Below are 72089 nucleotides of genomic sequence, written 5' to 3' on the forward strand. Positions count from 1 at the left end.
TTTTTATCATAATTTTAAATTGGTAACTAAACATACATATACAACGTGTCTTATGTTCTTTTTCATTTTTTTTTTGGGTAAAAGGTTTGAAAATTAGAACTCTAAAGCCCTGTGGAGCGATGTGGCAGCTAGCATGAATGCATGAGGAGACCTTAAATTTTTATTTTTTTAACCAAACAGTAACTAATTTTTCTTTCATGGGATTAATTGAGAGCCAGACGCATGAGAGCCAACATTATAGCAATGTGGGTATTTGCATCGTTATTCCTTACTAATGGTTTGAATTAAGAGAATGAAATAGAGAAAAATAATAATAAATTGAAAAGAAAGGAATAGAAAAAAGTAGAAATAGAAGAAAAATAAATCAAAGTATAAAGATGGGTCTATTTGCATCGTTGAGTCCTTTGTTTTCTATATCTTTTGTTGCTTAATATCATCACCACGCCAAAGTATAAAGATGATGCCTCTTTAGAAATGAGATTTTCTGGTTACACCAGATCTTATGGAAACATGCATTTCCATTTGAGGGAAGCAGAAACCAAAAGAAGGTTGATATACTTGGGACATTTTTTGACATGTTCTTAACATAATTATAAAATGGAATGTGTTCTTGAAGAGGAGATAAAACTCAAGTTTGTTATCTCAAATGGAATCATGAATAACAAAATAAGGGAGAGCTTCTCTGTATGTGAGCTATAGTTTTTCCACATAATGTTGTGTCAAACAAAATTTAGAATATTGTATCCAATAAGAGTTAGGGAATGTGACACAGTGTTTGCAATCCGAATTCAGATTGATTCACTGTATTAGAATGAATGGCATCAACCTCAACATCACTCATCTCCTACAACCTTCATTCTCTCAACTCTCAACCTTTCTCTTCCACACTTTCCTTCTTCCCAAACGTCCATTCCACCCTCTCTTCCCCTTCTGCCAAACCCTCCCGCCATGGCTGCCTCTGCCAAGGTACTACGCTTCCCTTTTGAAAAAATTATAACTTTCGATTGAGGAATGTAATTATGCTGAATGGGTAGCATTTATTAGTTACTATTACTAATCAAATCCATTGTTCTTTTGTTGGGTATGACAATGTATTATGATACAATTTTCTTTATAACCATTTAGTTAGCATTTATTTAATTCTTCTGAGTTATTTTGTACATCTTGATCTTTTCCTTCCTTTTTCTGTGGTTGTAGTTTTTTGTTGGTGGCAACTGGAAGTGTGTTAGTGTCTAATTCCGATTTTTTTACTTTCCATTTTATACCCCTTTCTGTTTTTGATCGGTTGCAGGGGTTGTTTGTTCATTATTAAATAACAGGTAATGCTTCGTGTAGCTGACTTAATATTTTTTTTTTGTTTACAAATGAAATTCTTTCTCATGAGTGTGATCCATGTTTGATGTTTCAACAAGATTTACATTAGTTGTCGAGGGCCTATCACAATCCTTTAGCTTTATTTGGATTTTTGGAGTGACTATGAGACCATAGATTGAGTTAAAAAGGGAATGGTTTGAGGCCTTATAGGAGTTCTTGTTAATGAAAATGATGGGGAAATTAATGGAAATGTTACAAACAAGGTATAAGTTACTAGAATGGAGAAAGACATTAAGGGTGTTATTTGAGATTGCAAAATACTTCCAACTCGAAAGGAAGTTTTATGGTAATGTTATATGACTAAGTATATTCTATAATAGTGAATGTTATACTTTAAAGATACAATGAAAGAAAAATGTGGGATTACCAAATATGATTATGTTAAGATGAACGTGTAGGCACACAAAAAGGAACAACATACAGAATAGTTGTATAAAAGGAGATATCGGTGTGACACCTATCAAGGAAAAGATGTGAAAATTGGCTAAGGTGATTTGAATGTGTGCAAAGATTGATACAGCAGGAAATGATGAGGAGATGTTGTTGTTGCACCTCCCTTTGTGTACATTAATCAGGTGAAAAACTCAATTACAGATAGGATTGAGATTTTTGCACAGAATTCTTGGGTGGGAAAAGGTGGGGCTTTCATAGGTGAAATCAGGTTAGCTTGCCCATTCCTATTAAGTTTGACATGTTAATTGATCTTGGGACTTTTGTTTTTGTTGAAGATAGAATTTGGATTTAAATTATTGTTATGCTTAGTTAGGAATAAGTTGTAAATTTATAAAGTTGTTTTCTGTTTCTTAAGGTTGCTTCCTAATTTTACGTATAAGTTGTTAATAGTGCTTATATAATTGTACCTCATTTGAGAAGAAAGATGAATGAAAAGAATTGAAATTATTCCCTGAATTGTTCCCTGAATTGTTTTAACATGGTATCAGTTGTTGTTTAATTCCGGGAACACCTACCTTCATCTTCGTACTGTTTTCAATCCCTAAATTCCCAATTTAGCCATGGCCAATGCAACCACCTCTGCTCCGTCCTCCAATATTATTATTCAGCAAGACAATTCTTCCTTTCCCATCACCGTTATACTTGATGACTCTAACTACCCCCTTTGGTCCTAGCTAATGGACATGCGTATTGGTGCTCGAAACAAATCGAGGTACCTCACTGGCACAACAAAGAAACCCTCCACTGATGACCCCACCTATGATAACTGGGTTACTGAGAATAAACGGGTGAAAAACTGGCTTATTGACTCAATGAGCCCCCGTTGATGCAGCGGTTTATCCGCCTTGAATCTGCCCACCAAATTTGGGATGCAGCTCTCCGCACATTCTACGATGGATCCAATGAAACTTGCCTTTTCGAACTAAACCAACGATCTTTCTCCACCAAACAACATGGTCGTCCACTCTCTACTTATTATAACGAACTACTCTCCATATTTCAAGAGATTGATCATCGTATGTCTTCTCCTGAAACCACCGTGAATGGCGTGGTCCAGATGCATTCTTCCATGGCTCATCTACGCGTTCACATCTTTCGTAGTGGCTTGGACTCTGATTTTGACCAAGTTCGTGGAGAGATTCTTCGTAAAGACCCAAAATTAGACCTTGAGAGCACATATGCATATGTCCGTCGTGAACATCAGCAACGTATCACCATGGGTCGTCCTGCCCCTACCTCGGATTCCTCAGCTCTACTATCTCAGGTTCCTCATTCTTCCCTGTTAATTATCCTCCTAAACATCGTAAGGATAGTTCCTATGGAAAAACCTTGTTATGTTCTCATTGTGGTGATTCTGGTCACTCCAAGAATCGTTGCTATGAAATCATCGGGTATCCAACGTGGTGGGACTTCACCAAACGTCCTCGCCGGAAAGTCTCCTCCAAAGCCCTCCATTCCTCTTCTGTAGGGGTGGGCAAAACGAACTGAACTGAACTGAACTTATAAAAACTATACTGAACTTAAAAGTAGTTCATATGAACTGAACTAAACTAAATATTAGTTCAGACGAACTGAACTGAACTATTCTTTTGTGTCATTGAACTGAACTGAACTATACTATAAAAACTTGAACTGAACTGCAATTTAAACTGCACTAAACTGTTATGATATTTTGAATTGAACAATTTTGACTCATTTATCTATCAAAATAGGACACATTTGTCAACTTTACTTTATTTTCCATTTTATTTAAATTTTTCAAAGGAAAAAAATATAAAATTAAGTCAAACAAACTCAGTGAATTTTAAGCCTAAAAATAAGTAGTTCAACATAGCTCAATTGATCTGTTAAGTTCAACAAAATTGATACAATTTTTTTTCAAATCACTTTTTTTCTAAAATTTTGGTTATTAAACTATCGAGTTAATCTATTAAGACATAACATGTTAAACACATTTAATTTTTATTTTTTTATGAAAATAGTTCAATTTTTATAATTCAGTTCAGTTTTTATAGTTCAGTACAGTTCAACTTTACAACAGTTCAGTTCAGTTCAGTTTTTTTTAAACAGTTCAGTTCAATTTTTTTTACAAACAGTTCAGTTTTTTATAGTACAATTCACCACCAGTTCAGTTCAGTTCAGTTCAATTTAGTTTTTTTTGCCCACCCCTACTCTTCTGATGGTGACTCCTCTCCCTCTCCTTGTCGCCACCCGCCGAAACGGACATTGGCATTCCCGACGATGGTTGGACTCTTTTTAAGTTTTGAAAGATGATGGATTGTTAGAACGACTTATTCTCAAACTGAGACCTCATCGAGCTAACAATTTTGTTTAAATGGCTCTCACCAATCCATGTTAATCCCAAGCGGGACCCTCCATGGATTAGTGGTTTTCGCAAAAAGAAGGGGTTCTTGGAGTCGCCACCAATGTTTTACTCAAAACATTGGAAAAAGATATAAGGCAATTGATTTTTGCAAATCAACTTCGGCCATTACAACCAGAGTTGGGTAAGGGAGTCGGTTACGTGTGAGGAAGGTGTTAGCAACCCACAACGCCCCTTTCGGGTTCCCTATGACAGATTATTTCATAAATAATAGCGTAAAGTTACTAAATTACCCCCATTTATTAGAAACGATTATAAGTAAAATATTTACATGATGAAAGCTCTAAACATGCAATGCAACAATCAAAAAGCAATAAATAAAAGCAGTAAAAGAAAGGATTTAGAAAGAAACCTTCGAAGCGGGCTTTTATATATTCAAAACGAAGTTTAGGAGGCTTTTTGGCGCTCCTTCCCACTACACGTCCGCTCGCTCCTTTCCCTAAAAATAATTTTTACTACGGAAATCAAAGAGATTTCCCTTCGACTTGTTCGAGTCTCAAGCTAATGGCTCATGACTCAAGAACTTCGTCGGATCAGCTCTCGGAGAGATTTCTAGGGCAGAGAATGGCTCAAAAACCCAAGAATACTCAGCACGAGGGTCCAGAAGTGTGGAAAAAGTGTGGAATGACGTGCAAATGACGTCATATTTATAGGATTGAGGCGCAATACAGCCTGGGAGGTCAATACGGCCCGTACTGGGTTTTTGAACTACAGTACGGCCGTATTGAATTCAATACGGCCGTATTGAAGTTCAAAAACTTCAATACGGCCGTATTGGTTTCAGTATGGCCGTATTGTAGTTCAAATAGCTCAGTACGGCCGTACTGAACCTCTGGGAGGGCGTATTGGGCTCCAATCCTCACACACCCTTATTCTAAGCTACTCTAAGACTTCTAGACCTACAAAGAATCATCCTAGGGTCTTCCAGGAGTCCTTCCGGCTGACTTTCCTTCGGTCTTTGAGAGTCTTTGAGCTTTATTTCCGACCCGGACAATTTTAGGGGTCTACAGCTGCCCCCCCTTTACTTAGTCGAACGGCTTTTTGGTGTACCGGTTGACAAGTAAAGGAGTTGACCCAATTGTCCGGGGAGTAAGCCATCCTTCCGACTTGTAGTGTCTTCCGGTGGGAAAATTGTTGAGTGGCCTCTCCAGGTTGAGTATTAGTCGTCGCCTCTCCAGGCTCGTGCATACCTCGGTGTTTCTGACAACCTCGGTAGCGTGAGTTTGCCCTCTCCAGGGTCTGCATGCCTCCGTGTTTCTGACGACGTTGGCAGCTGCATACCTCCGTGTTTCTGACGACGTCGGTAGCTTAGTATTGGTCGTCGCCTCTCCAGGCTCGTGCATACCTCGGTGTTTCTGACAACCTCGGTAGCTGCATACCTCCGTGTTTCTGACGACGGGGTAGCTGAGTATTAGTCGTCGCCTCTCCAGGCTCGTGCATACCTCGGTGTTTCTGACAACCTCGGTAGCTGCATACCTCCGTGTTTCTGACGACGGGGTAGCTGAGTATTAGTCATCGCCTCTCCAGGCTCGTGCATACCTCGGTGTTTCTGACAACCTCGGTAGCTGCATACCTCCGTGTTTCTGACGACGGGGTAGCTGAGTATTAGTCGTCGCCTCTCCAGGCTCGTGCATACCTCGGTGTTTCTGACAACCTCGGTAGCTGCATACCTCCGTGTTTCTGACGACGGGGTAGTTGAGTATTAGTCGTCGCCTCTCCAGGCTCGTTGCATACCTCGGTGTTTCTGACAACCTTGGTAGCGTGAGTTTGCCCTCTCTAGGGATTTGTGATGATTTTGTCTCCACAGTCCACGATGCTGCTTCGACGGTTGTTTTTGATTTTGGTGCCACTGAGGGCTGGATAGCGCAGGGATCCGTCTAGGGGATGTGCAGTTACTCATAGGTTCTTGTGTCCCAACTTTCCATTGCGTAGTTGGTGTCCACTGGGAAATTCTGATTCCTTGGGGATGCAGACACAAAGATGCTCTTTCTGAGGTGAGCGATGCCTTATGATTGGCTGACGTCCTTTCGACGTTGGTGGAGTATCCTGGTTATCCTTATTCGGGTGAATTTTTGATTTTTGGTTTTGTTGCCTCTGCGTAGGCTGTTATCCGCTGGGGGATTCTGTCGTATTGACCTTGATTGGCCTCTTCTGTTAGGCGGATTATCTTGACGTTCGGTTTTTTGGTTGAATACCGAATTCCGCTTGGGGAATGGGTATCGATCTTTTTGGATTTTCCTTTTTTGGAGGAGTGCCTCTGAGTATGCGAATGGGGATTGAGGATCTTGTGTATCCCAGAGTATTATTTAGAAAGCCTCTTTAGGCTTTGCTTCACTCGTCACTCGAGTTGGAAAGCTATCTTCCACTGAGGAAGTCTGAGTCCTTTGACTCGGATATTTTGTTTGGATGATCATGCTTCCATTGGGGAATCTTGCTGATCTTGCTCTGATAGCTTTCACTGGGAATTCGGCCCAAGAGTGCAAGCTGAGATGTCTCTGGGGAGTATTATTTCGGCAAGCCTCTCCAGGCTCAGTTATTCTGTACGATTGTTGGATTTTCTGAATTTTTGCCTTTTTTGTCGATTTCGGCTTTTTTTTCGGAATCGGAGGGATCTCAAACACACTCACAGATAAAGTATGCAGAGGAATGAAGATGTTGTGATGAATGAGAGGAGGAGGGACGTATTTATAGAAAAAAGTACTGCCCATACTGAATTCAGTACGGCCGTACTGATCTTACTGTTGATGTACAAAAGAATGGGCCAATACGTGCCGTATTGAATTCAATACTCCCGTATTGGTGTGGACGTTATGGCCAATACGGCCGTATTCATTTCAGTACACCCGTATTGAGTTGAAAATTTGTTCATAACCCTAATTTTAGTACGGGCGTACTGAACATGGTACGGGCGCATTGTTTTTTCTGAAGTTTATATATATATATATATATATATATATATATATATATATATATATATATATATATATATTTAAATAAACAGAGAATAAGTGATCTTCCAGTACACCTATCATCTGTATGCATGTATGCGGTATGATGCACCTAATTCTATTTGATTTATTTTTCAAAAGAATTAACCGATGCGTTTCTTTGCTTGGATTTTGCCATTCCTCTAGACGGGCTATGCGCTGCCGATTTCTGTAACCGAGGAATGATGCGTGTTATATCGAGATTGGTGTCATCAACCCAGCGATCCTTCCCTTCCTTTAGAAGACGTATCAACCCTCCTATTGACCACTATATCTCCATGTTTCTACTAGATTATTCTAAAATCGTTTGGGACAAGAGAAAAGAAAGGAAAGGTATTTTTGTTCAAAAGTTTGTGTTTTAGAGGGGATTGTTATTGTTTTGAAAACGGTATTTGTAAAAATGGCTGGCCAAGGTAGGCTCATGTGTTTAGGCTTGTTTGATTAAACACTTATGAAGTTAAGAAAGTCTTGTTATTGACGTTGTGATTCGACAACTTAGATAGTTTCCCTTGAACCTTTCTTTTTGAATTCAGCTCATGGTACCATCATGGATTTCTTTTGCTTTTTGATTGTCCTTATTTTTGCCTAAAACACCCCTTTGTGGCGTCTCAGCGGACCTTTGTTTTTGTTCATTTTTGCAACCCTAATTTTTGCCTAGGTCACCCTTTCGTGGGATTCCTAGCGGGTTCTTTGCTCTTATTTTTGCGCAGCCCCCTTTTTGGGTTTCCTGCCGAGCTTTTTTTGTTTTTAGGATTTTGTCCTTAAAGGATTTCTTTTTTATCCATGATGGCACTTGTCGAGGCCAAGGAAAGGTGCTCCAAGTTGTCACACACACTTCCACATAAAAATGATGCGGGTTTATTGTTATTAAGACGTTTTTAACCTCATTCATGCTTATTCAAATAGGGTTAAAAATAATGTGGTCTAGAAATTTATTGCAAGCAAGAAAAGAAGCAATAAGAAATAATAAAGAACGATTTTATTATAATTATAGTGGAAACATGTGCCCTATCGAGGCTCGGGGGTCGGGCTGTCCCCGAGGAGTAATCTCTAACAGTCATCAGGTCTATACATCCCTATCGGAAGGAGAAGAGCACTTGATGACGACGACCGACCTTGACGCTTGTGAACCGGCCTTCCTAAAGATCTGGCTTAAAGAACGTCGAGAAGGATCTTGGTTCCTCTTCGTCCTTTGATCTTTATTAGGGTTGTATCCTAACCCTTGTTTCCCCGGATTATCCTTAATAATGGGTAGCTCGGGAATTCCTTGGGAATCCTTGCCAAGTCCTTGTCCAGGCAAGTATCCGTTCTTGGTGAGCATGTAGGCTACCTTCTTCATTTCTCGGGGAAACGTTTCGACATTGGCGATCTCCAATGCTTGGAAGGCGGTCTCTAGAGCTTCCTCTGCTGCATCCACGTAAGGTATGGCAGATGGCTTGCTGATGAGTATGTCATCTTCAGCTTGTACAGTCACCAGCTTGTCACCCACTATGAATTTGACTTTCTGGTGGAGCGTAGAGGGAACAGCTTTCGCATCATGAATCCAAGGTCGGCCGAGGAGACAGCTGTACGCGGGAGTAATGTCCATCACTTGAAATTCGACATTAAAGATGGTGGGTCCAATTTGGATTGGAAGATTAATTTCTCCCACCACTTCTCTTTTAGAACCGTCGAAAGCTCGGACGATCATGTTGCTCGGGCGCATTTGGATTCCCTTGATTGCCATTTGATCGAACGTTCTTTTTGGCATCACATTCAAGGAAGATCCGTTATCCACCAAGACTTTAGCGATGTGGTATTCCTTGCACTTTACAGAGATGTGCAAGGGCTTGTTGTGATTCGGTCCCTCAGCGGGGATTTCTTCATCGGTGAAAGTGAGGTGATCATTAGCCGTGATGTGACTAACAATCCCCTCAAACTTGTCTTGGGAGATAGTGTGCGACACGTAGGGGTGGGTATGCGGACCGGTCCGGCCCGTTTAAGGCCCGGTCCGCGAAATCCGCATTTTTAACGGGCCGGATAAATCCGGTCCGCGAAATAAATGGACTTAAATTTTCAAGTCCGTATCCGGCCCGTGAAACCCGCGGATAAACGGATAAGTCCGCGGGCCCAATTAAATCTAAATTTTTTTAATGAATATTGACACATTTAATGAGATTTTGAATTTCTTTTTCTTTATTTAACCTATGAAAACATGAGGAAAAAAAATACATATAAAATGATATAAATATACTTCTAATAGTAACATCAAACATTATATAAATAATAAACCAAAGTCTTAAATAACAAAGTTTATACATTCTAAATTTCTAATAGAAATATTTAAGTCTCAATGCCTTTAAAATTTAAAGTCCAAGCATACCAACTATTAACCAAATATTAAAGCCTTACTACCTTAAAACTTTAAAAGTCTTAATACACAACCAAACAAATTTAAAGTTCCACATTTAAACGGGTAATCCGCGGGCTCGCGGATTAAATCCGCAAAATCCGCGGACTTAACGGGTCGGACCTAAAAAGTCCATATGATTATACGGATTAAAAAAATTGAGTCCGTTATCCGTGAAGTCCGCGGACTTACGGACCGGTCCGCGGACTCGAGTCCATATACCCACCCCTAGCGACACGTATGCCTCGTTCAAGACTTTCAACAGAGCTTGTCGATGCGATTCGGAGCTTAGGATCAACGACAACAGAGTAATCTTTGCTGGCGTCCTATGAAGTTGATCCACGATGGAGTACTCGCTCTGTCGGATATATTTTAACAGCTCGTCAGTCTCCTCCTCGGATTCTTTATTTTCCTCGGTTTTCTCTTTTTCTTTTTCCTTTCCTTTATTCTTGGGAGCTTTATCATGAAGATCTTCGGGAGTGTAGATCCTGCCACTCCTAGTCATGCCCCCAAGTCCAGCGATGTTAGAGATATCGCTGTCGGCAGAAGAATGGATGTCGTATATCCATGACACAGCTTTATTCGATTCGTAGGGAAAAGGTCTTGGAGCAATGATCTTCAACGGTATCGGACCTTCCCCTTTATTCGTCTTGATTACCAACAACGGAGTTGATGTGCGTTCGCTTGGCGCGGTTGTTGGTTTACACTTAATAACAAACGGCCTGCGATCCATTCTGAACATACGCATCGATTAATCCTTTCTTTTTATTAATGTTATTAATGAATTACTAGGAGAGATGTATGCAATGCACTCACCTAGATCCCTCCATGATCTTCGATAAGAATGCATGATATGAGATGATGGCGTTGAATATGCATGCATTGTGTTTATTCAACTAAGCATTATCATGTTTTCAGGATGCTCCTAAGATGATGCATGATATTGCTTGGTTTGGATAAATAATCCTTTTTTCTTTTTTTTGGGTATTTTGTTTTTTGTATTTTTTTGGGTGAAAATGGAAACTACCTACATGAATGTGATGAAGGTAGATGTTAACACCATGTAATGGAAGATTATTATTCCTATTTATTCTTATTCTAAAAGGGGAATGTTGTATGTTTAAAGAATGCAATGTATGCTCAAACAATGTCACATAAACAATCCACAAACAATTCACTCATCCACGAACAGTCACGAGCGAATCACGAGGTAGGGGTATCCTGCAGACAAGTGCATATTCAAGGAGGTTCTAACTGTTCTCACCGGTCTAAGGCCCCCAAGGTGCCCCCATTATAGGGACCCAATCCCTCTCGTCGTAAGTCGATGGAAAGCTCCAACGCACTGTCGGACTTGAGTTCATGATTTTCACCTTGAGTGATGCTTTCCGACAACGGTCTACGGGCACCTATAGACCCATTCGACAACCGGCCGTACTAACATCCACTCCCTATGGCTTTCCACTCATGCCCCCGGGTATAGAGGGAACTGTTGTGTGCAAAGGTTCGTGTGCAGTTTATATTTCAAACAATTGCGAAAATTTAAACATCCAACAGTTATTAAAGCCAATTAGGTAAAACATATTATCATACAAGCGAGGGGTAACGAAGTAATTTTAAACTATTATTTTAGAAATAATCCATCACTAAATGGGACTGACTCTCGAGGCTTCCCCAGTGGAGTCGCCATCTGTCGCCACCCGCCGAAACGGACATTGGCATTCGCGACGATGGTTGGACTCTTTTTAAGTTTTGAAAGATGATGGATTGTTAGAACGACTTATTCTCAAACTGAGACCTCATCGAGCTAACAATTTTGTTTAAATGGCTCTCACCAATCCATGTTAATCCCAAGCGGGACCCTCCATGGATTAGTGGTTTTCGCAAAAAGAAGGGGTTCTTGGAGTCGCCACCAATGTTTTACTCAAAATATTGGAAAAAGATATAAGGCAATTGATTTTCGCAAATCAACTTCGGCCATTACAACCAGAGTTGGGTAAGGGAGTCGGTTACGTGTGAGGAAGGTGTTAGCACCCCACAACGCCCCTTTCGGGTTCCCTATGACAGATTATTTCATAAATAATAGCGTAAAGTTACTAAATTACCCCCATTTATTAGAAACGATTATAAGTAAAATATTTACATGATGAAAGCTCTAAACATGCAATCCAACAATCAAAAAGCAATAAATAAAAGCAGTAAAAGAAAGGATTTGGAAAGAAACCTTCGAAGCGGGCTTTTATATATTCAAAACGAAGTTTAGGAGGCTTTTTGGCGCTCCTTCCCACTACACGTCCGCTCGCTCCTTTCCCTAAAAATAATTTTTACTATGGAAATCAAAGAGATATCCCTTCGACTTGTTCGAGTCTCAAGCTAATGGCTCATGACTCAAGAACTTCGTCGGATCAGCTCTCGGAGAGATTTCTAGGGCAGAGAATGGCTCAAAAACCCAAGAATACTCAGCACGAGGGTCCAGAAGTGTGGAAAAAGTGTGGAATGACGTGCAAATGATGTCCTATTTATAGGATTGAGGCGCAATACGGCCTGGGAGGTCAATACGGCCCGTACTGGGTTTTTGAACTACAGTACGGCCGTATTGAATTCAATACGGCCGTATTGAAGTTCAAAAACTTCAATACGGCCGTATTGGTTTCAGTATGGTCGTATTGTAGTTCAAATAGCTCAGTACGGCCGTACTGAACCTCTGGGAGGGCGTATTGGGCTCCAATCCTCACACACCCTTATTCTAAGCTACTCTAAGACTTCTAGACCTACAAAGAATCATCCTAGGGTCTTCCAGGAGTCCTTCCGGCTGACTTTCCTTCGATCTTTGAGAGTCTTTGAGCTTTATTTCCGACCCGGACAATTTTAGGGGTCTACACTCCTCAAGCTAATGTTGTGTGTGAAGGTATCCTAGGTAAAACTCTTGCTTTCTCTGCTCACTCTAGGAATTCTACTTGGATAATTGATACTAGCGCATCAGATCATATGATTCATGATGCTTCTACATTAAAACATTGTTTCCCATGCAGTAAGTCCACCATAACCACTGCTAATGGTGGTTCTGCCTCCATTACTGGTCAGGGTACCATTACTCTATCAAAAACTCTCACTCTTCATTCTATTCTTGTTGTTCCTTCTCTTGATTTCAATCTCTTATCTGTTAGTCAGCTTACATCACAACTTAACTACAGTGTGATTTTTTGGCCCGCATTTTGTGTCTTTCAGGACGTCCAGACCAAGGTGATTCTTGGCTATGGTGTTAGACGTGGTAACCTTTACTTCTTAGACGTCTCTGAGGGTGGTACTGACTTGCATTACAGAGAATCTGCTACTAACACTCCAGATTCTTTCCATTTTGTTGCTTGGCTTTGGCATAAAAGACTCGGGCACCTTTCCTTTGGTTATCTTCAAAAATTATTTCCCCATTTATTTTCAAATTGTCATCCCTCTAAATTTCAATGTTCTACTTGTGAAATGGCTAAAAGCCATCGCATTCCCTTTTACCCCAGTTTGAATAAAAGTTGTATTCCCTTTCAAGTCATTCATTCTGACATTTGGGGCCCTGCTAGAGTCCCTTCATTTTCTCATTCTTATTATTATGTCTCTTTTATTGATGAGTGTACTCGAATGGTGTGGATCTCTTTGCTTAAACATAAAAATGACGTCTTCCCTATTTTTCAGAAATTTCACAGTATGGTTCAAACACAATTTAATACTTCCATCCAAATTTTTTAATCGGATAATGGCCTTGAGTATAAGAATGGATCCTTTTTTGAATTTTTAACTTCTAAAGGGATAAAACATCAAACCTCCTGTACGTATACACCTCAGCAAAATGGACTAGCTGAGAGGAAAAACAGATAATTGTTGGAGGTAGTACGGGCTTCATTATTTGACATGAATGTCCCTTCCCATTATTGGGGTGAGGCAGTCCTCTCTGCGGCCTATCTTATAAATCGCACCCCTTCTAGTGTTTTAGGTTTTCTCACCCCTCAACAGAAGCTTGAAACTTTTTTTTCCATTCCTCATGTAATGAATCTTGAACCTCGAGTTTTTGGTTGCACTGCCTATGTTCATGTTCCAAAAAAACTACGCGGCAAGCTTGATCCTTGTGCTAAAAAATGCATCTTTGTCGGCTATTCTGACGTCCAAAAAGGATACCGTTGCTTTGACCCTCAAACCCACAAAATGCATGTCACACTTGAAGTATCCTTTAGGGAGTCCGAACCTTTCTATTCAGGGGGAGTCACCCATTCTTCTTCTCAGGGGGAGATTCATCACATTGGAGAAGAAGAATTCTGTTTACCTCTACCTATGACTCCTACTCCAACATATCCTCTTATTATGGACAGTCCACCAAATCAAAATCCTTCTCCTAAAGTCTCCACTGATTTTCCAGGTACAGATCTTGTCAATGCAAGTCATCCTCCACAAAATGAGACACCAAGTCTACCTTACATACCAGAATCACCTGTTATGGAAAGTTCTAAAACACATCCCGAACCTACTACTGAGGTAACTTCTGTCCCTATTGTAAACTCTTCCACCCCAACTTCTTCTAACAGTCACAATATACAAATCAGAAGATCAGCACGACAAAATAAAGGTATACCAAAACAGTTTATGAACCAGATCCGAGAGTGAAAGTAAAATACCCTATTAGCAGTTATGTATCATCTCATAGATTATCTGAATCATATGCTCTAACGGTTGATCAATTATCCACTGTATCTATTCCTAACAGTGTGCAGGAAGCATTAGAAGATCCTAGATGGAAACAAGCAATGAACATAGAGATGGAAGCACTTCAGAAAAATGAAACTTGGAAACTAACTTCTTTACCAAGTGGAAAAAAGACAATTGGGTGCAAATGGGTATACACTATGAAGTTAAAAGCGAATGGAAGTATTGATAAATACAAGGCAAGACTCGTGGCAAAGGGATACACACAAAAATATGGGGTAGACTATCAAGATACGTTTGCTCCAGTGGCTAAACTCAACACAATCCGAATCCTAATTTCCATAGCAGCTAATAGAGATTGGCCCTTGAAGCAATTCGATGTAAAGAATGCTTTCTTGAATGGTGATTTAGAAGAGGAGGTCTACATGGAGGTTCCACCAGGAGTACAGCTAGCACCTTCAAAAGAAAGTGTAGTTTGCAAATTAAAAAAGGCTTTATATGGCCTTAAACAATAACCCAGGGCATGGTTTGGAAGACTCACGTTAGCAATGAAGAAGTTTGGGTATAAACAAAGTAATTCAGACCATACCTTGTTTATAAAGCATACCAAAGGAAAAGTGGCCATACTTATTGTCTATGTAGATGATATGGTGTTAACAGGAGATGATGTGGAAGAAATGAAATTACTTGAGAAGAGACTGGCTGCTGAATTTGAAATGAAGGATCTAGGACAACTAAAATACTTTCTTGGCATAGAAATTGCAAGATCTGAACAAGGCATTTTTCTATCTCAAAGAAAATATATTCTAGACCTTCTATCTGAGACTGGAATGCTGGCTTGCAAGCCAGCTGATACTCCAATTGAAATGAATCATTCTCTTGCTATATATCCAGACCAGATTGAGATGGACAAGCATAGATACCAGAGGTTAGTAGGGAAGTTAATTTATTTATCTCACACTAGACCTGGCATTGCCTATTCTGTGAGCATTGTAAGTAGGTTCGTGCATTCTCCTAGTGAGGAACATATGACAACAATATACCGTATCTTAGATACCTGAAAGGTTCACCAGGGAAAGGTCTATTATTTTAAAAAAAAAATGATAGAGCTTGCATAGAAGGATACACGGATTCGGACTAGGCTGGAGATAAAACTACAAGGCAATCAACTTTAGGGTATTTTACCTTTGTAGAAGGCAACTTAGTCACATGGAGAAGCAAGAAGCAAAAGGTAGTTGCAAGGTCTAGTGCTAAAGCTGAATTTAGAGGTATGGCATATGGCATTTGTGAATTATTATGGATTAGGAGCATCCTGGCTGATTTGGGAATCAAATATGAACAACCAATGAATCTTTTCTGTGACAACAAGGTTGCAGTAGAAATTGCACATAACCCGGTTCAACATGATAGAACCAAACATGTTGAAGTGGATAGACATTTTATTAAGGAAAAGCTAGATAATCAAGTAATTCAAACTCCATATGTTCTGTCTGAAGATCAAATTGTTGATGTATTAACAAAGGTTGTTTCAGGAAGGGTGTTTGAAGAAGTCATTAACAAGTTGGGCATGATTGATATTCATGCACCAACGTAAGGGGGAGTGTTGAAGATAGAATTTGGATTTAAATTATTGTTATGCTTAGTTAGGAATAAGTTGTAAATTTATAAAGTTATTTTTTGTTTCTTAAGGTTGTTTCCTAATTTTACGTATAAGCTGTTAATAGTGCTTATATAATTGTACCTCATTTGAGAAGAAAGATGAATGAAAAGAATTGAAATTATTCCCTGAATTGTTTTAACAGTTTTCTTTATGTAGAATGTTAGGCTTGTTGGTTGGTGATGAAATGTATAACATTTTTAATAGATTTTCTTAAACAAAAGAAAAAATGGAAACTGAAATGGTAAGTATAATGTTGTGGTTCCCTTAAATTAAATTTGTCTTTAAAATCAGAGTGCAGTTCTTTACAAAAATATTTTTTTTCTTTTTCTTGTTTTTTTGGTCATGAGCCATCTCTCTGAAAACTGAAATGCTTAAGCTGTTCGGTGAAGGCTCATAAATAGTTTTTATGTCTAATAATTAAATTACAGGTATCATAAAAAAGACCATAGTGGCCACATGTTGGGGGCACTCGAAGCAAATTCTCTCAAAATCTACTCGAAAAAATCAAAAGGGATACATGTCATACAAGTAAAGATCAAGCTGGACTAAAAGAATGTGGGTGTTCGAGGGTAAGCCGAGTAATTCTAATATAATAGAGGTTGCTTGAGCAGTTTGGGACAGTTACACTAAGGCAATTACTAAGCCTAGTCAAAGAAATAAAGAAACGTGGGATGAACGGTTACAAGAAATTACATTTAAGCCACGTAATTGACATAGTGGATAGCGGTTACGCGCTCACGATGGACTTGCACAAAAATTAACCACTCTCGATTGGTTCTATAAATATGAGAAGCATGTTACTTTACAGGAGTCGAAAAAATCATACTTGCACTTTCACAAGCACTCACTGCCTGCACATATGGCTTCCGTACACGGAATTGCTGGGTATGACAACTTCTTGACCATATTTTCTTTCTTTTCTAGGATTAGTTTAGTTTCATTTAATTCCGTAGTGTAGTTCGTAGTTTGTTATTCTTAAAATCATGATGTTGTAACTTGATAATTATGCGAAGTGGACGATGATTTGTATTGTCAGTATATGTATTGTTTATTCCGTCTATTTGAGTATATATATGCATGAAAACTATTGCTTGATAATCATTGATGAAAATATGGAAACAAGTACTTATTAGTCACTCTATCTAGTCTGTCTCCATTCTTAAGAAAGTTTAATCGGGAATACCTAAATTGAAACAATTTCATGCTAGTTCAAATAAAAAGAACTCATAAAAGAATTTCACCACAAAAACCACAATTTTCTTTGGACCAAATGTTTTTTTCTCCAATTCAATTTGAGCGAGAAGGTTTTCTTTATATGATTTACTTTGAGTTTCTTTGACCTTACATAATCTTGTATTCATGATTGTTATATTAAGTTGAATAGTTTTTTTGGGAAGATAGCTCAGTAGGCATGTCTTAGTTTAATACCAAAAATGGTTGATTCATGACAAAAAGAAAAAACACAGCGTACATACACATTAGAAGAAAGATATGAAGAGTCGTTTTTATTAATAAGTTGTGCGCCACCTTTGACGGGTGTGGCTAACAAAGATCAGCTCGTAAGAAAAGCCAGCGAGGCCACCACCAATGAGAGGTCCAACCCAGTAAACCCAATGGTTCTTCCAAGTCCAGGTGACGAGTGCAGGCCCAAAAGCCGCAGCGGGGTTCATGGAGGCCCCATCGAAAGGCCCAGCCACCAAAACATTGGCTCCAACCATGAATCCAATCACAATAGGCGCTATATTTACCAAGCCATCCTTCCTCCTGCTCCTGGGGTCAACGCTGGTGGCGTACACCGCGAACACCAACCCAAACGTCATCACAATCTCCAACACCACCGCTTTCCCCGCCCTCACTCCACCACTAAGTCCAATAACTGCTACACTCTGCCAAGCACCATAATGAAACTTATTGTTTAGATATACAAATAAGTCTCGCATTAATAAAATATGAGAAAAAATAATAATTTATAAAATACACTTATATATTAATAATTGAGAGGTCATTTGAGTGATGATAAAAAATACAATTGTGAAAATTTAAATTCAAAAGTTATCATTATGGAGTTGTATATAAAAAGAGTTAATCATTTATAGACTGTCAGTGTAAAGTTTTTTACATTGGCAACCAATCATATCTTTTAAATTATTTTATTTTATTTTTATTTCATTAAATAAGCAACTGACATGATACTATTAAAAGATATGATTGGTTGTCGGTATAAAAAAATTTTACACTGACAGTGTATAGGTGATTAACTTATATAAAAATAACACTGATAAAATATCCCGTCACACAAATATCAAAATTACCTCATTATCCTTACTCTACTCTCTAGTAACAATCTAATAATTATTTTTATCCCAACAAAATAAACTTATATAAACACCATGTATATTAGAAATATAAATATGTCATATGTGGAAAAAAAATTATAAAAATAAAAGGCTAAAAACCTATTTTGGTCTCTTATAATAATTGTTTGTTTCAATTTAGTCCCACTTTTATTTTTTGTCTTAATTTGGTCCCTAATAAATTAATTGGTTGCAATGTCGGACTTCCGTCCAAATTATTTAAACGAAGTTAACTATTGGCCACGTGGATGCCACGTAAATGCATAGGTGGATGCCACATGGATGCCAAATTTTTTAAAAACACCTGGAACTAGAACGGCCCGTTCTGAAACCAGAACGGGCCGTTCTGGGTGCACTCTTTGTGTGTTAGTTTTGCATCTAAAACGGGTCATTCCAGATGCAACATTAACACACCACCAGTACAGAAGAACGGTCCGTTCTGAAACTATAACGAGTCGTTCTAGATTCAGAACGGGCCGTTCCAGAACGCCAACTTGTTAAGTGGGGACAATAGAATATTTTATATTAATTTTATTAAAAAATAATAATTTTGAAAATATTTTTTATGGTAAAAATCTTAAAATTACTTAGTTTTATAAAATACAATTGTCTTATAAATAGAGTGATAACTTTCCTTTTTCTCTTTCTGTTTGAAGAAATATTTAAGTGTCACTTTATAATTTTTTGCAACTTATTTAAAATTAAAAGAATAAAATGATAAAAATTAATAGGATAAACATAATAAAATTATTAATTTGTTTTCTTTTAGTGTCCTCTAAATTTTTACACTCATTTAAAACAAAAATATTTTATGTGTTAATTTGAATTAATTTAACGAAATATCATATAATTTTTAATTTTTTAAAAAGTTTTATAAATTTGATCTATACATGAAAAACTTTTTAATTTAACAATTAAATTTTTAAAAATTTGATATAGAACATTAATTATTAAGTAGAATAAATCTATCAAGACTTATTCTTGAAGTAACTAAATTTTTCCTTCATTAAAAATGAAGATAATTTTACCACAAAATAAAAAATAATTAAACAATAAAATAAAATATAAAAAATATGAATGTATTTATTATATTAGATATAACAACATAATTAAAATATAATTAATAATATATATTTTATAAAATTATTAATATTTTATATATAAAAAAAAGAATGAAATTTTTTTTAGTATTAACTTAGATCCGTCCCTGCATGTGATTGCGTGGTGAAATGTTGGTCTTGTGTATCCTCTTCCTTTACTTTAGGTTTTACCTCTTCAAGAACAGATTGTTGTTGTTGGGTACATCGTTAATGACTTCAAGGAAAAATATCATGTCATTTTATCCTTTACTGTATAGTGTCAATTTGGTAGTAAGTGGTTCACTCCAGTTTGACTAACAATGAAATAAAATCTGCTATCATTGTCTTTAGTGATACACTGCATTGTCCTTAATAATACTATGGATAGACCAACTGTTTAATTAGCAATTAAAGTTATCAATTTCCATTGACAATATTACCAAATCCAGTGTTTGAAATGCTTTGTACCTTGGGTCTTTTTCCTTTCACGATTCACAACCGTGAACTATAATCATTGACCGTTTATGTTTAGCAGTCTGAAACCAGAACGACCCATTTTGGTTGCACTCTTAGTGTGTTAATTTTGCACCTGGAACGAGCCGTTCCGGATGCAAAATTAACACACCAAGAGTGCACTCAGAACGGTCCGTTCTGGTTTCAAAACGGGTCGTTCTGGTTCCAGGTGTTTTCAAAAAATTTGGCATCCACATGACATCCACCTATACATCTACGTGACCAATAGTTAATTCCGTTTAAATAATTTAAACGGAAATCCGACATTGTAACTAATTAATTTATTAGGAACCAAATTAAAACAAAAAATAAAAGTAAGACTAAATTGAAACAAACAATTATTATAAGATACTAAAATAATATTTTAGCCGAAATAAAACTGTTAACGTAACGGTAATTACGTGTAAGTGTGGTACCTGTCCGGCGGTGGCGAGTTTGAGGAGGAAGCAGGCGGCGATGGAGCCGAGGAGCTGAGCGATCCAGAAGAGGAAGCAGCGGAGCACGGTGAGGTTGCCGCCGATGAAGGCGCCGAAGGAGACGGCGGGGTTGACATGGCCGCCGGAGATTTTGGTGCTGATGGCGACGGCAACGGATAGGGAGAAGGCTTGGGCGAGGGCGGCGATGAGGAGGGCGGCGGGCTTGTCGACGGTGAGTCTGTTGACAGCGAGGGAGGAGCCGGAGGCGGCGAAGACGAAGATGAGAGTGGAGATGAATTCGGAGAGTGTGGCTCTCCAGGTGTCGCGGTGTGCGGCATCTTGGGCTCTGCGGACTATGGTGTTGCGGAACGCCATCCTCCGTTGGATGAAGATCTGGCGGTTGACTTTGATGATCCAACTCGGTTAGTTGGTAGTCATGAGGAGTGAAGTCAGTTTGTGGTGACTGGTCGCGGTTTTATTGAGAGAGACGACCATTGACCAAACTGCCTGTAGGCTGTAGCCGGTTCCAGCACTGTTTTAAGTCAACGTTTGAGTCTTTTTTTAAGGGTGAACATGAAGCTTCATTCAAGGTCGTAAAGGATTCTGTCATTTTAATATTATCCCACTTTATAAAAATAAATAAGAAACTATATATATATGAAACTAAAAATGAAGTGCCAAATCTTGAACAAATCATGACCTATGACAATTACACATAAACTTTATTAAAATAATACAAACATATATATGATTATCGTCGAGTAATAAAATTTGAAAGGACAACATTTATTGTTATTTGATTAAATCAAACAAATGAAGTTTGATTGTTTTAAATTGGTTTAAGAAATTTTAAGATATAAAAAGCAATTGCATTTAAGAAATTTGATGATAAAGATATATTTTTAGGATTAAGTTTACTAAATGAGATTTTATTTGTTTAAATATTTTGGTATTTATTCAATGATAAATTAACATAAGGTACCTTTCATTTCCTTTATTTAATTGAATTGATTCATATTTTTATGATAGTTATGTATAATTAAAAGTCATTAATTTTTTTTAATTTATGAAGTCTTTAAGGATTAAATCTATTATTTTTGTGATTTAAAGTTTAACATAAACTATAGATTTCAATATTTAGGTTTACTAATTAATAAATTTTGCTTAGATATGTAAGATTATGAAAATGTTGATTGGACACTTCATATAGATAAATTTATAAGATTTTGATCAAGAAGAAAATAAATAATTAAAATAACTCAAATAAAGTAAATAGATTGTTAATGTTAGGCTCAATCTTAGAAAAAGGAAGTCTACTTACTTACACTTAATTGTAGATCTCCAAAAATAAAAAAATAAATCATCCTAAGAATTAAAGTAAAGAGAGTCAATACTCAATATTTGTTGTTACTTTGAAAGTAAAAATTATGTCTAAAGACTCTCTGAAACCTATTTAATTAAATAAATGGACTAAATAATGTGACCCAACTAAACAAGAATAACATAGAAGAAATTTTTTCGTTGTGTCATCCTACGACTATAACAATTCTGTAACACCTAATATCCCTTCAATTCAAATGGTTGAAGGTTATATGCCATGTCATAGGCGTGATGAACTTGTCACAACTTTGTCCTCCCTTTGGATTGTTCACAACAAATTCAATCACCGTCTTGACAAATTAGCCACATTTGTGACAAGCTCTATTCCTCCCAATGCTTGTTCTTTTTGTCAAGATCTCTCAAAGCTTGTCTTCCCTTGTCTCTTATCATTTTCCTTTATTATTGAAACTCTTTTTGACTTGTTCAAAACATGTCTTTACTTCCTTTTTATATCTTTCTCATCTAAATTTTATCCTGAAACACTTAAAGATGGAAAGTGTAACAAGTTCCAGACAACAATACATTTATATTGAAAACTTAATAAAACTAATCCTAAATGATGCTAAAATGCAACTTTCTTAAGCTGTGCAAAATGACATGAATTGCAACACATCATCAGAATTTAAGAGTCCATCTTTGAGATAGAAAAAATCTTCCCACTTTTGATAGACAACCTTTTAATAGTCAAAATGTTATACACTACTTCATGTTATTATTCATTTAGTGATTCAAAATATAAGTCATTCATAGAATTCGATTAAATTCCAAACCTATGATATAACTTAAATACAACCAAAATTTATTGTTAATCTTTATAAAAAAGATGTTGAACCTTAACATTAATCGATGAAACTCAAATGATTTTATTTATGAGTGCCAATTGAGAGAAACTGTCTCACTAAACAACTAGTCATCATCAAAAGAAAAATAATATTCGTTGATCGCCACACCACAAAAGAATACAATAATAATGACAATTAGTTATATTTAATATTAAACAACTATAAATGCATATGTAATATTAAAAATTAAAAATGTGGCTGCTGGGATTCGAGCCCAGGTCTCCACGGCCACAACGTGGAATTCTTACCACTAAACTACAGCCACAACTGGTTAACAACTTTTAGCAATATATTTTAGCATTAGGCCAAATGGAACATTAAAGTAAAAAACATGGGCACTAGGAACTCTCATGAATAAAAAAGTATAAAGTATTGAATTTAAGATAGAGGATGCATATATACACAATCCTAACACTGAGTAAATCCAAAACTTGTTAGAGTTTGCATACTATTTGGCTTCCTTATAAGTATGATAAATTTAGACTTCCTAGTCTATATTCAACAATTTCTAAACTAAAGCAATTAAAGGGGTTTTTCCAAGCTCAATATATATAAGACCTAGAATCCACGTATATAACTGGAGGGGTTTTCAATTATCTTTGAAGGAAAGAAAAACAACAACAACAATCATTAGCCAATTTCTCTACTTAAGACTATACCTTAACTATTTTTACCAGTTGTTGCAATCAAGACTATGATGAAAGAGACAAAATGAAAAAAAAAAAAAAACCTTCAAATTTAAAACAAGTTTAGATTATCTACGTTTCATCCACTTTAAATGAGTCTTGCTGTGTCACGTTACTTATAAGCAATTCATATTATATTTTTACAATTTTTGCTCCAATGAAAATTTTTATAAGCACTTCCACTTTTTTACAACTCATACTATACTTTTTGACAACTCACACTACATTTTATGATAAATTTTTAAAAAATTAATTATTATGGATAATATATAAATATGAATAACAAACAAGAGAAATTACATAATAAAATGAAATTACATAATAAAAAGAATTTACCAAAAATTACAACAAAATTAAATATAAAAACTAAGAAATTACATAATACTATAAATGCACAATAAATTATTTATAACAATAAATACGTACTAATTTTTGTTATTATGATGTCCAAAACGTTCTCAAATATGTTCCACCAAGTTGTGTTGTAGTTGTCGGTGTTGTTGTCTATCACGAAGATGTGCCCTCCTTTGTAAGTATGTTGCAGTAAAAATAGAATGAGGACCAATAGATACATCGGTAGTCGAGACTTCGCTACCGCCATTATCATAATCAAAATTAATATTGTATGTGTGTCTCTCATCTTCAACTATCATATTATTTAGTATGATGCATGCATACATGATATTCTTCAATGTATCAACACGCCAAGCACGTGCTGGTCCACGCACAATTGTAAATCAAGATTACAATACTCCAAATGCTCGCTCTACATCTTTTCTTGCCGATTCTTGTTGTTCAGCAAATAATTTCCTCTTTTCTCCTTGTGGCATAGGGATGGTCTTCACAAATGTAGCCCATTCTAGATAAATACCATCAGCAAGATAATAACCCATATTATATTGGGTTCTATTCATTATGTATTGTACAACAAGAGCTTGTCCTGACAAAACATCATTAAACACATTTAAAGTATTCAACACATTAATGTCATTATTTGAACCTGTCGTGCCAAAAAAAGCATGTCAAATCCAAGTCTTGTGAAGCTACAACTTCAAGCATAATTGTGAGTTTGCCATGATCACCTCGACAAAATTGTCCTTTCCAAGCAACTGAACAATTTTTCCATTCCCAATGCATACAATCAATAGACCCTAACATACCTGGAAAGCCACGTGCATTCCCCATTTGAAGTAGTCGTTCAACATCTTCATTTTTAGGCCTCCTAAGGTATTCAGTTTCGAATATGTTGCACACACCATATACAAATCTCTCTAAGCATTCCACAGTAGTGTTTTCACCAATTCGAACATAATCATTTGTACTATCAGCACTTGATCCATATGCTAATATACGAATTGCAGCTGTGCATTTTTGTAATGGTGAAAGACCCTTCTTTCGAGTTGCATCAACCCTCATCTGGAAATAATCATCATAATGACCAAGGGCTTCTACAATTCTAAGGAACACGCACTACAAAAAAATCAAGTTTTAGCTACCACCAAAATCGGTCGCTATTTACCTAAATTCAGTCGCTATTACATTCAGCGACCGAAAAATTCCGTCGCTAAAACCCTGGTCGCTATTTGAAATAGCGACCGAAATTTTTTCCGTCGCAATTTAGCGACCGAAAAATCAGTCGCTAGATAATAAAAATCCGCCGCTAAAATTTTGGTCTCCTAACTTCTGGAGACCAATTTTGCGACCGAATTTTTTGGTAGCAATTTCCGTCGCTATTTTTTGTATTTATTTAATAAAAACATTTTATGAATCAGTTGCTAATTTGGTCGCTAAAAAATTGATGTAGCTACTGATAAAATCGGTCACTATTTCGGTCGCTAGTAAATGAATAAAATCGGTCGCTATTTCGGTCGCTAAAACTGATTTAGCTACGGATAAAATCGGTCGCTATTTCGGTCGCTAAAAAAACTGATGTAGCTACGGATCAAATAGGTCGCTATTTCGGTCGCTAAAACGGTTCTAAAATCTGGAAAACTCGGAGTAAACAAAAACTTCAAATTCGTCCAGTTCTTCGAAATCCTCAGATCAGAAAACCTCTCTAACATTTGTTACGATCGACTAAATCTACATTAGAACGGAATAAACTTTAAATCATATGTTAATTTCACTGGATTTTAGTTCTTCTTGTTGTATCTGGTGAGGCGAGAAGATTCCTGTGCAAGCTTCTCGAAGATATCGTTGATGAAGTTGTTCATGATTCCCATGGCCTTGCTCGAGATACCGATGTCAGGATGCACCTGCTTCAGCACCTTGAAGATGTAGATCTTGTAGGTCTCCACGCTCTTCTTCGACCGCTTCTTCTTCTTGTCGGCGCCGCCTTCCTTCGGAATCTTCTTCTCCGCTCGCGGCTTCTTCTCCACCGGAGCCTTCTCCGCTGGCTTCTTCTCTGCTCCCTTTGCCATTGCTGGAATTTCGCTTGAAGGTTGTATGAGACAATGGAGAGGTTGTGGATTTTGTGATGAGAGGGATTTGGTGTGTGTTCTTGTATATATAGGTTGTTTCGCTGGGATTTGATTGGTTGGGAGGGGTAGGATGCAGATCGCTGACGTGGACCGTTGGATCTTTTTGGACGGAGGGGATTTGTTTTTGCATTTTGTTTTGGTTTTCCCTCGCAGGCGCGGGATTGCGAAATTTAAAAGATCCAAAAGTCGCGAGTGAGAATCCGATTTAGTTGTTTCTTGCGTAATTTTTTTTTAATGTTTTCTTTGTAATTTAACCTTTGTAATTCTAAACTCATTTACACTCCATATAATTAAGTCAAGAAATATCTTTTTTATGCTAGCATTCATTATAACTAAATATCTTTTTAGTTTGTGTAATATTTAACCTAAATATTCATTATATATAATGTATAACTAATATAATAAATTATATATACAAATCAATTTCATATTTGAATACATAAATTATATTTAAAATTTGTATAAATAGATATTTTTAGACATATAAATTTTTAAATTTATAATGAATAATTTCTTATTATAGTATAAAATTATTTTCATTTGATGATAATTTATTTTAAAATATTAAAATCTAGTTCATAAATAATTATGACAAGTAGAAATCAAATTAAATAGGAAGTTAAAAGATTTCTTATAAATTTTTCCCTGTTGAAAAAAAAATACTCCTAATATACATAATTTTAAGTGTAATAATATCACATAATTTGGTTGAATTATTAAATTTATATTATATAAAAAAATACAAAAAGTAAGATTTAGTGTAAATTTTTAAATTTATACTTAATATCAAAATATTCTGACTTATTTATTTACAATATATATATAATTGATAATATATATTTTTTTGAAAACGATTTTATCTATATTTAATTATGATTATATTAATTTGATATTATACTATTTGTTTTTTTATGAATTCAATCATCAAATAAATATTATATATATTTGATTAAAAAAAAGAGAATATTATATTAACATAAGTAAAGATAAGAATTTTCAAGAATATAAAGAGAGAAAAATTAGCTCCCAATATAAATAGAAAAATGATGATTAGCTAAAAATCTTACATCATTTTGATGACACACTGACCAACAAAATTTAGTGTAATAGAGGAACAATATTGACAGCAAACAAAATTTGGTATTTGTTGAACCGGTAATTTTTTTAATTCTATTTCAGTCGCTAAAACACTGATGTAGCTACGAATAAAATCGGTCACTAAAACACTGATGTTTCACGGAACCATATTTGATCTTTCATTTTTCTTTTATAATCAAATTTGATTATGATATGAATTGATACGTGATTTTTTTGCCTTTAATTTATTTTGTAATCAGATTGGCTAATTTTGACTTGAAGCAACACATTAAAAGAGGCAATATATTTTGATCATTTATTTCAATAAAAATTTAAAAACAAATCAGCTATACTCACTTGCTCTAACTTTGATCTGAGATCCTTGATGGTTTTTAAAAGATGAATTATTCAATATTTATGTTTCTCCTTCTCTACAGCAAGTAACTGAGCCTGCAACTTTAAGGATGAATACTCTAAAAAAAATCACAACATTTAATTTGTGCTTAATTTATTTAAAATAAATAAATAAATAAACATTTATTTTAAAATTTTAAATATTTGTATTTAAGAAATTGTTATAGATTTTAAATACATATTTTTAAGTTTTTTATTTTATTAAATTAATTGAATATAAATTATATTTTATCACTTTTTAATAAAGTGAGTGAATGAAATAAATTAACTAAAATTTAAAAATATATTTTAATTAAAAATATTTTTTTTATCAATATAGCGACTAAAACTATTATAATAAATAATAAAATTAAACAAATTAAATCTTATAATAGTTATTTTTTATTACTGCTAAATTAAATATTCTTATTCTTTTACAATAAATTAAAATGAAAAGGTAATAAAATATTTTAATTGATATTTCAAATAAAATATATTAAAATATTATAATCAAAAGAAATCCAGTATTAAATTAAAAGATTATAAAAATCATAACTAAATTTATAATAAATAATTTCATATTAAATATTTGTATCAAATAAATTATTACAGATTTTAGATTTGATTTATTATATTTTATAATTAAAAGATATTTAATATTAAATTAAAAGATATCTAATATAATGTTGAGGATTTTTCAAAGTTTAGAAAAGATATTATATTATGTATATATATTACTTTTAATATTATACAAAGAAATTAAAGTGGCACAGCGGTACCATGCGTGGCCTATAAACTCCATGTCCATAGTTTGAATCCTAGCTTTGACATTTTAATAAAAATTGCCACATCAATTGACATTTGAATGATAAAAAAAAAAGTTTTAGCTACCGATTTTAATTCGGTCGCTAAAATATTCAAAAGTTTAGGATTAGCGACCAAAATAAAATCGGTCGCAATTTTTTTTGATATTTATTCAAAATTGGTCGCTAATTCCGTCACAGATCATGCTTTCATAAAACACAATTAAATAGCGACCGATTTAGCGACCGATTTTGCTTGCTACCACCCAAATCCGTCGCTAATTCGGTCGCAAAATAGCGACCAAAAATTTTTGGTCGCTAAATCGGTCGCTATTTTAATCAGTCGCTAATTCGGTCGCAAAATAGCGACCAAAAAAATTCGGTCGCTAATTCGGTTGCAAAATAGCGACCGAAAAATTTCGGTCGCTAATTTCGGTCGCTATTTAGTATTTTTCTTATAGTGACGGGCCTTTGCATTCGAAATCTTCGTCGAAATTGAGCATTTGTGTAAACTGAATTCTCAGAGAAGTAATCATTGAACAATCGATTGTGCCCTTCTTCACGACATCGATCAATCATCAATCTTTTTTTCCTTCGAAGAGTAGTGTGCCACGAGGAGTGGTTAGTGCGGGGGGACGACCACAAGGTGTGGATGGTTTTTGGGTGGTGGATCTGACTAGCGCGAGGTTGGCGACAAGCGCGTGCCTTCGTCGGAGGTGAGCGCCATGAGGAGTGCGCCCTTGGCCCTGACGCACGGCACAAGGCGGTGGAGATCCGTGGTGGCGCTGGATTTGCTGGTGCTGGTGCGACGACCATGGGGACGAGGAAGGCGGAGCGGACGCCGACGGAGACGAGGAGACGATGGCTGTAACATCCTAAATTTTGTAACTATTTATCTATGTGTTTCTGTAAATTATTATATATATTAAATACTACTTAAGTTACTGTGAACGAAATTTATGTAGCGTTATTTAACCAGATTTTCTAAATTCAATAACATGTATTTTATTATCTAATTTGACTGTTTCTCGGACAGTGTTGAGAGCACGCTATAAAATATGAGAAACTCAATTTAAGAAAATTTAAGTAATCTGTAACTTAAATAATAATTTATTGAGTGTAGATTAAGAATAAATACAGTTAACAGAGAAAATCTATAAATTAAAATTTATAAAAATTCTCTAAGGATTTCACTAGAAAAAAATTATTCTGCTAAAACCTTAAGCTAGAAAATTATGAAAAAATTTTCAAAAGGTTATAAATAATTTTATCATCAATATAGTATGCTTGGAATAATTAATAAAAATGTATAGTTAGGAGAAATTAAAATACAAGTCTCAACCAATCAAATTATGACACATAAGCAAATTCTAATTTATTTAATATTAATTAACATAATTAAGAGATGATCAAGAGACAAAAGTTTATATTTTTAATGGTCAAGATTCTAATGATGATATTAGTACCTCAAAATTATAATTAATTTGTAAGATATTTTAATAATTCTACAATATTCTAGAAAGTTCTACAAAACTCTCTAAAGTAGATATATAATTACCAAATAATTAAATGGGTTGGAAGCTTAACTATTAAGATATTCAAATAACTCAAGAAAGTTCTATAAAATTCTACATAATAGAAATCTAGAATGGATTAGATGCTTAACCATTAAAATATTTAAATAATTCTACAAAATTCTAGGATGTTCTATAAATTTCTACAAAAAAAGAGGGACACATAATTACCATGTGATTAAAATGAATTGAAAACTTAATCATTAAGATAACTAAATAACTCTACAAAATTCTAGAAAGTGAACATCTCATCACCAAATTATTAAATAAATTGGAAACTTAATCATTAAGATACTTAAATAATTCAAGAAAATTCTAGAAAGTTCTATAAATATCTACAAAATGGACACCTAATCACTATGTTATTAAAATATCTTAGGAAATATCAAGAAATATCTACAAATCTAGAAGATTAGAGAATGGAGGTGGAGACTAGTATAAATAAGAGAAACCACACACCAAAAAGCTCACCAACAACCCTTAACAACTAGACATAAACCAATGCCAAAAAAACACAAAAAAATACTCCATCTTTTCCATAACCAAGGAGTAAAACAAGGAGTAAACAACTAAAATTTCAAGAAAAGGGGAAGAAAGAAAGAAGATAAGAGGAAGAAAAAGAATTGTAGGAGAAGAAGAAATCAAGGAAATTAGGAAAAAACTAGCAAGCTTGGAGAAATAGGTATGGGTTAGATGTTTAATTTTATTCATGTCTATATAGTTGTAGAATAAGTATTGATCTTTACTTATAAATTTTGATGTATGGAACCTTAGGTTAGTTGATATGGTTTTGATTGTACTTTTGATAAATTTGATGTTTTAAGGTTGAATCTTGAAGTGGTTGATTGTTTATGATTGAATGTTGCTATTGAAATTGTTTTAATTGTATTTGAAATGTTTGATTGAGATTAATTTTTGAAGTGATAGATTAATAGTGAAACATGTTGCATATTGCATACTATGGTCTTTGAGTCAAAAATATTTTTGGGGGAAAAGAAAAGAATTTCAAAAAAAGAAATATTTGAGAAATGATTTTTTATCAAAGATATTTGATAGAAAAAGAATGAGTTTTGTAATTTTGAAATGATGCTTTTTACGTGAATTCTTTTCTTTATGTTTACTATCCGAGACATTGGTGGCAAAAGATTGATTGTGATAGTGGGTACTGTCAAGGACAGTTGGCAGTACAAGATGGATAAAGAAAATGATAAAGTGAGAGAGAGCTTGATATGGTTGTGAAAGTTTGACTGAGGTATTTGTTTTATGTTACTAGTGTCAGAAGATAGTAAATGGGGTTTGAGTAGAATGGGTAAGACGAGACCTCTGGTCTGCGGGATAGACCTTTGGTCTAGGGAGGGCATGGACAATTCCATAGATGACCAGTCTTTATTGATTCTGTGCCGTGGTAGCCTGCCGGGTGTACTGACTCTTTGACTACTGTCTACTTGTTTGCGTTTAGTGAGACATTGCCGAATCACTGAACAGAGTGATGTTAAGCTCTAGCTTTACTAAACACTCAAAAGGAAAAATCTCCATGGAGTATTGATTCAAAATGATTTTTAAAAGTATATTTTCAGTCAAAATCTGCATCTCATTCTCATAAGCATATTGCATTATTTGGATTATTATTAATGAAAAATCTTCTCAATTTGTTGTGTGTATTGATAATTGTTTGAGCTTATTATGCACTTGTATGATTTGCTTGTGTGACAAATGAATGAAATTAAATGTCTAACCCCATAAATATTTTTAAACCCAGATATTGGAGATCTCATAATGCAAAAAAATTGGATGTGCAGTTAGAAGGTCAGATGCAAAAATCCAGAGCATAGGATGAGGGGGTTTTATTTTACTAAGTTGTTATAAAAATGGTTTGTAATATCTAGTGACTTTTATTGAATAAAACTTTAATTAGATAAAATTTAATTCATTTGTTTAAGTATCTTTTCTACACATTATAATAATATAAATATTATTAACCATAAATAATTAGTTATAATTAGCATATGTAATCTGGAGAGGGGTTACAATGGGTGATGCGAATAATTTATCTTTTGCATAACAATGCAAACAGATGCGAATGTGCGATCATGCAGGGTTAAAAGCATCCCCTGTTTCAAAGATTTGTGTATTATTTATGAACATGTGATGGAAGGAAAATCTAGGTGTTTTTGTTGAACACTAGTTTACATTTCTAATTTACATTTCAACATCTAATGAAGTATGAATTTTCTGGTGATACTATAGTGGAAGGGTCATCCACTTTTTGTACACGGACCTGAACTTGTTCGCATCCACCAATGGATCGTTACTTCATCAACTTAATGCTTGACCATGTGCACAAAGGGAATCAATTTGATGGGGTCTTCAGCAAACAAGTATGGATGGAGATGATTTCATCATTCAATGAAAATTTTGGTGCGACGGCCATGGGGACTGCCTGGTGCGGGGACGCTAGACCCTTCTATGATTTTTGTTTGCGAAACCTATGTGCACGTTCCAGCTTGGATCTGGATGAACCAATCACACCTTTCCATTTTAAATTTTATAGTGTTAAGCATCATTCACTACAAAAAAAATGTTATTTAGTGGGGGTTATTTTACAGAGGTTTTAAAAACCCCCTCAAATTAACATGAGTTGCGGCGTTTTGGGGGAACTCTCAAAATTGTAAAGATAGTGGCGATTTTTATCAATTTTTGAGGGGGTTTATACCCTCCCAAATTCAAAGACAATTTTCCCCGAAAATTTTCCCTCGCAATTTATTTTCACCCAATCCCTCTAACCCCCCTTTCACAAAACGCGTGTTTATCTCTGCTCTGCTCTTTACTCCAAAGTATGAAGTATCGCTCTCTTCCTTCTCCCATCATCGTACCAATTTTCCGCACCTTCACCGCAACATGATCTAGCAGTTCCACCATTAACTCTGCTAACGCGTCTCGCTCACAAAATTTGGTGCAATAGTGCTTATTCCGCTCTTTATTTTTCGCCCTTCGTTTTCAATTTTGCTTTTGTTTTCGTGGAATCTAGGGTTTTCTCAATCTAGGGGATCCGTGCTAGGTTTTCGCAATATTCCTTATCCACGTGCTTAAGTTTGTTTTCCTTTTATTAATTTCAGCCCCTGCGTTGTATTTTAGGAACGGATTGTGAAACACCGAAACCTTAAGCCGAAGTTTACCGCATAGAAATGGAAGGTGCCTTTGACGATGAAGCTGAACCGGCCGTTACTATCGGCGAGTACCTTGATGAAGTCGAGGAACGGGAACTGGTAAGTCATTTTCTACATTTCTGCTGTACTTTCATATCTATATGAAACGATCGAGGTTTTATGTGTATATGAGTTGGTTATTTGTTGTTGTTACTTTACGTCTCATTTGGTTGATAAAGCTATTGTTTATCCTTGCTTATTGATTGTAATTTATTCTGTTAGGGGAATGTAAAGTGAATATTGAGTAAGCATTAAAGATGATTCATAAGTGTATTTGAAATGAGATGAAATTATTTTGTGATTATCCATTATTCTATTATGTTCTACTAATGGGGCACATGTATGGTTTTTGATAGCATTATTGTATAATTATGGCTGGCTTTCCTACATCTTTTGGATTGCTAGAAATGTAGCCCTTTAAATTACATGAAATCTAATGTGTGGTTCACTCCTTCACTGTTGCTGGGATAGTCTTCAATAATTATGATAGTTTATTCTTTATCTTTCATTATTTGTTTCTAGCTTAGTTCCATTTTCTCAAGCATGCTTTTTGAGAATTAGAAAGGTAACTTGTGTATGTGAATGAAATACACTATAATTGTGGCATATGATTTGCATCTGAATTCTGAAGTGAGATTGTTTTTTTTCTTGTGCACTTTTCTGTATTGGGAAGAGGCTGCTGATTGAGATTCAAGCTTTATAAGCAATTGTGGTTGGGCAGAGCTATTCCTCTTAATGCTGACTTATTGTTGTTATGATTGATTTTGTTTTACTCAGAAGTCAGAATGTGGCATGATTCAAATGTTTGACACTTTAATCATTGGCTTTTTCATTTTTGTAGGAAGCTGATTTAGTTTTGGGGGGTGATGATGGCAAGGAATGTACCTACAACAAAGGTTATATGAAAAGGCAAGCAATTTTCTCTTGCCTCACCTGTACTCCAGATGGGAATGCTGGAGTTTGCACAGCTTGTTCATTGTCTTGCCATGATGGTCATCAGGTAATTTTCTTCTGTCTCTAGAATTTTGGATTGCATTAATATAAAACTGGAAATGGATATGGATTTTTTCATTAATGCTTACCATTTGATGCTGAGTTGTGATAGTAATACATGTTCTAGTTAAATCATATGTTTGATTTTGTGAGGACAGCATGTGTTTTGAGAGGAAAATATTTAGTCATGTATAATTTCCACAGGGGAACCTGAGAATGTTTCCTTAAATTTCCAGTTGTTGATTTGTGTTGTACTCTAGATGTTTTATCTGGAGTCTCCTGGGTCCATGGTTACATGCTAATAATGTTACCATCATACTCTTTTTCTAACTTATAAGTAAATCATGATTAGGATTTATACATTTATTTATAGTGACCAGAATTTTTCTCGTGGGACATAAAGTTGGTTATTGGTGAAATATTGTATTGTATTTTGTGTCACTTATATTGGGCATGTTTTGATACTGGGATGGGTAAACTAAAAAAATTAAAAGGTAAAATAAGTGAAATTAATATATATATATATATATATATATATATATATATATATATATATATTAATCAATAAAAAATTATAAACACTAAAGCACATATTGATTAGGCATGTTGTATTCGTCAATACTTATTATAATAGCTATACTTCTTTTTTGAACTTTTTTTTCTTTTACAACCGTTTTTTTTCTTTCTAAAACTTTAAAATAATAATATACATAAAGTATGAGTACCAAGTACTTTTTTCTTCTGTTCAAAAATTATAAAGATGATATATTTAATTAAAAAAATCCTATATTTAATTTTTACCGTAACAAACAACTTTGGATAGAGATTAAATTTTGGCCCAATAAACACAGGCTAGTAAAAAAAACAATAAACACTATTTCAAAGCTCATCGGCCGTTAGATGTGACTGCACACAGGCTAGTAAAAAAAACAATAAACACTTTTTTCTTTCTCTTATTTGTTGCTTCAACACTATATAGAAGTGACAATTTTATTCAATTTTATTTCTTAAGATACTTATTAGTTTGATCTTGGAGATTGCACTTGAATTATGGAATTATATATTAGGACCAAATTACACTTCCTTTATCTCTAAATTGTACTGATACTAATTTATTTTTTTTATTTCAGCCTAGTGACGTTGAAAGTGAACCTGAATCACCGTTAGATGCTAGAGGATCATCTGGTGGTAGCAACTTAAATAGCGAGTCTAATATTTAGACCTAGTTTCTTATATTGTAGACTTCTTTAGGTTATCATGGTTTTTGAATTTATAAAGTGTTGTAAAAACTTAGTTTCTTTTGGTAATATATTGTGGTGTTGTATTTGCTGTCAACTTGGACTTCTGAATTAACTTTGATTGTTGTTACTCTTTTGTAGTTATGTAACTTTCATTACTATCAATCCATTGTCCATTAGTTTCTATTGATAGTTTGTATTCCCATTAAATTTTTTTTATTATAAAAAAGTTAATATTATCTAATGGAATTTGGATTATGTTATAAGTACCTCCTTATTTTTTTTATACAGGTTAAATGTAATTTAAATTAAAAAAATAAAATATATTGTGAAATAAAAAAAAAATCATTCAAATTGAGGAGGTCAAAAACCCCCGCTAAACAAAACGCCGCAGAATGGAAAAGGTAGCGGAGGTTGGTAAAAATTGCCGTATAATGCTAGTGGCGAACGTAACTGCGGCGTTTTTATAAAATGCCGTTACTTATTTTGAGGGGGGCGAAAACCGCCGCAATATGAAAAAAAAACCGCCGCAAAATGACGAATTTCTTGTAGTGATTCCTTGTTGAAGCAGCGAAGCTAAAAAAAATTGGAACTTTTCTTGCCATGTAGGATCACTCCAATGACAAATTCTTATAACTTCTGTTGCTTATTTTTAAGATACATCTAAGCACCCCGTTGGAGGTGCTCATAGAAAAGATGCAAAGTCATTTCCGAAGTTTACATTTATCAATAAAACATGGGAAACTCATTTACGAAGTCCTTCAAAACTAAAATTTGAATTTGAGAGTCTATTATGCATAAGGATAGAACCTAAAATGTTTATTAATTAACCAAGCAAGTTACCAATAACTTTCCAAATATTTCTTACCATAAAATAATTGCAATTTAATCATGAAACAAGGATTTGTTAGGATTTTATTTATTTATTTATTTACTCAATCATTTATTGTATTTTTAGAAATTATTTTTAATAAAAAGGATAAAAATAGATAAAATAATATTTTGAGTGATTTAATTTTAATAAAAAAAAACTAGAGGAAATATCTTTAGTATAAATTAATTTTTAATTATAGAAAAAATGGAGATAATATTTTTGGCTCAACAAGGGTGATCTTTACTTTTACATTTCTCCTAAAGCAATGAGAAATTTAGAGTTGCATAGTTAGAAAGTATTGAAAAATGGTTAATTTTATTCCTTTTTTTTTGTTAAAAAACTTTGTGTTTTCTTAACATAGTTGTCATTTTTTAAAAATAGAATAAAACAGATATGTTATGCTCAAGTTGAATCCTTAAAATAATCCAAAATTTGTCTAAAACATTTTTATTTTACATATATATTTTAAGACATTAAAGTGTCCTAAGACTTTAGGATTATTAATACTACCAAAATTATTTATATGTAATAAATATATTAATTAATATTATATAAAGAAGAAACTATTTTTTTTATAAATATTGTATTATATTTAATAAATACAATAAATAATGATATTTAAGAATTTTTTTTTGTTTATGAACATGATTCACGAAATGTCCCAAAGTTGATAACCAAAGATTAATATGCATTCGTAGAATGTGGCTTTTGACAATAAAATTATTTTAACACAAATAGAAATCAAATTTGGGAGCACTAAGTTGATCCCTCGCATCACACGACTTAAGAAAAATTGATTACTCATATATTTGAAAAATATTGCATAAAAACTTAAATATTATATTAATATTTATGCTTATGTGAATTTAATTTTTTAAATAAAAATATTTACTTTATACATAAGGGTTTTTGCATTAAAGCATGAATGGGTTGATGTTTGTCAAAATCTAATGGGTGTCTAACTTTATAGCTTTGATACAAATTTCTAACTCAACTTTAAAAAGTTTAACATGTAAAGTAATAATTATTTCTTGCTTATATAAACTAATTTGGTTATCATATTATTCGATATGAGATCTTCAACACTCATATTGAAAATTAGATATCTCGAATATAAAATTTACAAGATGAATATCTATTGGTGATTGACTCGAGTGACAAGAATTGTTAGAATATGAAGTGAGTTATGAATTTAATTAAATCTTACAGAATTAACTAATTTAATCATACTAGTTAAATCTCTAATAGTATCCACACCACATGTAAATCGTTCAAAGCTACTATTTGTAACTTCTTCTTTTAAAATCAATTATATACATACATTTTGGGTTTTTGAAAGCTGAACCAAACACACTTATATTTGTAACAAAAAAATAAATACGGTTGTCTATCTTCTTAAACTTTTTAATTAATATTTACTTGAAAAAATCATTTATATGTATATAACATTTGCGTGTTTCCTGCTATTTGTTATAATATAATTTATATATTTAAAATTATTTATTTATTATAAATTTTTGTGATAAAACATAAAAAAATAATCTTCTAGATTGCAAAAACTAAAATACTAATGCAGAAATTAAAATATTAGTACTTTACGGTTTACACATCCGAATATTTGAAAAGCATGGGTTTAAGACAACGAATAATTTTCTGTTTTGTTGGTTTCTATATGTAACAAATAAAAAAAGACAACGAATAATTTTTAAATTTAAGGTAATTAAATTATCGATTTCAGCTACAAAATATTAATAAAATTTGATACATCGATGTAATTGGGTTAGCTGAACCCGAATTGGTGGCAATTATATATTATCTCGTGTTCTAAGGTTCAAACTTCGAACAACCGATGGTGTACCCTGCATGTGAAGTGGAATATCGTTCATACACTGCTATGGAATACATGTTATTTGTTATATACGAATTACACACTACACAGTATTCTCACCATCAAACTCGCCTTGTGTCTTGTCTACGCTCAAGCAAGATTGTCAGACAATGTTCCCTCGATAAAAAAAAAATCTCAAATAATGATTGATATATTTTCTAATTAGATACGAGAAGGTGGCGAGTTAGTGTTGTAGATCGACAAGTAGGCATGCATAATTCTTGCATTAATTGAACATGATTAATTATTAATTATATCATTATTATTATTATATTAAATCCACAAATAATTGAGAAAGTGTTTTATTAAGATTATTTAGCAGTGAACAAGATGCTTTGCTTTAAGCCACTAACTGCAGCAATGAGCTAACCCTACACCTGATCAATGCTGGCGTTGCTGTTACGTGCCCCTGACAACCCCTCCATTCCATTAGAATTCCTTACGCTAAGAATCTCTCTTACCCTCTTATATCCATATACTCTATACCTTACACCACAAATTTATCATAACCCCTACGTCATACCCACCGTCCATGCATGTTTCTATACTCCACTGTCTTTTTTTCATTAACATCGTTTCCTTTCTAAAGTAAACAAATATTCTGCCGTACGTATACCATGTTATATTAGGTCTTATAATAACTCAATTTCGCTAGTTAATTATTAAGTTAGATAATACTTATTAACACACTATCGATTCGCACAACATGAACTTATATTTTCTTACACTTAAATTGTTATGTTTAATAAAGTAGTTATTGATTCGGGTAGTTGATCAGATTGGTTTAGGAGAGAGGAAAAAAAGTAGTTGACTATTTATAGGATGAATATTTTAACTTTTAAGATCCCTTGGTGTGAAAGCGCCACTACGTACACACAATTTGTTCACATTTTAACGTGAAAAGAAATAACGACGATGTATGTAATGAGGGTTTGCATTAATTGATTAGGACTAAAGACGGAGTCATGGTTTATGTATAAAATATACTGTGCTTTTTACCGACACCAAATGATTGGGAAGGACTAAGAAATATGGAATCAGATAATTAATTATAAGGGTCATGCATATATCCGGCGTGATTGTTGGATATAGGATATTATTGTCCACTGAGGTAGTGACAAATGTGCAAAGTATAAGTGGTTGGGGTCAACTGCACATGAATTAATTCCCTTCTTAGCAAGTGCGTATAGCTACTACCATGAATCATATGATAAAGTCATGGGTGCAACAAGCTAACATAATAATTAATATTACATGATAATCTCGCATCACAAGTCATAAGGATCGTGTCCAACCCATGATCTCTACGCTTAGTTTGTTAATTCGATTGAAATGTTAAAAATTAGTTAAATTAAAAGCTGTACATGTACAACTAGAAACCAAGGAAGCTAGCTAGCAAGGTAGGAGTTATATTAAGAATGAAGAGACACAAGAAAGGGAAATAATTAAAAAGGAGATAAAAAAGAAAAGTGAGGTGAAAGTTGGAAATTGTGTGTGGTTCCAGGCTTGCAAACCAATCCTCCAGAAAGGAATCGTTGAGAAAAAGTAATGGGTTTGCTTCAAAGCCAACCGAATCTCACTCCTTGCCTCACCTCCTCATACTTCACATTCTCTCTCACCTACACTTCACACACACCCTCTTAATACAATATTATCCCTATATATATATATATTTTTTCCTAGGTTAGAAAACGCAAGCCTGGCAAAGCCAAAACGCGGTTATAATCACGGGCTATTCCTTTTGCCCTACTTGAAACCTTTTCTCTCACACCAACCACCAATATATTAACCCCCACTCTCTTGCATTCTTCACACACAACATCCTCAACCAACAACAACAACAAAATCAACATGCAGCTCCAACAAGAATTTCTCGTGGTTTCCAAGGATGACACTCAAATGATCATCAAAGGAAAACGCACCAAGCGTCAAAGGGCACCATCCCCTCTTAGGCTACTCATGCCTAATTCAACCTCAAGTAGCACCAACAATTCCAATTCCATTGATAGCACCACAACCACCACCACCATTGAATTGAGACAAGATGAAGACATGGCCAATTGTCTCATTCTTCTGGCTCAAGGCAGGCACCACGTGACAGCACCGGCATCACGTCATGATGATAACGAGAACAACAACGATAACAATGATGATAACAAGTCAACAAGGCTATACCTTTACCAGTGCAAGACTTGCAACAGATGCTTCCCTTCATTCCAAGCCCTTGGTGGACACAGAGCCAGTCACAAGAAGCCTAGGCAAAACGGCACTTTCTCAGAAGCAGTTACAACTTTTGAGAACAATATTGAAGAGAATATTAATGATCGTTATGATCCCACCACAAGTACCACCCTCTCCTTGAAAATACCAAACACCAGCACTGGAACTGTTTCTACAACGAAAGCCAAAGCTCACGAGTGCTCTATCTGTGGTGCTGAGTTCTCGTCAGGGCAAGCCTTGGGGGGCCACATGAGGAGGCACAGAAGTCTTGTGCATGCTTCCATGACAACGTCTATGAGTGGTGGAAATGTTGTTGCTGGTGGTAGTGGTAGCCATGAATATCAAGAAGCCAAAAAACCCTTCAAGTTGGACTTGAATCTTCCAGCACCCGATGATGATCATAGAGAATCCAAGTTTTCTTTTCAGCAAAGAGAAAAAGTGATTGTCTTTTCTAAATCTTCTTTGGTGGATTGCCATTACTGAAGTTCTAGTTTGCGTTTTTCTATGAAGTAATACCACCCCAAGAACCAATTTGTATTCAGTATCAGTTGACCTCACTTTCATTTTACTTTTTTCGTTTGAACTTGTATATGGTGATTCTTTCCATTCATTCTATGGGATACAATTAATGAAAATTGAATTCATTTAGTGGCTTATTAATATGATTCACATGTTTTTGTTTTAGTTTAATTTAAAGTTTGTTTTCCTTTTTTTCTGAATCTGATTGACTATCAAGATGCATGTGATCAGGAAAAAAAAATGATCTTTCAATAACAACCTTGTACATGTATACACCCTTGGAATGAAACTAAAGTGGAAAAATAAGAAATGCGATATATCCGTATAATTTACATAAAAGAGAAAGAGATAAAAATGAGTGCAAAATTAGTGTAACAAAAATCAGGATTCATTAGGTCAGAAATTGAGGGATATGATAGAAAGAGAGAGAGCATGCTAAAATTGTACGGGAGCAAACAAAAAGAGAGTTGATAGGAGTTGCTACCAACAAAACCACAGACCAAAAGCAATCAATTAGTTTCTTTTCCATATCCTATTTCGTCTTCTAGAAAGTTTGGGGGAGAGGATTAACTACAACTAGAGAGAGAGAGAACTAGAATATTAACTCTCAATTTTATTTTCTCAATTATTATAAAATTAATAAATATAAAAATCAATGGTTAGATTTTGACTACAGGCTGGTTGAATGTGTGATGGCTGGCTGCTGGAGGCAATCCAAGTCCAAAGTTTAGTTTTAGAATAATTGTATTTTTCCAACTCAAATTTTAGTGGATTTGGGTGGAAAGAAGATAAATGAGAAGAAAAGAGAAAAATAGAAGAAAAATAAAAGATAAACAGGTTGTGTGATAAAATAAAAAATACATGAAAGAGATAAAAAAAAAAAAAAAAGATAGAAATGAGATAGAAAACAAATAAATAATCAGTATTTTTTTTTTTAATTTTATGAGTTGAGAATAGATCAAAAGAAAGAGGGGGAAAATACTTTCTCTAAAATATTTGACTTGAATGAAAATATTTTATAAAAGCATAAAATTTGTTTTCTTTTAAGTTTGCATTAAAAATAAATATAAATTATTGAAATAAAAGTTTAATTTTGATTAAAAAATACTGAATAGAAGTATAAAAAAAATTATATCTATGGTCTTTCTTTTACAAAATTAATTAACTATAAATTAATAGTAAATAATTTTTTATTTTGCTTTTTTCTCTTCTCACTCCTTGTCAAGAAGTTGATTTGAGTGAAATTGAGTTTAGATTTTTTAAATATTAGGTTCTGAAAAAAAAAATCTTACTATACATGATCAACTAAATTTCTATATATATATATATAAAAGTTGTTATTAACAAATTCGATGATAACTCCAACGAATAACATAATCAATTGATTGAGTCACAACTTCCAAGTCAAACAGGCCCATCCCCAGCTGTATTTCTGCGGTACGCAACAAATATTCTTCTCAGTTACAAATTAAACTCATAATAATATCATTTACAAATTATTTTTAACATCATTTTATCATTAGGATAAATAAAAAAAACATAAAAACAAATTAGCCATGAGATATTATCGTGTAAATAAAAGTTATATTATTTATATAATAATTTTCGCAACATATTTTATAATTTATTTTATTTTCTGTGCATTATTTATTTTTTCATTTGCTTTTCTTATCTTACATTTATAAGCTTTGGTGCAAATTTATTGTGAAAAATAATTTCTTAATTCACAATGCGGAATTAAATATATAGCTTTTGGATCGGTAATCTGAGATACACACCACCTTTTGTTGCATTTTTCAACCTAATCATCGTAAAGCTTACTTTAAAGTGGATAAAATAGTGGTAGGTTAGCCATAGCCACTACTTATTCTGTCTCTTTTTCAAGTTTAATTTCAACGTGTTCCATGAATAGATAGACTAGTCTTTTTTCGTTTGAGGTAAGAGAGGCGAAGATTATGCTATTTTATAATCCTTCTCTCTTTAATATTGTACTAGTAAGGTTATTCGGCCACCTGGCTCCGACACCCAATCGGCACCCGAGTGGCCGAACCAGGTGGCCGATTGGCCACCACATGATCCATAGATTTAGATCTCCACTAATGAAGAGTTAAGGACTCCCCCTAATTAGGGATTAAGAGTTAATCATACCAATAAGCCGATTAGAGGCACATTACCTAATCCAGTAATCCTGTTGCAGGGCCCATGGGAATCCGGGCTCATAAATGTCAGTATAAATAGCTCATGTCACGAGGTAACGTCACTGTTCATTAATTACTATCGATATTTGTGCTTTGTCCTGACTTGAGCGTTGGAGTGCCTTTTGCAGGTACCTCCCCCCTCACCAGAATATTCGATCGGAACTCTCGTTCGGCCCACCAAATACGAGAAGATTACTAGTGTGCCCTTCAGACAGGTACATTTTGGCGCCCACCGTGGGGCCGAACCGAGAAAGACTTGTAGACTTAACAAGGCTATGACGAAGACAAGGAGAATGAACACGGAAAATCACCAAACCGAGGAAGAGCACGTTCAAGTTGAGGACGAAACTGATCTCACCGAGACCGTGCGCTTGCTCAAGCAGGAGATGGCTGCAATGAAACAGCAGCGCGAGAAGGATGCAAAGGAACTTTCGGCTTTGAGAGCCGAAAATGAGGCGTTAAAGAGTCAAGACTCCTCATGGAAACCTACCCAGCCTACTAACGCTCAAACACACGGATCTTACCAATCCCATGATATCCATACCTCAGCTATCCATGCCTCGGCTGCGGCACCACAAAAATTTCAATCGGCCCTGCCTACAGTTGGACATCCCACCGATGTAGCAACAGTGGGATCACACCGGCATCCTTTTACACCTTCTATCATGCAGTTGCCTTTAATGGATAACTGGAAATCGCTGCCGATTGATAAATATGATGGTACTTCGGATCCTGACGAACATCTTGATGTTTTTCTTACGCAGGTAACATTAAGCACAACGGACGATGCTGCTCTGTGTCGGATTTTTCCCACATCGTTAAAAGGCCGAGCTTTGAGCTGGTTCACTCGGCTCCCCCCAACTCTATTGACTCGTTCAACACCCTATCTTCTCAGTTCACGGTTCAATTTGCAACGAGTCGGCCTCACAGTTTGACATCTCTGTCGTTGGTTAGTCTTCGGCAGGATAAGAAGGAGACTCTCCGGGCTTTCATGGATCGTTTTAACAAAACCGCTTTAGAAATTCGGGATCTTAATCCTGCAGTGGCACTCCATCATCTGACGACAGCTTTGAAGCCCGGGCCATTCGTCAATAGCCTGTGCAAAAAACCCCCTTCAGACATGAATGAACTTCGAAGACGAGCCGATAAATATATGCAGATGGAGGAGTTGACTGAGTTCCGAAATCAAGCCCGAGCTGAACCATCGGGAAAGTCTGACAAGCCAGTAGAACCATCCTATCGGGGGCGAAATAAGGAGATAACTCTTCGTGACCGACCAACGCGGGGTCCGAAATACACTCATTATACTCCCCTCAATGCAAGCCGAGCTGCGGTGCTTGAACAAGCTCTAGCATCAGAGGTGTTGGCCGTCCCAAAAAGAGCTGTCACGCCACCACGCGCCAATACTAGCAAATCTTGTCGGTATCACCGCAATAGGGGGCACTCTACCGAGGAGTGCGCGGCCCTCCGAGACAGAATCGAGGATTTAATCAAGCAAGGCCAGCTTCATAATTTCGTTGATCGGCCCGATTCGCATCAATTGCGCCAGTATCAACCTAGACACGACCGACCTCGACAAGACCGGGCTGATAGACCTCGCCACGACCGAAGCCGGTCACGCGAAAGGAAAGATGAGCCTACAGCTTCCCATAGGCGAGTCATCAACACCATCGCCGGGGGGTTTGCCGGTGGAGGCTCAACTTCTTCGGCACAAAAGAGGCATTTGCGCGCCGTTCGTTCGGTCAATTCGGTCGATAGACAACCCGTTCGGAGGTTACCAGCTATAACATTCACTGATGCTGATTTTCAAGGAATTGACCCCGTGCAAGATGATCCAATGGTAATTAGTGTTGAAATCCACAACTGCATAGTGAAGAAAATGTTGGTGGATCAGGGGAGTTCGGCAGACATTTTGTACTGGAACACCTTCAAGAAGTTGGGCATCTCGGAAAAGGAGCTCGTTCCATACGATGACCCTCTAGTTGGTTTCTCGGGAGAAAGAGTCAGCACTAAGGGATACATTAAGCTTTTTACTCGTTTCTGTGTTGACGAGCAGGAATACAAGGAAATCCAAGTGAAGTACATAGTAGTACATGCTAACACTTCTTACAATATTCTTCTGGGTCGGCCATCGTTGAATATGTTGGGAGCTATTGTCTCAACGCCACACCTAGCAATGAAGTTTCCATCTGACAAAGGCAAAATTCTTACAATACATGCGGATCAGAAGGCTGCCCGAGAGTGTTACTTTGCCAGTTTGCGAGTAACCCCTGTGGAAGAAAAGCAATCAAAGTCAAGGAGAGTTCATGTGGTAAACCCTCCAGTATCAGATAAATCCCAGACATGGGATTTAGATCCAAGAATGAATGAAGATGAACGGATGAAAGCAGTCGAGGAGAAGGTTGCAATCCAGGTCGGCCAGGGAACTCTGCAAGTTACATACTTGGGGGCGGGATTGCCTGAGGCAGATCGCCATGCATTGAGCAAGGTCATTCAGAAAAACAAAGATCTTTTTGCTTGGGTACCCTCGGATATGCCAGGTATAGATCCAAAGGTTATGTGTCACAAATTGTCTGTTTGTCGGGAGGCTAGACCGATAGCACAACGGAAGAGGAAGATGGGTACCGAAAGGAAACAGGCGGTTGAAACAGAAGTGGCCAAACTACTTGAAGCGGAGTTCATCCGGGAAATACAATATACAACATGGCTTGCAAATGTAGTTATGGTCAAGAAGACGAGTGGGAAATGGCGAATGTGCACGGATTACACAAATTTGAACAAAGCCTGCCCAAAGGATGCCTACCCATTGCCCAATATCGATCGACTAGTTGATGGTGCCTCGGGGCACAACATGTTGACATTTCTTGATGCCTATTCAGGATACAATCAGATTCAAATGCATCCACAAGATGAGGAGAAGACTGCTTTCATTACTGATTCGGCTAACTATTGTTATCGGGTAATGTCCTTCGGACTCAAGAATGCCGGCGCCACATATCAGCGACTCATGAATAAAATATTTCAAAATCAAATCGGCAAGAATATGGAGGTTTATGTGGACGATATGGTTGTTAAGTCAAATGACCTTCATAATCATATCTCGGACTTAATTGAGATTTTCCACCAGGTTCGACGGCACGACATGCGGCTCAATCCGGAAAAGTGTGTCTTCGGGGTAGCAAGCGGCAAGTTTCTCGGCTTCATGCTTTCGACTAGGGGTATTGAAGCCAACCCTGACAAATGCCGAGCAATAATCGACATGAGAAGTCCCCATAATGTTAAAGAAGTGCAACGACTGGCTGGCCGTCTCACTGCATTATCAAGGTTTCTTCCATGCCTCACAGAGGTGGCCAAACCAATATTGGGGTTGTTGAGAAAAACTAACAAATTCGCATGGGCCGAAGAGTGTGAAACGGCCTTTCAAACATTAAAGTTGCGTCTCGGAACGCCTCCGATCCTCTCAAAACCCGATCCCTTATCGGCCATCATAATATACATGTGTGTTTCAAATGAGGCCATCAGTTCGGTCTTGGTCCAAGAGAGGGACACACAACTACCTATTTATTTCATTAGTCGCATGCTGCAAGAAGCGGAAACTAGATATCAGTTGCTGGAAAAAGTAGCACTCGGACTTGTTCATACAGCTCGAAGGCTTCGGCAATACTTCCAGGGGCACAAGATTGTAGTTCGGACGGATTGTCCCATTGCTAAAGTCCTGCGGAAACCCAAACTGGCGGGACGAATGATGGCGTGGTCCATTGAGCTCTCAGAATTCGACATATCATTCGAATCGCGCGGGCCGATTAAGTCGCAACACTGGGCTGAATTCGTCAATGAGCTACATCCCAACGGTCACTTTCAAAGCGACCAACGGACAATGCATGTGGACGGCTCTTCAAACAATACAGGCAGCGGGGCAGGAATAATACTCGAAGGGCCGATGGGGGTAGTCCTTGAACAATCCATGCATTTCGGATTTCGAGCCTCTAACAACCAGGCCGAGTACGAGGCACTTTTAGCGGGACTAAGACTGGCAGGTGACATTGGGGTCCGGAGATTAATTTGTTGGACAGACTCCCAGATCGTATCGGAACAAGTTAATAATCATTTCCAGGTGAAAGATCCAAATTTGCTACGTTACTATCACCTATTCCATAACATGTGCTCCAACTTCGAGGAAGTTCAAGTACGACACACGCCGAGAGAAAACAATGAACGAGCCGACCAACTAGCCCGATTGGCAAGCAGTGCTCGGAAACCAGGCCAGCTCAGAACCACTCTACATTTTGAGTTACCTACCCCGAGCATAGCCACAGCTGAAAACTTGGCAGTGGAAGAATCAAGTTCGGTGGCATCCAATGCAACGTGGATAACGAAACTTCTTGAATTCATTCTTCATGGCAAAGAACCGGTCGAGCCCTCGTCTGCCAAAAATTTACGAGCCCAAGCTGCTAGATACTCTATCATCGGGGGTGAATTGTATAGAAGGGGTTTCTCAACCCCATTGCTGAAATGCCTAGACTCGGCGCAGGCCGATTATGTGATGAGAGAAATTCACCAAGGCATCTGTGGGTCACATTCGGGCGGACGGACTCTTGCGGTAAAAGTATTAAGGGCAGGTTATTATTGGCCAACTCTCAAGAGTGATTGCGCACAATTTTTTAAGCGATGCATTCAATGTCAAAAACATGGCAACCTAATCCATGCATCGGCAGAACAGCTGCATAACATCAGCTCCCCTTGGCCATTTGCTTTATGGGGGATGGACTTGCTCGGACCGTTCCCTATAGCCAAGGGCCAATGCAAATTTTTGTTGGTTGCCATAGACTACTTTACAAAGTGGATCGAGGCCGAACCGTTAGCAACGATCACAGCTGGTATGGTGCAGAAGTTTTTGTGGAAGAACATTGTCACGCGCTTCGGTATACCATATGCCATTGTAACCGACAATGGTCTCCAATTCACAGATCAAAAGTTGAACAGGTTCATCCAAGACTTAGGCATACGGCATCGATTCACATCGGTTGAACATCCTCAATCGAACGGACAAGCCGAGGCGGCAAATAAAGTCATCTTAACAGAGTTGAAAAAGCGCCTGGGAGATTCTAAGGGCGCCTGGGCCGAAGAACTAGTAGAAGTTTTGTGGGCTTATAGATGTACGCCTCAATCCACAACAAAGGAAACACCGTTCCGATTGACATACGGCACTGAGGCCATGATTCTGGTGGAAGTAGGTGAACCTTCCTTCCGCCGTTTGCATTTTGACGAAGCAGGCAACGATGCATCTCTTCGGGTTGAAGTTGATGTCGTAGACGAGATCCGAGACAAGGCGCGTATAATGGCGGAAGCATGCAAGCAAAGAATGACCCGGCGCTTCAACTCCACCCTTTTGAAGCGATGTTTCAAGGAGGGTGACCTAGTATGGTGTGTACAAGGATCGGCAAGGCGCAACCCCCGCGAAGGAAAATTAGCAGCTAACTGGGACGGCCCATTCAGAATTCGTCACACTCTAGATAATGGTGCCTACAAGCTTGAGGAGCTTTCGGGAAAGATCATCCCAAGAACGTGGAACTCAACTCACTTGAAGGCTTATTTTAGTTAGCAATTTCCTGTGTAAAGATAGTGATCCATGTATACATACAGAGTGCACTCTTTTCCTTGATCGGTCTTTTCTCCTCTTAGAAAAAAGTGAAAAGAGGTTTTGGCCGACAAGGTTTTTAACGAGGCACATATCAATGAAATGAAAGTTCCAGCTCAGTCTTATCATTCGTTACTTAAAGCTGCACTCGAAAAAGGGCTTCCCTCCCGAGTAACCAACTCGGCCAAGGATGTACCTTCAAATCCCAACCAAGGTTTCCCTCCCGAGTAACCAACTCGGCTAAGGATGTACCTTCAAATCTCACTCAAGGTTTCCCTCCCGAGTAACCAACTCGGCCAAGGATGTACCTTCAAATCCCAACCAAGGTTTCCCTCCCGAGTAACCAACTCGGCCAAGGATGTACCTTCAAATCTCACTCAAGGTTTCCCTCCCGAGTAACCAACTCGGCCAAGGATGTACCTTCAAATCCCAACCAAGGTTTCCCTCCCGAGTAACCAACTCGGCCAAGGATGTACCTTCAAAACTCACTCAAGGTTTCCCTCCCGAGTAACCAACTCGGCCAAGGATGTACCTTCTAAAAAAGCATCAATTCCGAATGAAGTCGTTCGGTCTTGACTCAAAAGGCTCCAATTCCGAATGACTTCATTCAGTTTTGACCCAAAAGGCTCCAATTCCGAATGACTTCATTCGGTTTTGACCTAAAAGGCTCCAATTCCGAATGACTCCATTCGGTTTTGACTCAAAAGGCTCCAATTCCGAATGACTTCATTCGGTTTTGACCTAAAAGGCTCCAATTCCGAATGACTCCATTCGGTTTTGACTCAAAAGGCTCCAATTCCGAATGACTTCATTCGGTTTTGACCTAAAAAGCTCCAATTCCGAATGACCTCACTCAGTTTTAACTCAAAAGACATCAACTCCGAATCAATCATTTCGGTTATGATTCAGGCAACAATTCCGTGTGACTCCGTTCGGCCTTGACTCAAAAAGGTCTTGATCCCGAAGAACCCATTCGGTTTTTGTCCAAAAGCAATCAAGTCCGAATGACTCCACTCGGTTCAGTTCAATCAAATCCGAGGGAACTCTCCCAGTTTTTCATGACCAAACGAGCCCATTCGGCCTTGATTCAAAGAACAAATAATTCCTAAAGAGTCCATTCGGTTTTAACTCGTTTAAGCGGACCTTGTTCGGTTTTAGTAAAAGACCAACTTTAGATTGATTCTCATTAAGACGGCGGTATTTAACTTACGATTCTACGTGAACTCCGGATTCAATAATTCAACAATACGCCAGATGCTTACGAGATGCAAGTAAAAAGTCAGCTTTCATTACTTGGAGCAAAAATACACAAAAGGCTCTATCGGCTTATTAAATCCTACACTATTCATATTCTACGAAGTACAAAAAGGCAGTCACTCATCAGGGTGAGTGGGGGCACCCTCCTGAGTTTCGGGCTCGTCCTCTTGCTCGTGGGTCGGCCCTTCTTGATCATCCTCGGCTTCATCATCCGAAGCACCTTGAGCCTCTTCCCCCTCGGGAGTATCATCCGGTCCATCACTATCAGGCATAGCTCCCGCAGGCATTTCGGCAAACGACATCAAAGACCCTTGGTAAAAGTCGTTGGTCATGTCAAACTCAAAGTCCTCGCGAAAACGGCCGAAGTACTTTGCTTGCCGAATGGCGTGGCGAAATCCGGCCTCATGCTGCGCCATAATTTGATCCTTCGCCGACTCCTTAACCCTCTCCAGCTCGGCCTGTGCCTCTTCGGCTAGACGCTTCCCCTCGTTCTCCACTTTTTGAAGGTCCAGCCGAAGAGTATCATTATTACGCCTTTGAACGTCTAGCTCAGCGGCAAGTTGGCGGTTCGTAGCTAGGGCCCCTTGGGTTGTAGCACGGGCCTCGGCCACCGCTCTATCGGCCTCTTCCAACCTCTGCCTCATCTGCACCAATTCACCTATCGGCCCCATGGCAAGTTGGTTCACCAATGCGAGAGACCGAGACTGCAATTCGCAATAATATTTCCACTTGGACGTGGCGTCCATCTGACTCAATAACTCCCGGCCCTGCTCCGAGAAGCCCTCTGGCCGAACGAGTGAATCGGCAGACACACCTTCACCCCAAAAGGCCCTAGACATCAACCCCGGGGGGACGCAAATTACCGTTCCGCCTGGCGAAGACACGGTTTGTTTCGACTTTTTGGTTTTCTCAGGCCTCTCTTCGGCAGCTTTTCTCTTATGTCTTTCTTCGGCCACTTCCTTCCCTTTCTTCCCTTTTTTGTGCTTGCGGGTCGGTGAAGGAGGAGCCCGGTTGTCTTGTTCTGGCCGAGGCGATGGAGCAACTAATGAACTACCCATAACTCCGGAAGCTTTCACCTGGTGCACCCGACTGGCAAGGAGGTCACGAATGTTGAACTCGTTTGCACAACTCTTCACCATGATTCCTGCACGAATAGCCAAGTGAACATCAATATGAATTTAGCTTAAGTCTGAAACTAGAAAGTCACTTACCTATCAAATCATAATCCCATCGGGATGACTCGACCAAGTTAATTAGCGACCTCGTCGGCAAGCGCCGAGGAAGTTGAAGCAAAAATTGGACGTTTTGTCGCTCTTCGGCTGTGAGAAGCTCATCCGGCACTTCATCATATGGCCGAGGGGCACGTGTCCAGTACAACAGAAACAAACTCCTGTCGTCCACATCAAAGAAGAAACGACGTCCATTCGGCCGGATGGTCACTCGGAAGAACCCATCCTTGAAGTTCTTATAGGACGACGTAAAGCTATCCAGAAGTTGCCGAGTCCCCACTCGGTTAAGAGATACCCACTTCGCCAAGTCAGACGGCCGACACGAATAAAAGTAAAGAAAAAGCAAGGGAGAAGGCCTAATATTTACACATCGGCATAGATGTTTGAACCCTTGAAGCTGGGCCCAGCTATTCGGATGAAGCTGGGTCGGCGCCACATTCAAAACCCGAAGAACTCCCATTGTAAACTCATCAAAGGGCAGCGTCACTTTCAAATCTCTCAAAAGGCAGTCATATATATAGAAAGACGCTATCCTCTCTGCCTGCTTGTCTAAGCAGACCGTGTCGGGATCGGGGAACGCATTGTTTCGACACGCTCGAACCCCGATCGGGTATGGTTCCTCTTTCGCGTCAAAATGTAAACATTTCGTGTAATCCAATAAGTTGGTAATCATTGTGGTATCTCGGTAACGCGAGTAGTATGAAGTCACCTCTCCATTCACCCATTCATACCCCGGCACTTCGGAAGGCCCATATCTTTGTCGATTTGAGACACGCCTAGTCCTAATTGGCTCCCCCTCACTTCCACTGGTCGAGGCCCCTTCGGATGCGCTCATAATCTCAGTAGATCGTCCATCTTCGTTCGGCGAATGTCCCGAATCACTGGATGATGACCCCTCGGATGATGATGACCGAACCTCACTAGCCGAAGAGCTTTCAGATGAAGTAGTCATAAAAGCAGACTTACCAAGATTGCGAATTCACAATGGTCACTCGGCGCGTAGTTCAATCTTCAAACTTGCTCGGGCAACACGATTCGGCTGAGAGCGATATGTGTAAAAGGCCCCACCACTCATCGTTATATATAGCAAAGAAACAAGGCGGGAAAATTTCAAAAATTCGAAAAAGTATAACTGCCTAATTTTCAAGATCCAACGCTAGAGATCATCCCAACCTTTCGACTGCCCCATCACTTAACCTCACATCTATACCCTTGCAAAAGGTATCCCTTTCACAAGGCTAGGGGGCAAGTGTACTAGTAGGGTTATTCGGCCACCTGGCTCCGACACCCAATCGGCACCCGAGTGGCCGAACCAGGTGGCCGATTGGCCACCACATGATCCATAGATCCAGATCTCCACTAATGAAGAGTTAAGGACTCCCCCTAATTAGGGATTAAGAGTTAATCATACCAATAAGCCGATTAGAGGCACATTACCTAATCCGGTAATCCTGTTGCAGGGCCCATGGGAATCCGGGCCCATAAATGTCAGTATAAATAGCTCATGTCACGAGGTAACGTCACTGTTCATTAATTACTATCGATATTTGTGCTTTGTCCTGACTTGAGCGTTGGAGTGCCTTTTGTAGGTACCTCCCCCCTCACCAGAATATTCGATCGGAACTCTCGTTCGGCCCACCAAATACGAGAAGATTACTAGTGTGCCCTTCAGACAGGTACAAATATTATGCTCATTAATTGAATTATCGGTGGGTATGTAGAGAAAAATGAAAAGCATTATTCTTACATGTGATCACATTTGCAACAACAAAAGATTCATTCACGAGATATGCTCCGATGTAAACCTCATTTAAAAAGACAGCAAAATACTGCCATCTTTTCAACATTTTTTTTTAATTATAGGTTGAATTTTACGCAGGTGGAATTAAATAATTTTAGACGTTTGGTGAGGGTTTTTTTTTTTTTTTTCCTATAATCATGTAATATTCTAAAATTGATAATTGATAATTAATAATTAATTTGTACTAACACTACAAAAAAATAGGTAATTACTGGCGGTTTTTTTTTTTGCGGTTTCCCTAAACCGCCAAAAATTGTTACATTTGTGGTGTGGATGGCAATGGCTACAAATTAATGACACTTTCTGGCGATTTTAAACCGCCGGAATGGTCATCATTAGAAGTGTTGGCACTTTCTGGCGGTTTAAAACCGCCAGAACGTTCAATAATTTATGTGCCTCAGTTCTTTTATGAAATTAAAAAAATAAAATAAAATAAAAACTTATAAAATCAATTTAAAAGAAACAACAAAAAAACAATTTCTAATTCACGAAAAGCCTCACGAACCCGCCATCGCCAGTGTCCGCGCGTCCATGTGCTTCAGCCATTTTCCCCTCTAGCTTCTTCATCCTCTCTGGCTTCTTCAGCCTCACGAACACAAGGTTTGTTCATCCTCTGTTCGCCTTCTTCATCTCACCCTCACCTTCAGCGCTCGCCGGACACTTCATCCTCTTTCATGCTTTTCCCTATTTTTTCTCATTCACCATTTTCCCCCTTTCTCTTCTTGCTCCTTCATTCTACAAACTATTTCTTTTCTTTTTTTTTTTCTTTTAATCTCACTTCACTGATAAACAATTTCCTCTGCTTCATAACCAAGTCACACAATCTATTTGCCTCCATGCTGGGACAAAGATTGCATTTCTATTCATATCTTCCTATTATCCGTGAACAGTTGCAGGTGATTTGATATTTCACTTCTACATTTACACTTTTCCCTATTTTATTGATCTTTTTAATTGTTATTATTGAAATAAAAATAAATAAATAGACACTAAAATGGAGCCGTAGTGTTGGTTTATAGCTAAGGATTATGGAAATAGTCCAAATATTTGGAACATGTAATTTATTTGTTTTGGAACTTTGCATGAGCCACTGCCTGTATCAGGATTTTCTCACTGTCTCTTCAATTTGATCTTGTTTTGTTTCAATTGTTAAGTTTATGCAATGCTTGGTGTACTAAGTTTATGTAATTTCTGAAGTGTTTGATGTTTTGATGATATTCTCATATTAAGTTGCTTATCTTATTTAATTCACTTTTGGATCGTTTAATTCCTTTCCTACATTTGCATAAATCTCAACACTCTAGCAATTTTGTTGATTGGGAATTTGAAGTTAAAGCTTACAAGTGGATATTTAAAATGGGGTTTAGTTAAATGCAAATGCTATGTTACTGGAGTGGAGACTAATTGAATGAATGACCAAGTTTCACACATCCTGTTATCTTATCTGAATCAGTTATCTCACTGTGATGAACTTCTTTTCTTTTGTACATTGCCTACTAATTTGTTTTTTTGTCACTCGATTCTATTTTTGTCAACTTTGTTTGGTTCTTCAGTTCTGCTTGTTTTGATTTATCTGATTGATGGGTTAATCTTTATCCAATACTCTATTTATTCTCTATTATAGAAGGCAGAGGGAATACTTAAGAGTGAGACCCATCCAATGTCCTGTGAGTGCTCTGGCCTGGATGTATGACAATTGACAAGTATCCTTTCGTTGCCAAGTAGATTTGGTTCATGCAATTTTTAATAAGCAAGACTTAAATATCACCAAAGTCTTATAAATATTGCGGTTTTTATTTTTAGTATTTCTAATTTTTTGAGTTTCTGAATCATGCAATGTTCCTATTTTTTGCTCTGGCCTTGCATTGTTTTATTGTGATGTTTCAGAGCATTGGGAAATATATGATCATCTTCAATGTATAGGTGTCTAAGATCAACGGAATGAAGAAAATTGAGTTTCATTTCAGATCGACAGAATAGTTCATTTCCTCCATTTTCAATAATTTTTCAGCTGATTTCAGGATTACAAAAGCTAGCTTTGTTAAATTTGAAAGGGTGCCATATAATAGCTGCATGTTTGGATTCTCTTGCAGGTTGAATTACTTGATGGATTTTTCATATTGATTCTGTTAATTTTGTCATTACTCATTATAATATTGGATTCCTTTGCAGGTTGAATTACTTTATTTAACAATGACACTGATAGTCAAGTCTCTTTAAATTGTTTGGTTGAAAGTACTTTGGTTTTAAATGTCATTTTTTGTGGTTCATTATAGTTTTGAACTATTCATTTCTGGACAGAATTTCCTTGAATTTATTCTTGAATGTTGATTAGGATTGTATGGATTGTAGAGACTACTGGACGGAACTGTTTAATGTTGTGATTGCTAAGGCCAATAAACCACAGTTTTATACATCTGAGCATCCATTCCGGTTTGTATCCTTCAAACTTCCGGTAGCAGAAACTGAATATTTTCTCCTATATGACTGCATTTGTATATTGTTATGGTGTTGATTAGCTATAAGTGATTGATTACAAAGCGCTATCAAATTCCTTTTTAAAACTATTAATCACAAAATTCCTTTTAAAAATTATCTTTTTCTTTTTTTTTTCTCCTTCCACATTCCAGACTCGGGTATACATTTATTGTTAGGCATGGGTTAGTTTTGGCAAAGTTACTAAAAACTCTCGAGGGTCAAACTTCACTGTTTACTTTTTGAAAAGGGAAGACGAAAACAAAGACTCTAGAGTAACATGTACACGGTCTAACATAAAATTAAGGAAGTCCTTACTTTAAGTCTCTGTCTAAAAAAAAATATTGGGCCGGCACTGTACAGATCTCCTATCATATTAAATAATTATTGTCATATATATATATATATAATTTGTCACTTAAAAAATATATTTACATTTTGGAGACAATATTTTCTCTCATGTTGTCAAAGTCTGATGCTTCAAACTCCACTAAGAATGTGCCACATACATCCATCATATGACTCCACTGAGAACTTGTGTAGATCACATGACACAATGGTGAGATGCGAGGAAGCACCGTGTGAGAACTGAATAAACAGGGCTGTATTGGGCTTCATGTCATGACTTTGGACCAAATTGTTCCAAGTCTGCTTGTGAACCAGTGTTCAAAAAGAAAGCATATATCATAATAGCTTAATTTTGATAGATATAATTCTTTAAAATATTAATGTACGAAACATTAAAAGAAAGGATTTTACTTTTTTAAAATTTAAAGTAAAGAGATATTTTATAGGATGAAGGGAGTGGACATGACATGCCAACACCACGAGGAGGATCTTCATTAGATAGTAATGTTCGTGGAGTTTGACATTATTATTGTTTTTTTTGTTAGAAATGGAGTCCGAGGAAGAAACTCACCCTTGTGAAGGAGACTTGTTAATGGTTAGAAGGCTTCTTGGAAACCAATCTAGTACCCTAGATCAATCCCAAAGAGAGAACTTGTTTCACACAAGATGCAAGGTTTTAGAAAACACTTTTTCTCTTATTGTGGATAGTGGATCTAGTTGCAATTGTTGTAGTACTATATTAGTGGAAAAGCTAGCCTTAACTACTGTACCTCACCCAAAACCTTACAAATTACAATGGATCAATGAGGAGGGAGGTATTGTAGTTAATCAACAAGTGAATATACCTATCTCCATTGGCAAATACCAAGATGAAATTTTATGTGATATAGTGCCATTGGATGCTAGTCATATTCTACTTGGAAGGCCTTGGCAATTTGATAAAAAAAACTATTCATGATGGCCTAACCAACAAAATAAGTTTCCATCACTTAGGTAAAAAGATTGTGTTGTGCCCTCTATCACCTTCTCAAGTGTGTGAGGACCAACTTAAGATGAAAATCAAAAGAGAGGGAGAAGAAAAAAAAAGTAGAAAGCCAAAGAAAGAGAAAAAAGACCTTGCCCTTAAAAATAAAGCAGGGGAAGAGGAGGTACCAAGTTTAGAGGCAAGTGTCCCCTCTAAAGAAGTTGTTCACAAAAGTGTTTTATCCCTTAAAAATGATATCAAAAACACACTTTTGATTGAACAACCTTTGTACCTTCTCTATTTCAAAGAGACACTTGTTGCCACTAGTCATGAGCTTGAGTCTCTACTTCATGAGGTTCAAAAACTTTTAAAGGAGTTTGATGATCTATTTCCTCAAGAAGTCCCAAGTGGACTTCCACCTTTAAGAGGAATAGAACATCAAATAGACCTCATACCGGGTTCTAGTCTTCCTAATAAGCCCGCCTATAGGACTAACCCACAAGAAACCAAAGAGATAGAAGCTCAAGTTGATGACTTGTTGAAGGAGGGGTTGGGTTCAAAAGAGCCTTAGCCCTTGTGCCGTCCCCGTTCTCTTGGTGCCTAAGAAAGATGGCAAATGGAGGATGTGCACTGATTGTAGAGCCATCAATAATAACATAACAATAAAATATAGGCACCCAATCCCTAGGCTAGATGATATGTTAGATGAATTACATGGGGCCATCATCTTTTCCAAAATTGACCTTAAAAGTGGTTATCACCAAATTCGAATCAAAGAAGGTGATGAGTGGAAAACCGCTTTTAAGACCAAATTTGGCTTATATGAATGGTTAGTGATTCCTTTTGGCCTCACTAATGCCCCTAGTACTTTCATGCGCCTAATGAATCATATTCTTAGGGATTGCATAGGAAAATTTGTGGTTGTCTACTTTGATGACATCCTTGTGTATAGTAAGACCTTAGATGAACATCTTGGACATCTAAGGCAAGTCCTAATAATTCTTAGAGTTAACCACCTCTATGCCAACCTTGAAAAATGTACTTTTTGTCAAGAGCAAGTAAAATTTTTGGGCTTTATTGTTGGCAAAAAGGGAGTACAAGTTGACTCTGAGAAAATAAAGGCTATCCAAGAATGGCCCACCCCAAAGAGTGTTGGAGAAGTTAGAAGTTTTCATGGCTTAGCTAGCTTCTATAGAAGGTTTGTAAAGGACTTCTCCACACTTGCATCCCCTCTTAACGAGCTTGTTAAGAAGGATGTACCATTCCTTTGGGGTGAAGCCCAAGAAAAAGCATTCAAAACCCTAAAAGAGAAACTCACCAATGCACCCATTCTAGCTCTACCAAATTTTGATCAAACCTTTGAGCTAGAATGTGATGCATCCGGTTTGGGCATAGGTGCTGTGTTACTTCAAGGAGGTCACCCCTGTTGAGCTTAGGAGAGCTTGAAGCTTAAGGAGTTTTGATGATCACAACATGCAACAACTTGGAGAACACAAAAACAAAGTTAAAGAAGAGTTAAGAGAATGCTATGATCTAAGACTATGTAATAGAACTTAGGAGATGAATTTTTATATTTGTGTATACTTGTGTGTGTGCTTTGTGCATTGAGCAAATCTTGTCTAAAATCAAGTAGGGAGTAGGTGATGATGATGAGTTGAGAACATTGGAAAATTATTTTGAGACTTAAAATGAAGTTTTAAGAACTGACTCAAAATAATCGATTATTGTTAAATATAATCGATTATTTCAGCAAATGGGCTAAGTGGAATGCCTTGCTGTAATAATCGATTATTTGTCAAAATAATCGATTATTTCAGAAACAACTCTCTGGAATAATCGATTATCCAGCTAAATAATCGATTAAGTTGTTCTTGGTTGATTTCCAGAAATCTGAAGAACAAAATAATCGATTATTCTTTAAAATAATTGATTATCTGGGTTTGAACTTTTATAAATAGACTTGAACTATTTTGAAACAGAAGACAATTGAGTAAGAACTGATAATAAACTTCTAAAAACACTTTAGAGAGTCTGTGTGACGTCTTGGAAAGGTTTCTTTGTGAAAATCCAAGAAGAAAAACATTTGTGAAAGAACTTGTGAAAATCATCATCATCATCATACCCTTGAAAGAGAAAGACAAAGAATTGTTCAAGAATTCCAGGTGAATTCGTTTCATGTTTGTTTCTTTGTGAATCTTTGTGGAAAATCTTGAGAAGGGTTTCTCAAGTGATTAAGGTTCTTGTAGTGGGATCTACAAGGGGTGCTTTCTTGGGGTCAAGAAAGTGATTATCTTTTAGTAGTGAAGTATATGCATGTGTGTTTGCTTGTAAACCTTCTTGCTTAAAGATAGTGGAAAAATCTTAATCAGGTGGTGATTAAGGACTGGATGTAGGTCACATGTGGAGTGGCTGAACCAGTATAAAAGACTTGTGCAATCTTCTTCAACCTTATCTCTTGTTTTGCAATTTCTTGGTTGAGCTTTAAAGAAGATAAAACTTGATTAACAAGTGTATGTAATTCTTGATGGTTTAAATCTGTAATTGAACATTATTAGTGAACCTCATAATGTTGTAATCAAGTTAGCATATTGCATTCATATTATCATAACAAGTCTTGAGAAGTGCTTCATTTTGAAAATTCTGTCATAGAAAAGTTTTAATTGAATGTGAAGATCCATAAACTCTGATAAAATTTTTAAAGGGTCATTGAGAGTTGTTCAAGACTTAAAAATGGCCAACAACAACCTACCCTATGGTGAGGGTGTCTCTATACATAGACCTCCTGTTTTCAATGGTGAAAATTATGTCTATTGGAAAATTAGGATGAGAATTTTCATTGAAGCTATTGATATAGCTGTATGGGATGCTATAGAAAATGGACCCTATGTTCCAATGAAAAAGAATGATGATGGTGAGCCTAAGGAAAAACATTGGAGTGAGTGGAGTGATGAGGAAAGGAGAAGAGCCCAACATGATAAGAGAGCTAAAAATATAATAACATCTGCATTGTCTATTGATGAATTTTTCAGGATTTCACAATGCTCATCAGCTAAAGAAATGTGGGACACCTTGCAAGTCACTCATGAAGGAACAAGTGATGTAAAAAGATCAAGAAAGCATACTCTCATTAGAGAATATGAATTGTTTAGAATGCAAAATGGTGAATCCATCTCTGATTTTCAAAAAAGATTTACACACTTGATAAATCACCTTGTTGATCTTGGCAGGAAATTTGAAAAGGAAGAGCTGAATCTAAAAGTGCTGCAATGCTTGGATAGAACATGGCAAGCAAAGGTGACAGCCATTGAAGAATCAAAGGACTTGACCTCCTTAACATTAGCTACTCTCTTTGGAAAATTAAGGGAGCATGAAAAAAAGCTGCACATATTTGATGAACATGAGCAACAAGACAAGAAAGGCAAAGGAGTGTCATTGAAGGCCTTAAAATCTGCCAAAGGGAAAGAGGTATATGAAGAAACAAGCTCCGATGACTCCGAAACCGAAAATTTCAACCTGCTAGTGAAGAAATTCAGAAAGTTTATAAGAAGAAAGAGAAACTCTCCCTATAAGTTCAACAAAAAGCCAAACAAGAAAGAGGAAGCAACCACCTCCTCCTTCAATTGCTTTGAATGCGGAAAGCCGGGACACATGAAAGCTGAGTGTCCAAATATCTTAAAGAAGCAACAAGAGGAAAAGAAGTTTAAGAAAAATGCAAAAGGAAAAAGAGCTTATATTGCTTGGGAAGACAATGACTCAAGCACAACAAGTGGAGAATCTGAAAGTGAGGAAAACAATTTGTGTTTGATGGCTGGAACTGCACAAGACACAATAGTAAGTGACTCAGACCTTGAATCAAATCCTGATTATGACCAACTTCAAGAAGCTTTCATTCAAATTCATGAAGAGACTGTCAAATTAGGTGCCTCAAATTTAAAATTGAAAAACAAGCTGAAATGGTATGAAAATGCTTTAATTAAAGCTGAACAAAAATTTGAAGATTTGAAGCATGTTTAACTTTAGTGAAGCTCATCCCTCAAAAGATGTTTGTGAACATTGCAAAGTTTTTGAAAAAGAAAATGCTGATTTAAAATCCACACTTGCAAGGTTCACAAAGGGAAATGCAAATTTGAACATTCTTTTGGGAAAACAAAGGAACACTTTTGATAGGAGTGGACTTGGCTTTAATCCAAGCACAAGTATACCATTTGTGTCAAAGAAAGTAGCTTTTGTGAAAAGTCAAAATTTTAGAAAACTCAAAAGCAACTTTTCTAAACAAGAAACTTGTTTTTATTGTTGTAAAAAGGGTCATACAATTAGGAACTGCTACTCAAGAAAATTTGGAGTTCTAAGTGGAAAAATGATTTGGGTTGAGAAGAGTCAAAGGCTGAGAACTAACCAAAAAGGACCCTCCACATGGGTACCTAAATTTTTCCTCTGAATTTATTTTGTAGGAATGCTTGAGGGCCAAAAATTTGCTGTGGTATCTTGATAGCGGCTGCTCAAGGCACATGACCGGGGATCCCTCCAAATTCTCAAGTCTGAAATTGAAGAATGAAGGGTATGTTACCTATGGTGACAACAATAAAGGCAAAATTCTTGGTCATGGAAATATTGGTAATTCCTCCTCTCAAACATTGATTGAAAATGTATTGCTTGTTGAAGGTTTGAAGCACAATTTGCTGAGTATAAGTCAATTAAGTGACAAAGGCTTTAAAATTGAATTTGACAATACATGTTGCTTAATTTGTGATAAAAGGAGTAAAGAAATCAGATTTATAGGAAAAAGGATTGACAACATATACATGCTAGACTTAGAGCATTCTATATCAATGTCAAACACTAAATGTCTAATAACTCAAGAAGAAAGCACATGGCTTTGGCATAGGAGAGCTGCACACATTCACATGGATCACTTGAATAAATTGAGTAGGAAAGAATTGGTGGTTGGTCTACCTAAACTCAAGTTTGGAAAAGACAAATTATGTGATGCTTGTCAAAAGGGCAAGCAAGTGAAGGCTAGTTTTAAAAGCAAAAATCAGATTTCAACATCTAGACCTTTGCAATTAATTCACATGGATTTGTTTGGTCCATCAAGAACAATGAGCTTAGGTGGAAACTACTATGGCTTAGTGATTGTAGATGACTACTCAAGATTTACATGGGTTATGTTTCTTGCAAATAAAAATGATGCTTTTACTGCCTTTAGAAAATTTGCTAAGCTTGTTCAAAATGAGAAGTGTTCAAACATCACCTCTATAAGAAGTGATCATGGAGGTGAATTCCAAAACATCATGTTTCAAAAATTCTGTGAGGAACATGGTATAAACCATAATTTCTCAGCACCTAGGACACCTCAACAAAATGGGGTTGTTGAGAGAAAGAATAGGTCCTTAGAAGAACTTGCAAGAACAATGTTAAATGAAACAAACCTACCAAAATACTTTTGGGATGATGCTATTAACACAGCTTGTCATGTGTTAAATAAAGTTCTGATTCGGCCTATTTTAAAGAAAACACCCTATGAAATCTATAAAGGAAAGAAGCCTAACATTTCCTATTTTAGAGTGTTTGGTTGCAAGTGTTATGTGTTGAACAATGGGAAATAACAACTTGGGAAGTTTGATGCAAAGGCTGATGAAGCAATATTTCTAGGATACTCTACAAATAGTAAGTCTTATAGAATTTACAATAAGAGAACTCTAGTGGTAGAGGAATCTGTTCATGTAGTATTTGATGAATCAAATAAGCAAGAGACAAGGCAAACTGAAATTGAAGATTTAAATGAATTGCTTGATCAACCCCTATTGGAAAATGAACCAAATGAAAAATCTAAGGAGAGTGTATCACATGAGAAATAAAAGGTAACATGTGAACAATTGCCTAAAGAGTGGAAGACTTCTAGAGAATTATCAATAGATAACATAATTGGAAATATTGGTAAAGGTGTTACAACTAGGAGTGCTATCAAAAATATTTGCAACACTATGGCATTTGTTTCACAAGTTGAACCTAAGAACATTGATGAAGCACTTAAAGATGAGCATTGGTTAATGGCTATGCAAGAGGAACTAAATCAGTTTGAAAGAAATGAAGTGTGGGATTTAGTGCCATTACCAAAAGATTACCCAATTATTGGAACCAAGTGGGTTTTCAGAAATAAGCTTGATGAATCTGGAATAATTCTTAGAAATAAGGCAAGATTAGTGGCTAAGGGATATAATCAAGAAGAAGGAATTGACTATGATGAGACTTTTGCCCCTGTAGCAAGGATTGAAGCTATTAGACTGCTTCTTGCTTATTCATCAATTAAGAATTTCAAGCTTTATCAAATGGATGTAAAAAGTGCTTTCCTCAATGGGCTGATACAAGAGGAAGTGTATGTGGAACAGCCACCTGGATTTGTGGACTTCAAAAATCCTAATCATGTGTACAAGCTCAAAAAGGCACTTTATGGCTTGAAGCAAGCTCCTAGATCTTGGTATGATAGGTTGAGCAAATTTCTAATTGAGAATGATTATGAAAGAGGAAAGGTGGACAATACATTGTTTGTTAAGAGATTTAAAAATGATACAATGTATGTGCAAATATATGTGGATGATATTGTGTTTGGATCTACAAATTCCTCTCTTTGTAAAGAATTTGCTAAAACAATGCAAGGAGAATTTGAGATGTCAATGATGGGAGAACTTACCTTCTTTTTGGGATTACAAATCAAACAAATGCATGATGGAACTTTCATAAGTCAAAGCAAGTATTGCAATGAACTTTTGAAAAAGTTTGGTATGGAAGGGTGTAAGGAGGCTGCCACACCAATATCAAACAATTGCAATCTTGATTTAGATGAGAAAGGAATTGCTGTTGATAACTCAAAATATAGAGGTATCATAGGATCACTCTTATACTTGACAGCAAGTAGGCCTGATATAATGTTCGTTGTGTGCCTATGTGCAAGATTTCAAGCAAATCCTAAAGAATCTCATATGAAAGGTGTAAAGAGAATCCTTAAGTATTTGAAAGGTACAACTAATGTTGGTTTGTGGTATCCAAAAGGAGTCTCATTGAGTCTAATTGGCTACTCAGATTCAGATTTTGCTGGGTGTAGGCTAGACAGAAAGAGCACAAGTGGAACTTGTCACTTGTTAGGTAGTGCACTTGTTTCATGGCATAGCAAAAAGCAAGCTTGTGTTGCCTTAAGTACAGCTGAGGCTGAGTATATAGCAGCTGGAAGTTGTTGTGCTCAAATCCTTTGGATGAAGCAACAATTAAGAGACTATGGAATTGAGTTGAACAAGATTCCTTTGAGGTGTGATAACACAAGTACAATAAATCTAACCAAAAATCCAATTTTGCACTCTAGGACTAAGCACATTGAGATAAGACACCACTTTTTGAGAGATCATGTTCAAAGGAATGATTGTGTTGTGGAGTTTGTAGAGACAAGCAAACAACTAGCTGATATTTTCACAAAACCTCTACCTAGAGAAAGGTTCAATCAATTGAGAATTGAGTTGGGAATAATTAGTGAATCAAATTTGAATTGATTATGTTGTGAGAATGAATGTGAGAGATGTGTGGAAGATAATATTTGAAGGTTGCAAACAAAACTTGGTGAAATTTGAGAAGTCAAAATTTTCAGTGAAGCAAATCCTCACTGGAATAATCGATTATCTTAAGATATAATCGATTATCTTAAGTGACTCATGGAAATAATCGATTATCTGAGGAAATAATCGATTATCTGGAACATGAAGAATTCCAAGAGTTTCGGAAATAATCGATTATTTGGGTAATAATCGATTATCTGATAAGAAGGAACTCAAAGGTCACTGAAATAATCGATTATTTAGGGCAATAATCGATTATCTGGGAATGAGAATACAAATAGTCACTGGAATAATCGATTATTCCGAAAATAATCGATTATCTGGGGAGTATAAGGAAAATGAACCCTCTGTAATAATCGATTATCCTTAAAATAATCGATTATTCATATCAGAAAATGGTTTAAGCTGAGTTTACTGATGCAAATAATTGATTATTTGCACAAATAATCGATTATTTGGGCGGTTTTTTAAATTTTCTTAAAACGGTTAACTCCGCGCCAACTCTTAAAACTACCCATTTTCTCCATACCCAGAATGTGCAAATGCTTTAAGACTTCTCAGAACCTCTCATTCTCTCATTCTCTCATTTATCCCAAACCCTCCAAACCCTAACTCTCTCAAAACCTCTCAAATCCCTCTTCTTCTTCATCCTTCTCCAAGACCCAACCATGGCATCTTCCTCCAAGAGACCCAAGAAGCTGGAAGTGAGGGGGAGCAAGCGCCCTCTTCCCTCGGAGCAACTAATCTCGAAGTGGTTCGCTGATGAGAAAGCCCAGGAATACTATTTCGAATGGTATGCCGGTCGGAGAATCATCCCTCCGAAGACCCTAAAGCTTGATTGGTTCAAGAATGAGGGTTTTAGCTTTCCAACCCTCCTGGAGTACCAAGAGTTGAAGGCGTTTCTGGAGATGGACGGACCCTATTATCCGGAGCTCATCCAGTTATTCCTCTGCTTTGCCACCACAAATGGAGGAGTTATGCAATCCGTGGTGAAAGGCAAGCTGATCAAGTTAGATGGACCAACTTTGAAGGTGGATGCAGGTCTGAGCGAAACTGGAGCAGAGAAACCCCAGCCATTCAACTTTGGAGATTTTGAGGAGCTGATCACTTTCCGGGATTGTCAACGGAACCCATCCAACACCAACTATGAAAAGTTCTTGGCGGGAGGTATGAAAAAGAACTCTCGCTTGATTTCCTTCATTATTGCCTGGATGTTAAAGCCTAGGTTGCACAACCATGCACAAATGTCTCGGGATGACATTTTGTTAATGCATGTCATTAAGAAGAAAATTAAGATTGATTGGGTGGCGGTTGTGAATGACTGTATTTGGAAGGCAAGGAGAAAGGAAGACGGTCCAATTCCTTATGCTTTGCTTTTGTCAAAAATTTTTGAGACTGCTGGTGTAGATTTAACAGGTGAAAGAAAGATTGTCCTGCACGCATCGAACAAAATAGAGAAGTCTTCTTTGCATCATATGGGGATGCTGAAGCAAGAAGACAAGTGGGTTTTTAAAGGAGATGTTCCTCCTACCCCGGAGCCAGCTACAGATGAGGACGGTGTGCCTTCTCATGATGAGGATCAGCCACCACAGGTGGAAGCTGAGCCTGAAGAAGCTGAGCCGGAACTGAAGCCGTTCTCACCTTTTGAGCAGATCATGATTAATAAAATTGATGCTGTGATGGACATGTCAAGGAGACATGAGACTTTGTTTTCAGGTTTGCTGGACAGGTTTGATGATCTGGATCGCGAAGTTAGGCTGATCAAGACTCAACTTGGCATTCCTGAGGATGAAGAATGATTGTTTTTACTAGTTTTCATTAGGATTTTTAATTCTGTTTGAGACAATTTTAAGTTCAATTGGGTTGTAATGATTTTAATTTCTGAACACTTTTATTGCTTTTGGTGTTGAACACTTTAAATTTGATGAATTTGAAGTTTGTTTGTTAATGTGTTGATTTGGTTTTTAATTCCAATGCTTGATTTGGAATGCTGGTGCACAATGCTCTGTTTTTGTGAGCATATATATTGATTTGTGTGGTTATTTTTTGGTTCAAAATTATCATACTCTATTTTTTTTTGAAGTGATGCATATTTTTGCCTAGCTTAAGTTGATCTGAATTAAGGTTTTCTGATGCACAAATGATTTGATCTGACTTGCTGAACCAATGTTTTTGGCAAGTGGCTAAATATATTCTATACATAGCCTATGATTGTTAACCTTGGCTTACTTTGTTTTTGATAATGCCAAAGGGGGAGAAATGGTATAAATGGTGTGTGTTTAGTTGTTGTTTTTGCAGGTATTGTGCTTGTGTGTGTATTGTGCAGGTTTTTGGTTCATGGTACAATAAGAAGTTTCAGGCACAAAGTGCATTGTGGGCTGAGATCATTATCCATGGGTTGTCATCATCAAAAAGGGGGAGATTGTTGAGCTTAGGAGAGCTTGAAGCTTAAGGAGTTTTGATGATCACAACATGCAACAACTTGGAGAACACAAAAACAAAGTTAAAGAAGAGTCAAGAGAATGCTATGATCTAAGACTATGTAATAGAACTTAGGAGATGAATTTTTATATTTGTGTATACTTGTGTGTGTGCTTTGTGCATTGAGCAAATCTTGTCTAAAATCAAGTAGGGAGTAGGTGATGATGATGAGTTGAGAACATTGAAAAATTATTTTGAGACTTAAAATGAAGTTTTAAGAACTGACTCAAAATAATCGATTATTGTTAAATATAATCGATTATTTCAGCAAATGGGCTAAGTGGAATGCCTTGCTGTAATAATCGATTATTTGTCAAAATAATCGATTATTTCAGAAACAACTCTCTGGAATAATCGATTATCCAGCTAAATAATCGATTAAGTTGTTCTTGGTTGATTTCCAGAAATCTGAAGAACAAAATAATCGATTATTCTTTAAAATAATTGATTATCTGGGTTTGAACTTTTATAAATAAACTTGAACTATTTTGAAACAGAAGACAATTGAGTAAGAACTGATAATAAACTTCTAAAAACACTTTAGAGAGTCTGTGTGACGTCTTGGAAAGGTTTCTTTGTGAAAATCCAAGAAGAAAAACATTTGTGAAAGAACTTGTGAAAATCATCATCATCATCATACCCTTGAAAGAGAAAGACAAAGAATTGTTCAAGAATTCCAGGTGAATTCGTTTCATGTTTGTTTCTTTGTGAATCTTTGTGGAAAATCTTGAGAAGGGTTTCTCAAGTGATTAAGGTTCTTGTAGTGGGATCTACAAGGGGTGCTTTCTTGGGGTCAAGAAAGTGATTATCTTTTAGTAGTGAAGTATATGCATGTGTGTTTGCTTGTAAACCTTCTTGCTTAAAGATAGTGGAAAAATCTTAATCAGGTGGTGATTAAGGACTGGATGTAGGTCACATGTGGAGTGGCTGAACCAGTATAAAAGACTTGTGCAATCTTCTTCAACCTTATCTCTTGTTTTGCAATTTCTTGGTTGAGCTTTAAAGAAGATAAAACTTGATTAACAAGTGTATGTAATTCTTGATGGTTTAAATCTGTAATTGAACATTATTAGTGAACCTCATAATGTTGTAATCAAGTTAGCATATTGCATTCATATTATCATAACAAGTCTTGAGAAGTGCTTCATTTTGAAAATTCTGTCATAGAAAAGTTTTAATTGAATGTGAAGATCCATAAACTCTGATAAAATTTTTAAAGGGTCATTGAATCCAATTCACCCCCCCCCCCTCTTGGATTTGGCCATTCTTTTCTACAACCCCATTGCTTACTTTAGTGAAAAACTTCATGGGGCCACCTTGAATTATCCCACCTATGACAAGGAACTCTATGCCCTCATAAGAGCTCTCCAAGTTTGGGAGCACTACTTGGTGACTAAGGAATTTGTTATTCACACCGACCATGAGTCACTCAAGTATCTTAGAGGGCAAGGGAAGTTGAATAAAAGGCATGCAAAGAGGGTGGAATATCTTGAACAATTCTCCTACATCATCAAATATAAGAAGGGAAAGAGCAATGTGGTAGCCGATGCTCTTTCAAGGAGGCACACCTTGCTCTCCACCTTAGGAACACAAATACTTGGCTTTGATGATGTAAAGGAATTGTATGAGCTTGATTTAGACTTCCAAGCCACTTATGCCAAATGTCTCCAAAAGCCTTTTGATGGATTCTATCTTCTTGAGGGGTATCTTTTTAGAATGGGCAAACTTTGCATACCCCAAGGATCCATTAGAAAACTTTTGGTCAAAGAGAGTCATGAAGGAGGTCTCATGTGCCATTTTGGGGTTGATAAAACCCTAAGTTTCTTGAAAGCTAAATTTTATTGGCCACACATGAGAATAGATGTCCAAAGGCATTGCTCCAAATGCATTACTTGTTTGAAAGCTAAATCAAGAGTAATGTCTCATGGACTCTATACCCCCCTTCCTATAGCTAGCTCCCCTTGGGTAGATATTAGCATGGACTTTGTGCTTGGGCTTCCAAGGACTCAAAGGGGATTTGACTCCATCTTTGTGGTAGTGGACCGTTTTAGCAAAATGGCTCATTTTATGCCATGCCACAAAGTGGATGATGCTAGCTATATAGCTAAACTTTTCTTTAGGGAAGTGGTCCGTTTGCATGGTCTACCCAAAAAAATTGTGTCCGATAGGGATGCTAAGTTCCTTAGTCACTTTTGGAAAGTTTTATGGGAAAAACTAGGAACTAAGCTCCTCTATTCTACTACTTGTCATCCTCAAACTGATGGCCAAACCGAAGTAGTAAATAGATCCCTATCCACTTTGTTGAGGGTACTCCTCAAAGGGAATAAGAAAACTTGGGATGATTATCTCCCCCATTTAGAATTTGCATACAATAGAGTAGTCCATAAGACTACTAATCTTTCCCCCTTTGAAGTTGTCTATGGCTTTAACTCAATCACTCCTCTTGATCTTTTACCCCTCCCTAATACCCCTTCCTTGTTTCATAAAGAAGGAGTATCTAGGGCGGATTTCATTAAGAAATACCATGAAAAGATCAAGAGTCAAATTGAACAACAAACTCAAAAATATGCCAAATACAACAAAAAAGGAAGAAAGAAACTCACTTTTGAAGTTGGGGATTGGGTTTGGCTTCATTTGAGGAAGGATAGATTTCCTACTCAAAGGATGTCAAAACTAAACCCTAGGGGAGATGGACCATTCCAAGTCCTTCACAAAATAAATGACAATGCATATATATTAGACCTTCCTTCTGAATATGGCACTAGCTCATCTTTTAATGTTTGTGATCTCACACCATTTTTAGGAGCTGAGGATTTGGAGTAAGAATCTAATCTGAGGACAGATGCTTCTCAAGAAGGAGGGGATGATGGAGGACCATCCTTGAAGACACATGTGGGCCCCATCACTAGGTCCATGGCTAGGAGAATTGAAGAGGAGGAGGGTGTTCACACACCAAGGGATACTCTCCTCATGATCATAGAGTATTAGTTCTCTCCTAAGCCTCATTAGTATAGGGTTTATTTTAGTTGCCAATTTTACCCTTGTATTTTGGGGTATTTTAGTCATAGGATTTATTTTCTTTGTATTTCCCATTTTACCCTTGTATTATGGGGTGCTTTAGATGATTAGGTTTTTAATTTGGGCTAGGGTATTACACTAGAAGGGTGACGCATTTTTGGTGAGTTTTGGATCTATTTTTGGTGATAGAAAGGCTTAGGCCCAAGTGGAGGGCAAAGGTTGCATGATCATATCATGCACCTTGATGTAGCTAATCTAGACCCATAGATTCCAAACTTGGTCACCAAGTAGCATCTAGGGTTCATTTGGCATGTCATTTGGAGTGCATTTGCCTTATGAATTTCGGTCATGCATGTCCCAAATGAAACCCTAGATGCCTCCCCTCTTATAAATACCCAACACCCCACCACTTGTAAATACTTTGGATTATATGATATTGAGTGAGCATTTCATGCCTCAAAATCCCATCCTTAGTCACTAGGTTAACTTCGGCTAGCCTCCTTCATTCTCCACCCTTGGAGAGTGAAACCCTAGAGTGGCCTCCACCTACACTTGGAGTAAGCCAACTTGAGCAACCCAAACACCACATCCCTAAACACTTCCGCCACCACCATCTTCCTTGTCACGCCTAACTTCCTTTTCCACCATAAACCTACCTTTGTCTACCCTCTTGGTGAGCCTAGATCAAGGGCAAAGCTTTCTCTACGTCAATCATGGAAGGAGGAAGCCATCAATATACGTCATCACATATTCAACTATGGGATCTCTTATAACACAGGTGAGCAGTTTGAGTGAATTAACCCTATCAAACAAATTATATCAATGTGAGCTTTTTACACCAGCTAGATTAATAACTAATTTGAATAAAAAAATTTACAACAACACAGTTTCTCGAATTTCGTCACTTAAACTAGAAAAGTTTAATATTTTTGTCAGGGTAGAACAACTTGGGTGTGCGTCTACCTCAACCTTAGCATGCATAATTAAGTCTCTTATGAGATTAGTCTATTAATAACCCTCCAAATATTATGCCTCTTTCAGTACTTAGTTAGGGATTTTGGTTTCGATCTTGTATCTTACTTTAATTGGTCGCTCTGTACACACATGACTCAACCTAGCCCCCATATGAATCAACATTTGATTGTTTTATAATCAATATAGCTTAACCTGACCCCTATACTGTAGTCACATATAGACATATGACTTAACCTTGCCAACCCCCAACCTACATCAACTAAGGTCCTAGAGGAGGCTTAACTATCCACTTCAAGAGTCAACTTTTCAATAAATGTTTTCAACAACTAGGCTTAATTATAAAGCACCATGATACAATATCCCCACTATGTGATATTTAACTTTAAAATAACCTCTCTTCTAGTCCTAAGTTAATCAACACAACATAACTTAATACCTTGAGAATTTTCAACACAACTGCCTCAACATTTCAACTAACAACTCAACTTACAACTTTTCAATAGTTAAATCATCAATATACATTATCCTGAATCAATGTATAAAGAACTAATGTCATATAACAACATAAAACATGATAGAGGTTCAACAACATATACATCTTCATCACTTAACCAATAATTCAACACATATCAATTAGGCAATCCATGGTCGATGCCACTCTCTCCACACCCAATGTCATAGAGGTAGAAAGCCTTTGGTTCGTCCACGCCCAATGTCAATCTACTCCCACCTAGCATGAATGAGACAAAGAGTCCATGTGATAATCACACGTAGTGTGGCTAAACCCATGCCTATTCTTATTTCAAGCAAAGATCCTTTACCTAACTCACGTTTGATGTCACTATACTAGCACCCAATGTCATTTAGGCAAAGAGGTTTTGTCTTGATCACACTTGGCACCACTTAACTAGGGTTTGACATCACCAAGTCAAGGAGCTCTAAGGGTGTCCACGCCTGGTGCCCCTCAACACACATCCGATGTGACCAAGTCAAAGAGGTTTCTTTTAATTCAGGCACCAATGCTACCAATCTCGCGTCCAACTTCATTGAGGCAGAGAACCTCTAGCTTGCATCATGCTTGATGCGATGGTGATTTTTGCACTTGATAGTATCACAAATTTGGTTCTCTTCACCTGAAAATCAATGAATCCAAGCATGCAATGGTATAAATCACACCTACATACAAACAACTCAATTTCAACCAATATAACAACATGCAACCAAGAAATGATTACAACTCACCAAAATCATCCAACATGTTCAAGAACCTCAAAATCTCACAACATAAGAACAATTACTCAAATCATCCACACAACCACGGTTTCACAAAATCAAACAATATAAAACTCAAACAATATAACAAAGATTCAAGTTGTAGTTTCCTTTACCTCTAAATTCATAAGAATCAAAGAAGAAGAATATAAAAAAAAAAAAACTAAGCTCTAGGAACTTCGCATGGAACCACCACCTTCCAATTCTCAACCTTTCGAGATTTGAATCCCAACACGACTCCTATAACTAAGCTTAAAGGAAAACCACTCACGTTAATGAAGGTTCAAGGAAGAAGAAGTTCTCTCAGACTATAAGCCCTTCTCTATAGATTATATCTCTAAGTTTCTTTAAGAAATGAACTTATG

At 36.6% G+C, this 72089-nt stretch overlaps 6 protein-coding genes and 1 non-coding gene across 8 annotated transcripts; 3 read left to right on the forward strand and 4 right to left on the reverse strand.

Annotated features, from left to right (window-relative positions):
• Nucleotides 1-2504: 2504 nt before the first annotated feature.
• Nucleotides 2505-3295, forward strand: LOC145949816 (uncharacterized). Its single transcript, XM_083060704.1, has 2 exons — nt 2505-2615; nt 2660-3295. Exons 1-2 carry the CDS (start codon nt 2505-2507, stop codon nt 3293-3295), a joined length of 747 nt encoding a protein of 248 aa, XP_082916830.1.
• A 14039-nt stretch (nt 3296-17334) lies between these two features.
• On the reverse strand, nt 17335-20839 carry LOC109818771 (putative aquaporin TIP1-1). Its single transcript, XM_083060618.1, has 2 exons — nt 20292-20839; nt 17335-17815 (listed from the first exon to the last, which is right to left on the reverse strand). The coding sequence occupies exons 1-2, from the start codon at nt 20664-20666 to the stop codon at nt 17438-17440; spliced, it is 753 nt and encodes a 250-aa protein (XP_082916744.1). The 5' UTR covers nt 20667-20839; the 3' UTR covers nt 17335-17437.
• Nucleotides 20840-22706: 1867 nt separating this feature from the next.
• TRNAH-GUG (transfer RNA histidin (anticodon GUG)) lies at nt 22707-22778 on the reverse strand. The gene has a single exon. It is a non-coding gene; the product is annotated as a tRNA-His (tRNA).
• Nucleotides 22779-23279: 501 nt separating this feature from the next.
• Nucleotides 23280-24812, reverse strand: LOC109818772 (uncharacterized). Its single transcript, XM_083060617.1, is given in 2 exon segments — nt 23280-24199; nt 24360-24812. Coding segments are annotated over 2 exon segments (798 nt in total). The 5' UTR covers nt 24616-24812; the 3' UTR covers nt 23280-23657.
• A 162-nt stretch (nt 24813-24974) lies between these two features.
• LOC145949750 (histone H2B.11-like) lies at nt 24975-25659 on the reverse strand. Its single transcript, XM_083060619.1, has one exon. It carries the CDS (start codon nt 25617-25619, stop codon nt 25332-25334), a length of 288 nt encoding a protein of 95 aa, XP_082916745.1. The 5' UTR covers nt 25620-25659; the 3' UTR covers nt 24975-25331.
• A 4346-nt stretch (nt 25660-30005) lies between these two features.
• On the forward strand, nt 30006-35052 carry LOC114916659 (uncharacterized). Of its 2 annotated transcripts, XM_083061109.1 has the most exons (4): nt 30006-30208; nt 32662-32792; nt 33574-33732; nt 34856-35052. In XM_083061109.1, exons 2-4 carry the CDS (start codon nt 32712-32714, stop codon nt 34943-34945), a joined length of 330 nt encoding a protein of 109 aa, XP_082917235.1. In that variant the 5' UTR covers nt 30006-30208; nt 32662-32711; the 3' UTR covers nt 34946-35052. The 2 variants fall into 2 exon arrangements, with proteins under 2 accessions (XP_082917235.1, XP_082917237.1); XM_083061111.1 differs by lacking the exon at nt 30006-30208 and having other exon boundaries at nt 32643-32792.
• A 4351-nt stretch (nt 35053-39403) lies between these two features.
• LOC109793722 (zinc finger protein ZAT5) lies at nt 39404-40635 on the forward strand. Its single transcript, XM_020353188.3, has one exon. The coding sequence runs from the start codon at nt 39577-39579 to the stop codon at nt 40426-40428; it is 852 nt and encodes a 283-aa protein (XP_020208777.1). The 5' UTR covers nt 39404-39576; the 3' UTR covers nt 40429-40635.
• The last annotated feature ends 31454 nt before the right edge of the window (nt 40636-72089 follow it).

The sequence above is a fragment of the Cajanus cajan genome, chromosome 7 (assembly GCF_000230855.2).
Source record: "Cajanus cajan strain Asha chromosome 7, NIPB_CcT2T_4, whole genome shotgun sequence".
NCBI lineage: Eukaryota > Viridiplantae > Streptophyta > Magnoliopsida > Fabales > Fabaceae > Cajanus > Cajanus cajan.

Coding starts and splice junctions, on each gene's coding strand:
- LOC145949816 (XM_083060704.1), top strand. CDS start 2,505: ATGGACATGCGTATTGGTGCTCGAAACAAATCGAGGTACCTCACTGGC. Junction 2,616..2,659: donor GGGTTACTGAGAATAAACGG/GTGAAAAACTGG, acceptor CCGTTGATGCAG/CGGTTTATCCGCCTTGAATC.
- LOC109818771 (XM_083060618.1), bottom strand. CDS start 20,666: ATGGCGTTCCGCAACACCATAGTCCGCAGAGCCCAAGATGCCGCACAC. Junction 17,816..20,291: donor AACTCGCCACCGCCGGACAG/GTACCACACTTA, acceptor GGTGCTTGGCAG/AGTGTAGCAGTTATTGGACT.
- LOC145949750 (XM_083060619.1), bottom strand. CDS start 25,619: ATGGCAAAGGGAGCAGAGAAGAAGCCAGCGGAGAAGGCTCCGGTGGAG.
- LOC114916659 (XM_083061109.1), top strand. CDS start 32,712: ATGGAAGGTGCCTTTGACGATGAAGCTGAACCGGCCGTTACTATCGGC. Junction 32,793..33,573: donor AAGTCGAGGAACGGGAACTG/GTAAGTCATTTT, acceptor TCATTTTTGTAG/GAAGCTGATTTAGTTTTGGG. Junction 33,733..34,855: donor CTTGCCATGATGGTCATCAG/GTAATTTTCTTC, acceptor TTTTTATTTCAG/CCTAGTGACGTTGAAAGTGA.
- LOC109793722 (XM_020353188.3), top strand. CDS start 39,577: ATGCAGCTCCAACAAGAATTTCTCGTGGTTTCCAAGGATGACACTCAA.